Source organism: Pezoporus occidentalis, unplaced genomic scaffold, assembly GCF_034315485.1.
Source record: "Pezoporus occidentalis ecotype Australia unplaced genomic scaffold, CSIRO_AGI_Poc_V1 ctg54, whole genome shotgun sequence".
NCBI classification, from domain to species: Eukaryota; Metazoa; Chordata; class Aves; order Psittaciformes; family Psittacidae; genus Pezoporus; species Pezoporus occidentalis.
The window spans coordinates 3,743,279-3,804,226 of NW_026915877.1; the positions used below are offsets into that span (position 1 = coordinate 3,743,279).

The 60,948-nt window shown below is 40.0% G+C and overlaps 2 protein-coding genes across 3 annotated transcripts; both read left to right on the forward strand.

The window, feature by feature from the left end:
- Positions 1 to 8,382: 8,382 nt before the first annotated feature.
- Positions 8,383 to 22,794, forward strand: TNFAIP6 (TNF alpha induced protein 6). The gene is made up of 6 exons (XM_062637748.1): positions 8,383 to 9,340; positions 15,617 to 15,754; positions 17,052 to 17,213; positions 19,329 to 19,557; positions 20,573 to 20,613; positions 21,714 to 22,794. The coding sequence occupies exons 1-6, from the start codon at positions 9,247 to 9,249 to the stop codon at positions 21,875 to 21,877; spliced, it is 828 nt and encodes a 275-aa protein (XP_062493732.1). The 5' UTR covers positions 8,383 to 9,246; the 3' UTR covers positions 21,878 to 22,794.
- A 2,316-nt stretch (positions 22,795 to 25,110) lies between these two features.
- Positions 25,111 to 60,568, forward strand: RIF1 (replication timing regulatory factor 1). 2 transcript variants are annotated; one of them, XM_062637767.1, is made up of 36 exons: positions 25,111 to 25,323; positions 26,753 to 26,831; positions 27,502 to 27,598; positions 28,873 to 29,003; positions 29,498 to 29,592; positions 33,966 to 34,155; positions 34,792 to 34,884; positions 34,980 to 35,118; positions 36,170 to 36,321; positions 37,116 to 37,236; positions 38,282 to 38,455; positions 38,718 to 38,828; positions 39,077 to 39,139; positions 40,033 to 40,133; positions 40,339 to 40,425; positions 42,111 to 42,184; positions 42,292 to 42,472; positions 43,363 to 43,470; positions 43,698 to 43,847; positions 45,254 to 45,353; positions 46,503 to 46,767; positions 48,486 to 48,528; positions 48,850 to 49,052; positions 49,232 to 49,331; positions 49,698 to 49,841; positions 50,602 to 50,744; positions 51,751 to 51,840; positions 51,921 to 51,975; positions 53,274 to 56,003; positions 56,523 to 56,660; positions 56,932 to 57,009; positions 57,102 to 57,217; positions 57,919 to 58,072; positions 58,354 to 58,462; positions 59,318 to 59,538; positions 59,841 to 60,568. In XM_062637767.1, the coding sequence occupies exons 1-35, from the start codon at positions 25,217 to 25,219 to the stop codon at positions 59,536 to 59,538; spliced, it is 6,942 nt and encodes a 2,313-aa protein (XP_062493751.1). In that variant the 5' UTR covers positions 25,111 to 25,216; the 3' UTR covers positions 59,841 to 60,568. The 2 variants fall into 2 exon arrangements, with proteins under 2 accessions (XP_062493751.1, XP_062493752.1); XM_062637768.1 differs by lacking the exons at positions 56,932 to 57,009; positions 59,841 to 60,568 and having other exon boundaries at positions 59,318 to 59,706.
- The last annotated feature ends 380 nt before the right edge of the window (positions 60,569 to 60,948 follow it).

Here is a 60,948-nt window from a genome sequence, read left to right on the forward strand (position 1 = left end):
ACCATACAGGATGGTGTAATCATGGTATTGCATGCATTAAGGCAGTGATCAGAGGCACCAGTTTGTTTCTCTTGAGCTCACAGGATATGAGCTGTGCCCACACATATAAGCAAATCCACAGCCTAACTCTTCACAGAAGGTTAGAAAATGGGTGACAGAGATCTAATACATCATGCTAAATGAAATAAGACATAAGAAAAGCTGATAAAATACTGAGTCACCATGGCATTAGGAAAAGACAGAAAATTGATTTCCTCAGAACTTGAAGCAGACAGCAGGAGGGAGGAGAGAAAATGAATGTGCAGTGAAGTAGGAAATGAGTGTTGCAGACATAAAGGGACATCTTGAGCAATGACTGCTGAGACTAATCCTCTGAGTATGCTATCACCATATTCATCAATTTGGGTTTTCAGAAAAAAATTCAGCATAATACTGCAAAGCTGATTAACGTGTAAGGTTAGCTTTTGTGGGACTGGAGGTACTGCCCTTGAGATGACAAGGTGACTGTAAGACCAAGGACAGATTCTGCCACTACCATGGCAGCAGCTAGGATGGTAAGCTAATATTTGGTTTATGAGTGCATCCCCATGGAAGATCCCTGTATTCAATTACAAAATCTGACATACGGCACAAAATGAGGAGTGAGATAATAACAAAGCAAAATAAAAGTAATGGAAAATCACAGAATTGTAGAACAGCAGGTTAGAAGGGACCTCAATAATCCTCTGATCAAACCATTCTAGGCCAAGCATGACCTAGACTACACATCCCAGCACCCTATCCAGCTGAATCTTACCTGTACCAAACACTGGGGAGTCCACCACTTCCCCAGGGAAATTATTCCAATGGCTGAATGTTCTCAGTGTGAAAAATTTTCCTCTTGTGTCCAGTCAGAACCTCTGCAGGAATAACTTGTACCCATTACCCCATATCTTTTCCATGTGGCCACTTGTAAAAAAGAGAGTCTCCATCTTCTTTTTAGCCACTCTTTAAGTACTGGAACACAGTGGTAAGATCTCCCTTGAGCTTTCTTTTCTCAAGGCTGAACAAACCCAGCTCTCTCAGCCTTTCCTCATACAGCAGGAGGAAAGCTCTCCTCAGAGAGGGAGAAACTGAGTGAAGTGGTATATAGTGGCTGATGGCTTTTGAAAATAGAAAAGTGCAGAATGCTGAAGGTGCCCAGATGAGTGGTGTGGTTTGACTCCAGAGCTATCAGAAGGGAGTGCTAGCACCCAGCGAGCCTGGTGACAGGCTTCCTGGGAAACCAGCCTAAAGCACATCATGGGGAGTGCTTTGTCCTGAACTGTAAACATCATTTTCTAGATCTAGGGCATCAATCTGCAGTTCTGAGCAGGGGACCTCCGTCTGCTTGGGATTCACAGTGTGTGTGGACACCTTGACACGGGGGGGGGGGGGGGGGGTTGCAGGGGTGCATGCTTTTGAAGAGGAAAGCAGACCTTAGCCTGGGTTTTTGCAAAATGAGCTGCTGGCAGTGCAGCAGTGCTGCAACCCGAGCTTTGAAGGCCTGTGACTCAAGGGGTCTGGAGGAAATAGTGGAAAAAGAGCCTGAACAGGTAGCCCATGGCGATTCAGGCATTTTCTGTTTGCCCAGGATTGGAGGACCTGCCCCAAATCTGGCATTTCTGTAGCCACTGGATAAAACACGACAAGTTCAGTGGCCTCCAGGTTTTCCAAAGTGTTGAGTTTGGGGATGATTGATACAATGTTGGGCTCCCCACTTCCATTCCACCCTGGGTCTAATAAATTCCTGGTTTAATCCATCTACCAGGAATATCAAACAGAAAAATGCATTAAGAACACAGAGCAGGAGACATTTTGATGACTCCTTATAAGGCAAAATTTCCCAAAGTATTTAGGTACCTGGCAAGATTTTCTCAAGTATTTGTGCACAAACTCATGGGAGTATTTTCCTTCTGAAAATTCCCTACCTGCCTCTCTTGGGGTATGAAAATAATTTTTAAACTCTAAGATGTTATGAGATGGAAAAATGCATGGAATTTAAAGTAAAACAGGTGAAAAACAGTGGGCGTGCTGTGAATGCCCATTGGAGTCTCACTTAATGGAAAGGCTCTTAATTTGCACACTTAAACTACATACTCAAAGTTAAGATAGTGTGAATATCTGCGCTATGTCATATGCCAATGAAATAATTATAATTACAGAAGACTAAAACAAGCCTTTATGAATGCTTAGTTACTTTAATTGTAAGGAAAAATAATTAAAGTGATAAAGATTAGTGTGTACTTTGTACGCAATAGTCTGTCAATTTTGCAACAACTTGTGCAATATCTTACCGAAAATGTAACATGAATTTTTAGTGTGCTCTTTAATTTAGTTATTAGTTCATTCTGTCTACTTGGTGTATTTTAACAGTTGCCAGGACAAGGATCATTCTCGCAGTTCCACAAAACTCACATGTTGTCACATAATTAGTATAGATGCATAAACCGTCAGAGAGGAAAAGCATCTTCTTCCTTTCTGTAGAAGTAATTATTCACTGGAGCTTAATAACTGTCCTTTGTTCGCATAAGTATTTATCTGTACTATTTCAAACATGGCAGGATTTCTTAGAATTACCCATTTTTTTAAAGCATATAAGCTTGCAGGAGTGTTTATTTCCTCAAACTTCTTGAACACAAAGTCTTTCTTGCAAAAATTGTCTCCGTGTGTTTGAATGGTTACTAGTGATTTGAACGGCATGTGCCAGTCAGCAGTCCATAGCTGTTTTGGGGTAACTCTCTCTTGGTGTTTCCCTTTAAAGCTGCTCCACTTTGGCTAGAAAATTAAATACTCCTTCTATCCAAGGGGATGAGAAAAGCATTATTCTATGAGCACTGGAAGAAAAAGGCCTGGGTCATGTTTTTTAATCCACTGGCTGTTTGTTTTCTACTATTCAGAGAACAAAACTCAAGATCCTAAGGACCTAAATTCTGTACATCTGATTCTTTGCATAAATTAATTGTGCAATCGAATTTTAATATTTTTACAAACACCTCCAAAATTCTTGGAGTTTGCTTTGCAATGGCTAAAGTTGCAAGTTATTTTTCCTTTTAGGAGTTTCTTGGCAATCTTTGGAGCCAGTTTGTCTTGGCATCCCCCTACCATATTCCCACTTTTCAGTATCATGTTCTAAAAACTGTGCTTACAACATTTTGTGATGTGTTTAATATATTTTTGTAGTTTAAAAATGTAACCATACAAGAACATCTGTGAGACACTTGTAAATTTTGTATCTCTATGTATTTTTAATTTTGATAGGTTCAACTATTTAGGACTTTATATATTTATTTCAGTAGAGGACTTAAACTGACAAATATTTTAACTTGGCGAATGCCCAGATTTTTTATAAGTGAATCCATTATATTCATCTAACATCTGCTCTTAATAATCCTGAATGGTTTTGGTTTGTTCTACTTTTATATGAAGTTTTCTATTTATTATTTTTTTTACCTAAAGTTCCATTACAGAGATTGGATGATTCTTATCTCATTGATGTTGCTGAGAAAAATGGACCCTGCTTCCAATGCGAATTAGACTATAAGACAAAAGAGAGACAGTTTTAAAATATTTAATTCTAAGACAAAATGCCTTCTAAAGATTAACTTAACACTGTGACAATAAATAGTATAATCATTGGCCAAATAAGTTCTCACATTATAAAATTCCTCTAAAATTGCATCATCTGGAACACACAGGGGACAGGAAAAGTTAGGAAATTTCATCAGAAATTCCTTCTGCCTTCCCTTCAAGTACAACAAATGTGTGACAATTTAGAAAACCTGTTTCGTAAATTCATCAGGAAATATCTCATTAGTCCAAAGCATAAATGTAAGAGTTTCATCAACTCGTTTCTACATCTCTGTAACACTTTTCAGCTTTCACTGAAACAGAAAGCATACAAGCAAAGACAGATTAGAAAAGAAGGTTCATATACTCAGGCAGGCCTATCAAATCTCATTGGTTTCCTTCATTTTGGATGCATTTTCATACTTAAAGCATCTTCTAGTCAAATGCATTTTAAATGAAATAGGTATTTTAAGATCCTGTCCTGTTATTTTTAAAGGAAATTTCACAAACAGCAAATGCCAAACTAATTTTTTGTAAACCAAAATATCGTCTGGAATATATATGACATAATTCTGAGCTATCTGACACTGTGGAGTCTTTTGCTGGAGTATTGTTTAATTTTGGCATGACACTTCAAGAAGGATGCAGGCCACCTGGAAAGAGTACTGGGGAGAGGAACAAGAATGATCAAGAGTCTAGAAAATGTGACCTACAGGAAAGATGGAAAGAACAGCCTGTTTATTTTTAAGGAGAGACCTGAAGCAAGATACAGTAACAGTTTAACATAACTTTCCTGCTACTAAGAGGCAGTAAAGAAGCCCTTACTTTGGTCTGCTGAAGCAGAAAGAAGAAATAGGCTGAAGGTGCAGCAGGAAAGATTTTAGTTAATGCAAGATGTTTTGGTTAAGGTAGGTAGTTAAAATGTTATAAAGTTAAGCACCAAGAGGCTGTGGAATTGCCATCACTGCAGGTTCATACAGTCTACACAAGTATCTGCCAGAAGTAATTTAGGTGTAATTATTTCTGTCATATGTGATACGTTTGGGATCTGATGGTTCTTAAGCTCTCCATGGAGGTCTCGGGGTGTGGGACAATTCGTCAGCTTGTTCTTTGACAATTCATTTCATTGGGAAAAAACAACCAAATAAACAACAAAAAAAGTTTAAATACAAGGAAAATTGTTTAAAATGAAATAAGAAACAAGATAGCACTGGAAGTGGCCTTCTTTCAAAGAACACCCATTCCAAGCTTCTCCTCAAAGGTCATCTCAAAATAAGTTTGGTGTTCTGTCTGTTTGGCTGTTCTAAAACATTCCTGGAATTCTGGTTTAAAAATGCCTTCTGCTTTACAGCCTAAATGTAACTCTGTACAGGATGGGATGGGATGGGATGGGATAACATGGGATGGGATAAGATAGGATGGGATGATGTTGTTGGGCTAGCTTTTTCCTTTCTGTAGGTTGAACAGCCCTTCTATTCTCTGGTTTCCCACAGTGTAAATTCAGCCAGTGATGTCAGATTAGAATCATAGAATCATAGAACAGTTAGGGTTGGAAAGGACCTTAAGATCATCCCGTTCCAACCCCCCTGCCATGGGCAGGGACACCTCACACTAAACCATGTCACCCAAGGCTCTGTCCAGCCTGGCCTTGAACACCACCAGGGATGGAGCATTCACAGCTTCCCTGGGCAGCCCATTCCAGTGCATCACCACCCTCACATTAAAGAACTTCCTCCTTATATCTAATCTGAACTTCCTGTGTCTAAGTTTGAAACCACCACACCATGTTCTACCACTACAGTCTCTGATGAAGAGTCCCACCATGGCATCCTTATAGGCCCCTTTCCCCCGTTTCACATTGGCTATTTTAGTTTTTTCTCATTAGAAAAACTTAGACATTCTTTGTTACACTTCCCACCAAGTAATTTTTTGAAGGAGATTACAGCTTCTTGCAAAAAAACTCCAAATGAAAGGCCTTCTCCTGCATGCTTTTACATTTAAATACACCATTCTTGGTATCGTTCTCAAAGCTATAAACAATATGATTGTAATATAGTCTATATCATGGATAGTAATACATGAATCTTAGACTATGAAAACGATAATATTTTCACTGGTTTCATTCACTTATAAATAGAAGAATAATGAAAATTTAGGTGCTTAATGTTTAAATTGATGCAAAGGAGATTCGTGACCCACATACATTACTGTTGTTATCATCCTTGGCTTATCCATTAAGCTCCTGGACTGTTTTTTCTCTCTGCCATCGAAATTAGTGTTACATCACTGTGGGTTTCACACCATGGTTTGGGAACTACTAACATAGGTGTTCATTTTGAATGCTGGTCAAAGCCACAGGACAACTTTCAAACAGCATTTCTTACATAGGTAAGTATGGAAAGAGTTAAGGAAAGCCCTTCCCTCCAGTTTATGTAAGATTTTTCTGGATTATATTTAAATGTGGAAAAACTTGGAAGAAACTTCAGAAAATACTGTCAGATGAATGTCTTGAAGTGCCCGTGTACAGCTGTGGAATACCTTCTTGTTGGTGAGAGGTTCTGCCTGGATTTGCAGATGAAAACTTTCCTTTCCAGCTCACTTGGGAGGCAGATGTGTAGGTCTGAATGTTACTTTATTGTCGCTTCAAGTTCCACAGGCTTACCCATAGGCTCAGTCTGGAGCATTCGTCTAATGTTAATGCTACACAACAGCAAACATTTTGTTGTTTCCTGAAGTATCAAAATTGACCATATCCAATTACTCTTCACTATAAAACATGTGCTGAACACAGCAGAGCTTTTGTTACTGTCCAACAAAGATGAAGTTAATTAATTTGAGGAATTGTTTAGAGGAGATGATGATAGACATCTGAATCCTGAGTTCAAGACTGGATGATGACCTGTGATGCCTTACAGCCTCAGTTATTCTGTGCTTCATAAGCCATTGTATGTCTTTGGACATACTAACAGCCAACCTTCTTCCTCCAAGGAGGTATGCATTTGTTCAAACAGTAGCCCTTGTATATATTAACAGATGTTCTCAGATACTGCCATGATTAGAACTGTTTGCTATTTTATGTCCTTTACTTATCAAGGTGCCTTTTCTAACAGAGGCCTTTCACCATTAACAGTTAACTTCAGTAAAATAATATTTTTTATTCGTTGTTGCATGAGTGTCTTTCTCAAGAATGCTTTCTCAAGTATGCTTTTCTATTACAAATTATCTCCAAGTTGGTAAACACTCCTTGCTCTTTATGAGTTAGTCACTATAAAGACATTTTTGTGATCTTGTGGGATTGGCACCCTCCTACCAGAGAATGGAACAATTCCCTTTGGCATAGACACCTCTCTCTGATGTTAAGATCATTACAATATCAACTCATGTTGCAATATCATCCAGTGGGATTTGCATGGAATGTCAGAGAGGAAAGTTGCCCTGTGCAGAGAAGGGCATTCACATCAGACTTCTTTCAGAAGAAGAAATTTTAGCATCAGTCTAAGAGGATTCTGATTCTACTGATTCATCTGAATCAGTAATTTGTCTTTGTAGTTTACCAGTCAATAATATTGCTGTTGAAACTTTCCTTTGGTTTCCATTCCTTTTCTCATGCCTCTGTATTGTTTCTAGGTTCCCAAAAGATATGAATGTGTCACAGCTCCAAAGCAGCAAAGGCTGAGTGCCAATCTCCTTCAGCTAACAGAAAATGAATGTTCCAGAGCAACACACTCACCACTGTCTCCTCCGTTCACCACTACCCCAAAAGTTTATACTGCCATCTTCACAACTCATCCCAGATAACCTCAGATACATGTCTTGGATGTCAGTGTTTAGAAAGCAACAGACTGTGACCAATATGCTGTCAGAGGATGAAGCTGAATTAACTTGGACTTGTATCTATTGGGTATTAAAGGAGAAAACAAGTATGGATATAGCACCAACCCTCAAATCTAGAAAGAATAATCAGAGTAGGGCTCCTGCCTCTGTGCAATGAGATACCTCTCTGCAGTGCTTTCTTGTTTTGCTGACAGAGAAGCTGTAAAGTGTTGTGGGACAAGCAGTATGGTGGGGCGATCAGTGTGGTGGAGACTGGTAGACAAACCGGCAGGCAGTATTCCTGGTCCCAGCGTCCTGCTCTGTTATAGCTCACTTGAACAGCAGGAAAGAGGACAATTGCCCACAGTGCCCTGAATGTCCCAGGGTGGGCAGAGGAAGCCAGGAGGCTGTCATCGGCTTCCTGTGGGGGATACCTGAGCAGAAAGTCTCAGTGCCAGGCCTTGACATCAGAGTGCGCATGAGCTTTGTCAGGACCAAGAAGACATGTATATGTTGTACATCTACCAATGCACACTAAAGGTTCAAACTCAAACGGTTAAGGCGTGGGTGTGCACAACAGGAATGCACACACAGGGGAACTTTATTAGAAGAATGGGTTCGATCTCATCAGTGAGTGCTGAAGAGGGACAGGTCAAGACATTGGTGTTTTGGTGGAAGGTGCCTTGCTACTCTGGTGCAGGGAAAGGGCTCGCCCTCAGCTCTGTTTCTCAACAGCTCTCCCCTTCAACATCTGCCTGAGTGGTAGTTGGGAGGAATACGTGCGTGTGTCTGTGTACGCACTATAGCCAGGCATTCATCTTTTTACATTAAGACCTGAGTGATGAAAAATATCTTCCTCATTGGTACAAGTCATCAATGTAAAATATTCTTGAGTAGGCACAGAGTCCTCCACCCTTTCCTTTCATCTACTTTCATATGGTTGTTCATGCTCATGAGCACATCTTTTTCTATAACTCCTGACTCACAAGTTACCAGTGTTATCAGAACTGGAGAGCAGAGTCTTCCAATGGCTGCTCAGGAGTGTGGAGCACCAGACCATTTTCCATCCTCTCATCTTTCCCCCTTTCTACTCTCCCACTCATCTGCAAGGAGCAGCTGCACTATTCACTTTCAGCCAGAAGGGAAGACAAGAAGACAGCTGTCACGCTATGAATCAGATTTTAAACTGTGGTTTCAAGGGGAAGATTTTAGCTTTATTTCCCACTTGCAGAACAAAGAGCATCTGTTTTTGACACTTGCAGTTTTATGCTGATTACAGATCCAATTACAGATTCTGTGTAGGGAAACTGACTTCAAATAGCCAATACAAAATACTCTCCTTACATTTTTTCATTGATCAGGTCACTGTGAAATTAAATTCAAGTTATGTATGAAAGAACAGAATGTTTAAATGAGCATGAGAGGTAGTATGTGTGATTCCCTTCAGTCCTGTAAATGGTGTGACTTGAAACACTATAAGCAGATAGACTGGTTATTGGTTTTATTGTTTTATGGAATTTGAAGACAGCAAGAGCTGAAGAATGAACAGACTTTGGCTTGAAAAGTGTTCATGTGTGCTGCCGTAGTGAGGGCTAAAACAGTTTCTTGGACACACTGGGAATCAAGAAAGCCAAAAGTGAGTCACATGGACGACTGCAGACATCTCATTTAATTGTGTAATAATACTACAGCAAGCACAATTGGAGCAGCCTTGCTGACCTCACAGCTGAAAGCACTATTTAAGATCTGGCTACCAGATGTTCCAATAGGATCTAGCCAGCTGCTAGCAGAGTTTACCCTGAGTATTTTAACAGGAAATATTTACAGCCTAATAGTTCAGAAGAGATGATTGCACTAATTTTCTTTTCTGCCCTGCTGTGGGACAAGGCTCAAGCATGGGGATTCAAGGACGGAGTGCTGCATAACTCCATTTGGTTAGGTAAGAAATAATTTAATCATGAGTGTTTTGCTGCAAAAGTCACTGTTTGTCTAACAGTATAGAGATGAGCACCTAGCAATACAAACTTGAGACACACATTAATATTAGCAAAATCCTGCACTGAAACGTGATCGTTTTATCAGAGTAGTGACTGTGAGTTTTGTCCTTTTGAGCTTACTATTTGTATTATTTCTCTGAAGTGCAGGAAAAAGTAGGTATGGAATATTTCATCTGAACGCATTTCCTTACAGCATGAGGTAAAGTGAAAACAGTGTTAAATAACAGTTGTTTTTAATGAAGGAAAACGAGTATGAAAAGAAACATTTGGCAAAGGAATTAATTACTTTCTGCATGAACATACTTCAAATGCCTGGGGTCCTACATATGAAACTAAATGGTCTGGAAATAATAGTGCTAATATTTCTTAGGTTTCTAGAAAAGTACAGCAATGTATGTGCTTTGGCAGTTGGTTTGTTCACATCATTAAACAGTGGAGAAGATTTCAAAAGTGCTACAGAAAATGCTGGGGGAACAGTTTCTTTTACCTGAGGTGGGTTTAAATAGCTCTTAGAGGTTTTTTTATAGATCCTTATAATTATCCAATACAACAGAAAAACACATTCAGAATATGGCCACATAAAGAATGCCAAAACACAAGCACACACTGAGCGCTCTGTTTTATAGACAAATGCATAAGAACTCCTTTATCCTCTCCAGAATGTTGTGTGTTTCTTTAAGGGCTTTGAGGAATTCCTGTAGCCGGTACCCATTTCTGTTGTGCTCAGATGTTTCATGGGGGATTGGGGCCATGCTTTATTAGCTGGTGCAGCAGCCACATGACTCTGGTCCCTTCTCGGAGGACCATGTAAACCAGATGATTAGGAGATGTGATCTATATTTTTTTTCCATTTGACTGCACAGTTTTAATGACTTCTCTTTCTTTCTGAACTTGGAACATGCCTGCTGTTTCATGTAGTTGCTAAAGGTGCTCAGTCTGGGGAGAGCTCCAAGGCAGGACAGCTTCATGCATCACCTCAAGTGGCTGCCATTCAAAGAAAGAGTGACAGAAAAGAGGCTTGTGTGAGAAACAAGCAAAGCTTGTATTCTTGGCTGGACTTAACAGGAAGGAGACACAGCAGATAGGTAGGACTGAGGCTGTGTTAGGCCCCGATGGTAGTGGCAGAGAAGGTGAATTTTATACAAGCTGTGATGGGTATTCCCATACCAAAGGACTGTGGTCAGAGTGAAGAGCAAAGGAGCTTGCTGAGTCAGTCCCCTTGTTTACCTGTACCCTTGCAAAGACTGTCTCTGCACAAGAGAACGGCATGTGGCCATGCACAAGTCCTGTCAGTGGTTTAACTATTCTCCCATTCTCTGGCACAGTTTTTATCTCAGCCAGACAGTGGTCTTCTAAGGCGTACTCCAGCATAGTGCCAGCCACCCTGTATGCGGCGCTTAGGGACTGCTACAACATACACAAGAATTTGTGATAACAGTGAACATTTAAGCAGTTTCATGATCTGAAGTCAATTTGAAGGAAAAAAAAAACTCATTCTTTAACATGAAGAAACAGAGTGTTAACTGGAATACAAAATAAAATTCTGGTTTGCTAGGCCTTCAGCATTTACCATGTGAGTAAATAAAAATAAACCATGGAGTAAAATTAGTGATATTCTCTAAATAAACAAACACATGCAAAATCTGGACCTTGAAATAACCACTCTTGTCTCCAGGACTCTGTTGAAGCTCCTTTAGGAATGCACCATCTAGTGTAACTACAGCAATAAAGTCATTGAAACAAACCTCAAAATCCATTTAATTAAATTACATGTGGCATTCAGTGACATTGTATATAAGTGAAGAAAAATTAGGCAAAATCCCAGACATCCAATATATGCATCTTTGTATTTTAAAAAAGCCAGTGTAACTTGAACTGTAAAACAAGTAACTGCAGTCTCATGATGCACAGGCATTAAAGCAAGAACCCCTGTTCCCTTGAATAAAACCTAGGAATGTGCAGTGACATCTGAGCTTTGCTTATCTCCTCTTCTTCTGATAAAGCACTATCAAAGACCAAACTGAAAATGAAGGGAGTTTTCCATTTTTCCTTTATTCCTCAACAAATCATCAGCACAAATAAAAAATCTTGAATTACTGGCAGTCTAGAAATGCTCATGTCTTTTTCCTTCTCTCATTACAAAACATCTTTTGTTTTCTCGGTAAGCATGCAGGCCTGCTGCAGCTGACTGGATCACCTTCTTGTTAATGTTGTTCTTATGTGAATGGAATTTTATAGTTGCTCGCTTTTTGAGACAAGCACATTATAACCAAGGGTTTATTGTGAACTGATGAGAGGATTGCCCAAATATGCTCATACGCTTCTCTGAGTGCCAGTTCTCAGAACCACAAAGTAGGCTTCCCAGGAGAGCCACTGCTCTCTTTGTGTCCTGAATTTCCTCAGTGTTGGCACACCATATGTTAGAGTGGTTTAGGGGCCATACCTACCCCATTTGGCATAGTACTCTAAGTATGACTGTGCACGTCAGCGGGGGCCCATGCCTACACAGCCCTCCTCTGCTTAGAAGTAAAATATTTATTTTTATTTAGCATTTAGTGTTTGTGTCATGCATATTCAGGGTACTTTACTAGGCCAAATTTTATGCTTGTTGTGTTTGTGCAGAAAAGATTGGCTATGTTTTATCATCTCCTACTGCTGTGGGTGAGTAGAGGGTCACTGGCCTTGCAGGATCCCACTGTCTCTGGGCTTCAAGGAGAGATCTTAAGAAACCTGAGTTGGAAGAAACGTCCTGTCAGCCATGGAGCCTGTGACCTTTTGAGTAAGAACCAAAGAAGAAAAGTGAGTGGAGAAAGCTCTGACAGAACAGGGGTTTCAGGCAAAGAGGAAAAGAACTTTGCTGGAAGTTCCCACTGTTGTCCAGGAAGAGGAGATTTCAGGCAGGTCAGGTAAAGAGAGCACTCTTCAAGCAGAATCCTCCGTCAGAGCAGATGCCCAGCTCTGTAGTGCTGGCACGTCCAGCTCTGTAGTGCTGGCCCCATGGTATTTGAACAGGACACAGTTACAAGTGTAGGCATGTGCTTGGACTTTCAAGTAAAAACAAAACTTCATGGAGTTTTTAACCCATAGCCATGGTATTGTCTTCATAAAGACCATCAGTCATTTGCGTGTTTGTGTGTGTTTGTGTTCAAATTTGACTGTGAATATGTGTACAGATTTATATATATATACAGATAGATAGATACGTACATATATATTAAAAGTTAACACATAAAACGCTTTGACCTAGGTCTGGTTTTGCTGGTGCAGTTTATCTTTCAGCATATCCCCTAATGTAATTAAAAAGGAGGGGAAAATGCTGGTGAAAGATCTAATCAGTTAATTACAGTATACTGTCAGGGAATACCATATCATTAAACTGCGACACACTGAGCCATCACCAAATCACCAAGCTTGGTAGCATACATGTGTGTTGTCCATCTTCCCAAAGGCTGCTTTTGTCATGTTACAAAGGAGTAACAAGGATACAGATTGGTGATTGCTCTCAGCAGGACAACACAACCCACCAAGGTGTTGTGTGAAGACTCAGTGGTGCTGCTGTTGTTAGAGCAGCCCTTGAAGAAACTGTGAAGAGCAGATCTTTCCAGCAATATTCCAGAAAACGTGATACCTGTCTGTAGTGACCTATTACTGTCAGTAAGTGGGGGTAAACACCTTTTGAGGGATAAGATTTAAAAACAACATTGCCAGGTGAAAAGTCAGTAGAACTGAAGATAGTAAGGTTTTAATGTCATCTCCAAGAGCAACAAGTCCAAGGAGGGGTGATTTCCCCCAAATCCCTGGAGGTAGCTCCAGCAGCAGTTCCAGGGAAGGAACAGGATGAGTCTTGAAAAGGTGCGAGAGATGGGGGCTTTTATCAGCGAGCATCACTGACAATAAGCTGGAAGACAGGTCTTGGTTTGGCTGTGACTGGTCACCTTTGCAAAGGTGGTGAATCTTAGAATTCAGCTGCCCCTTCCTTTTGACTCAGTGTAGTGGGGCAGCTCAGCTAATTCCAAGGACTTCTGTGTGCTGCAGTGATCAATAATGTCAATGCCAGGCTGTCTCCTGAATGTGCAGTGAGACTAAAAGCTGTGCTATTTCCTGCAATACTGAGATTTCCAATTCATGCATACTGAACCCAATATAATCATCGTGTAAAGAAACATTGTATGAATTTATCAGGTTATACATGATAGACTACTGAGTGAATGAAAAATAGTACTTCCTCTTAATAAATTTTTAATTAAAATAGATTTTTTTTTTTAATATAGCATGGCTTTAAACTGAAAGAAAGTAAATTTAGATTAGATATTAGGAAAAAATTCTTCCCTGTGAGGGTGCTGAGGCCCTGGCACAGGTTGCCCAGAGAAGCTGTGGCTGCCCCATCCCTGGCAGTGTTCAAGGTCAGGTTGGATGGGGCTTTGAGCAACCTGCTGTAGTGGAAGGTGTCCCTGCCTGTGGCAGGGGGCTTGGAACTGGGTGATCTTTAAAGTCCCTTCCAGCAAACATTCTGTGATTCTACGAACCTGTGACTTTTCTTTGCAATGGAACTGGCTTCTTTGGGAAGATTTTTCCATGGAATTAATATGTGTTATCTCATGCCCATGCCAGTAACATTCCCAGTGATGTTATAGAAAGCGGCTCTTTTCTTCTCACAGTCTTCTGAGACTATAGTCAGCGATATCATTTGCTTCCCTGGGCACCAGGCCAGTGACTGCGGGTCCAAAAACTACACTGGCAAACATCATTCTGTATCTAATAAAGGATCTCACCATTGCTAACCACAATTCAGTGGTGACCATGTTTTTGCAAAAAATACCCTAACCTAGCCAAAACTACTGACTACGCATGTCCTACAAAAGGCTTTCTCCCCCCCCCCCCCCCCCCCCCCCCGGTACAAATAACTACTGTAACAAATGCTTCCTGCTTTGAGTCTTTTTTCAGTCACGTTGGCTAGTGGCAGCTACAGCCAGCCATTTCTCAGATTATACTAAATATAAGAAAGATTTAAACAAAACTGATGTTCAGATCAGATGTGCAGATTGGCTCCAAGACAGATTTCTGTACATATGGCATCAGACAAGCGCAACGTAAAAAGATTATAAAACTTGTATATTTGTACTGACAGTTTCTAGGTTTCCCTGGAAAGCTGCTTTATATTGTACTTGCAACAGCAAAGAAAAAGATAATGAAGAAAGTCCATTAATTTTCTGCACAGCAAAAATGTCAGCCAGCAATTGTTCTGGTACTGCCCTTTGTGACACAAGCTCAGATATTTTTACTTCACATTTTTATTCCCTTTAATTTCTGCCTCTCCTCTATCCAAGTAGCTCTGATTTAACTTCTCTGGAGATTCAAAACAAAGCTCTGATTCATCTTACAAAGACACTAAAAGTTACATCCAAAAGTATGCTGTGATAGCAATCCAGAAGGAGCTTCCCCTGAGCCAGATTTGATACACAGACCTAGTGATGCTGACACCAGCTGATTGTTCCCATAACTACTGCTTTCTGCATACTCCTAGGGGAGTCCTTCACTGCTTTTGTTGATTTTTTGTTGTTCAAAAACTTGCCAACCTCTGACTAGCTCTGTTGTTCAAAACTTCTCCCAAACAAAACCGTACCTTTGGGTTTGTAACATGCCTTTGGGCTGGGAGGGTCATATTTTCCTGACATTTTCTAAGTGGCACAGCTACTAGCTGAACATTTTGTTTCTCTTCTCATCTGGACAGTTGCCCAAAACACAGGTCTTGGGGACACTGCCATAGGTGGTGAGAGCACACTAGAAGGTGGGTCAGCTGAGATACAATACTGAAATCATAGAATCATAGAATCATAGAATCAGGAAATGGTGTGGGTTGGAAAGGACCTTAAAGATCAGCTAGTTCCAAGCCCTCTGCCACAGACAGGGACACCTTCCACTAAACCAGATTGCTCAAAGCCCTGTCCAACCTGGCCTTGAACGCTGCTAGGGATGGGGCAGCCACAGCTTCTCTGGGCAGCCTCTGTCAGTGCCTCACCACCCTCACAGTAAAGAACTTCTTCCTAATATCTAACCTAAATCTCCCCTCTGACAGTTGAAAACCATCCCCCCTTGTCCTATCACAACCTGCTCTTTTTAAAAGTCCCTCTCCAGCTTTCTTGCTGGCCCTTTAGATACTGGGGGACTGCTCTAAGGTCTTGTTAATCTAAATATCATGTCTCGCTTTGATCACACAGAACGAGCTGCCGGAGTGTATCACAGGGAGTCACGCTCTGGGAAGTACCAGCTTACCTATGCAGAAGCAAAAGCAGTCTGTGAATACGAGGGTGGACATCTAGCCACGTATCAGCAGCTGGAGGCGGCAAGAAAAATAGGTTTGAAAAAAACCCATAGCTGTTTGCTTTCCACATTGTGCTCATTCATAATGTTGCCAGTCTTGTAATTTCATGAATGTTATGAACTTTGGGACTGAGAGACTTGTGAACTCCCTGGATTTTGTCTCAAGTTGCATACAGTTTCCTCCCTCAGTAACAAAGCACGACTGCGCCACCCACAGAGCTGTCAGGTCTAACATCTGCATGAGATGCTACACATCCCCCCAAGCACAGGGTGCAGCATGGCCCCAGAACCAGTAGCACCCAGCAGAGACCTGTCTAGCTGAGCTGGGAAGCCATGGCAGCTCCGCAGCTACAGCTCCTAGGTGCTGCTGGGACTACAGAGGAAGGTGTCTATCCCCAGGGAGCTTTTGTAGCAAATGTGCATTGCTACTTTTCATATCAGTCAAGACGTTTTCACAATATTTCTTCCAGCCATATTTGCTCTGAGAGAGGGTGAGTAGTGTGCTTGTAGTGAAAAGTGAAGCATACCCTACTCTATTTCTATTTGATTCCTAATAAGAAACTATCCATTCAGAGCACTGGGAAAACAATGGAAAACATAATCCACTCTAAAAGTTTGCAGGGTATGTTGTTGAGTCAGAAGCTGGCTCTCAGCACTAGCACACATGTAGAAAGGGTGCTTTTGTCTCTTCTGAGCAGCTCATAGTACTAGGACGCCACAAATATGTTCCAGTTGATCTTGGTGAAAACATTGAATTGGTCTCTACCAGACAGTGAATAACATTGCATTCTTTGGCTATTGTTTTTAAGTTCTCAGCCACAAAATGTATTAACAGGATCTTTTTGTTTAGCGAGAAATACATGAGGCATTTCAGGTTAACTTGGAAGGATTTTAAGTAAATTCTTTGTTTTCTTAAGTGTCTCTTGTACGTAGTATTTTAATCATTCTCAGAACTTACTGCTCAAAACTCTTGCAATATGATTACATTTGTATGACTTGAAAAGAGAAACAACAAACATATTGGATATTGCTCATCCAAAATGTAATCTGATTACAAATTCTGATACGGAACTTAAAACTCAGTACCCAGGAAACAATATAGTCCATCTGCATTTGATTTTTGTTTTCACATGAAGACCCAATAATCATATTGTGGAGAACACAATGAAATTTTATATTCTGTATTTAAAATTACCTTCTCAATGTTCTTTCCTGTAGTTCAATTTCTTTTAGGCCAGTTACACAGAAGTAATTTATGAGTGTTTTTTATTCCAGTGTTTCTTGCCTAGGATCAGTGTACCACACCCATGTCTCATTTTCTCCCCATTGCAGGATTCCATGTATGTGCTGCTGGCTGGATGGCAAAGGGCAGAGTTGGTTATCCCATAGTAAAAGCTGGAGCCAACTGTGGCTTTGGAAGAACTGGTATTGTTGATTACGGGATCCGCCTCAACAGAAGTGAGAGATGGGATGCCTACTGCTACAACCCAAATGGTGTGTTTAAAAAAAACCCATTGCTCATCAGGTCTGGAGTTATGTCTACATGCCATGCTACCTGGCTGCACAAAGGCACCCAGGCTCTGAATTAATTAGCTTCAATGCCATAGACCTGCTGTCTGAGAAGGGGGCCATGTTGAGACAAACTTATTCGGAGCCTTGCACCAGGCCCTCTCTGTCACTACCTATAGCTGACCTGGTTTGCACGGAGCTCAGTGTCTCTGCACCACATTGTTCCGTATATGACAGGGTCTAATCAAAGACCTTTCAGAAACTAAAAATGTAATGATATGCTGCTGTTGGCAGAAAAGGTAAGTAATGTTTCCAATGAGATGTGCAAATGTCTTGTTTTCGTTTTTTATTCAAATAACTAATAGGAGGTGTTTAACATTGGAACCATTTCCAGATGCTTTGCCTGTAAACAGACTAAATTTACTGTTAATCCTTATTCCTCCTTTCTTGAGCCTGAGATAGTACAACTTTTAAAAATGAATGCTGACAGATCCGGCTCCCAGCAGTGCTGTGTGTGTGTTTGCGTGTGTGTGCACATGTGTAACAAGATGGAGAAAAGCTAATCTCCAAAGCAGAGCTGAAGACATAGCTTGAACATGACTGACAAGGCTTCACTAGATATGGGACACCTCTCCATTCCCCTCCCTTCACTACACTACAGATGACTGAAATATTGGCATAGCCACTGTTTCAGTTTAGCTTGATGTTGTTTTGTATAGGACAGAAAAAGTATGCACTGAGAAGAAAAGCGAAGCTTAACTGTTCACTGCTTGGCTCTCCATCTACTCCGAGTGTACTACCCTGCCTGGCAGAGCCAAAACATGGAGTTGTCCATGACGTCTGTACAGCTGTGCATATTCTGTTTGTGCTCACAGGGCTTGATCTTGTTTATGTGAGCTGGGTAGTTGTAAATCAAATAGCTCTCTGGGGTGGGGGACACTCCCAGATGTTCAGCATACAAAGAGAACTGCAAGAAAAACTACTTCATTCATTGTTAATGCATGTAAAGCCTGGCTTTCTCTTTGTCAGCCTTCTCCAATGGGCTGAGAGGCAGTTGCTTTCAAAGTGCACTGGTTAGAGGACAAAAGGAAACCAGTACTGCCAACAGTCACAGACCAGGCAGTCTCTCCCATTACAAGGACATGTATTCACAAAGCCTGACTTACTACAAAGCCTCTCAGAGTTGTCTGCAGGTTAGGGACAAGTAGCCTGGGGGTACAAAGACAAATCTCTGATTGAACAGAGCCTATGCTTTTCTCTAGGATGCTAAAGATGTCAAGAGGAACTTATGGAACTGTTTGAAATGTACATCTCACCTAGAAGTGATCTGGAGCAGGAATCCTAGACAAATAGAAAGGCTTAATCACACTCTCCAGCTTAAAGCTTCCAAGTCGTGTGCCCTAAATCACCCTTAAAGAGTACCCCTCTGTTCTCTGGGTCTGAACTTGGGGAACAATAGCAAATCCTAAAGTCAGGCAGGGTGAGGTCCGCATATTGGTTGGTCCCATTGTCAGGGAGCTGGTAAAGGCCAAATGGCCACTGAATCAAACTGTACTGAGGGTTTTTCCTCCAAAAGGAGACATCCTGAAGGGACTGAAGAGTGCAGAAATAACAGAAACATGGTGCAGTGTATGTGATCATTAGCCTTTATAACTTTTTTTTTTGTAGAAGACACACTTTCAAGAGGTTTTTGAGGAAAAAAAAAGGATGGAACTGAATGTCAGGGTGACTTGCAAGTGCAGCTGAAAAGCTTACAGTTTGACATAACTAGAAATCCCTAATGCCTCTTACATAAAACACTTGGCTCTGGCCCAAAGTCTACTGAAATCAATGAAAACTTTTCCTGGGAATTCAGTGAGTTTTGGGTCATTCCTCTTGTTTCCAAAATATCTGCTCCCAGAAGCTAGGAATGACTAACATTTCTTGTGACTGCTGAGCGCTTAAATATATGAAAAGTGCTATCACACTGGGTGTTCCTCTGTGTTTTTCTACTGATCTGCTGGGTCAAAGTGGCCAAAGATTTAAACCACAGCCATACCCACAATGGATACTTAAACTTTGATGTTTTTATTGTTCTCTCTTTTTTTTTTTTTCTCTTAGGAAAAGAGTGTGGTGGAGTTTTCACAGATTCCAAGCATGTTTTTAAGTCACCAGGCTACCCAAATGAGTATGAAAATGAGCAAATTTGCTACTGGCATATTAGAGTAAAGTATGGACAACGTATTCATCTACAGTTTCTTGAGTTTGATGTTGAAGACGACACTGCTTGTATGGCTGATTTCTTGGAAATCTATGATAGCTATGATGATATCAATGGCTTTGTGGGCAGGTAAAGCAAACCCAGCTTTAATATGCAAATAATCAAGTGATTTGTTTTTTCCCCCAGAACATTACTTCACAAGAACACTGTACTACCTCATACTATTAGCACCTCTATTATGCCTGTAATACTTCAAGCAAAAGTACCTGACCTATCTTTACTGTCATTATTTTTATTGTCATTAACACAAGCCTACAAAAGGTTTCAGAGAATTGCACTTTGAAGCTTTCTGCTTTGTTAGATTACATGAAAATAGGTGCAAGACTTCTTAGCCTCTTACCTTAATTCTCATGTTATTTTATAGGAAGAACCCCTAACAATGTCAATTAGTATTTTGTGTTTGCTTTAACTGAAAGGAGGGAGATGGGGTGTTAAACTCTTAGCAAAAATGTAGTTGAGGTAAAATATTTTCTAACGATACTAGATCAGAACAAGTGCTATATATCTTCTCTCTTGATACATTTAGTTTTCCTCTTTGCATAGTTCTCACTTGCTTTTCTTCCATGTCATATTTTTGCTTGTCTTCTAGCAGTCAGATTTTGGTATGAAGTCCAGAACAAAAAGTGATAAAATCCACTTCCAAATTCCTGCCACTTTTCACATCCTCTCTATAAATCCTGTGTAGCAAAGCAAGGATATAGTCCATTTACTTTGCTTTTACAGATAATTTTAATGTTTTTTCTTGACAATGTTTCTTAGCATCAAGCCACTGTTCTTTTCCTTAATGTCTTGTTAAAATGCTCTTTTTTCTTCTTCTGCATCATTTACTTGCTGTGTAAATTAGAGTGTTTGCTGCATTTCTCCCTTTCCTAAACCTGACATGACAAAAATTCTTCAGGCAATTGCATTAACCTGTAGTGAAGAATTACATATACTGAATACCTATAGCAAAGTTAGCCCCATGAGCTACAGCTCCAAAGGAAAGTGCAGCCTGAAAGCTACTGTTCCGTGTGGGTCTCCATGTAGAGGGAATATGGCATATTTGCTATGTTGTTTAGTTGTGACCATTTGTATTCTTTTCCAGATTTTGTGGAGATGAGTTGCCAGATGATATCATTAGCACAGGTAATATATATTTGCACTCTTTATGGTAAATAAAAAAAAAAAAAAAATCAGCCAAAATCACCTTTTGTCCCTTCTTTCTAATAATATATGGTAAAGAGGTCCAAAGACAAAATCTCTGCTTCTTGGCTGGCAAGTCATAAACTGCTGTTCAAAACTGCCATCATGCTTGTTTGTCAGTGCAATTACTTCTGAATAAATGCAAAAGAAAAACAGCCTGGTTAGAAAATAATCAGGGTGCATCCTGCTGGATTTACAGAGGTAGTACACCAATGAACGTTAAGGAGTTTTCATGCAGGCGTCTTTATGCAGCAGGTCTGTAATCAGTGACTGAGACCCACCTCTGTGCACAGTCTTCATGCAGTGATGGTTTCCTATTTCAAGGACAAGGACTGCAAAGACACTTCCAAAGCCAGTTTTAGACATTGTTCTACCTGTATGTTTAAACAGCAGGTCAAGGTCTGATCACACAGAAATCAAAGCCACTTTTACCTTTGTTTGCTTAAGCATCACAAAGTTGCTGTAGCACAGAAGTCATGAGGACTACCTGTGCAAGCCATCTACAAATAGTCTCGTGCAGAAACTCATGTTACTGCACTCCAGCCCACAGCTGTAATCAGCACAAAGAGAACAGAAAAGCTGAACTGTGCCACCCTGATCTCCCAGTTTACACAGGCTTGGTACAGATGAGTAGGTAACGCTCAGGGGAGAGTGATATAGAAACCTCACCTCTGTGTCACCTAGGGATTCGTGAGGCACCAGACGTGTCTCACACACACAGTGTGACATTTCACAGGTAGAGTGAAGCAGAGCAGTATTCTAAAGAACAGGAGATGCTTTGCAAAAAGAACTGGGTACAGCAAAATTTTATCAACATCTGGGCTCTGCAGACAAAGAAAACTGATGAAAATCTGCCAGGTTTTCCATGGGGCTAATGGAACTGCAATAATCCTGGGTCACAGCTTGGAAGTAGACAAACCATGTGAATTGCTCTAAGGATCTCAGAAGGAAGCAAGAAAGAGCACTTTAAAATTACCTCTGAAATACCACATTTTCATGCCACCCAAAAAAGTAACCTTTGTTTTAACTTTGTCTTCTCACAGGCAATGTGATGACCTTGAAGTTTTTGACAGATGCTTCAGTGACTGCTGGTGGTTTTCAAATTAGATATATTACTATGGACATGCCTTCTAAGTCAAATGATGGAAAAAATACAACATCTCAAGGAAAAACAAACTTCTTATCTGGGAAATTTGGTATTATGTGAGCAGAATAATGAGATACACTCATTAAGAAACATGTTTTAGAGCCCAATTCAGATATCTGTTTCTTCAGATAAGACATTTTCTTCATATCTTTCTTTTGATTTCTGCTTTATGTAAGTTTTGTTAAGTACAGTAGGAAATAAATTATAAAATATACTTATATGAATAATAGAAGACTTTTTAGATTACAAGTACTGTAAAGATCTGAAGAATCCATTGTTACCAAAGATTTAAGAATTATTTTTCTATATAAACTATTTCTTCTCCTCATTTCTCACACCATTTGAAAAAACTTTGTGTGTGACTGTTTCTATTAATTTTAAATGTTCTCTCCTTGGTTTCCACCTATTTATTTTTTTAGATTGTTGCTTTGTTTTTTCCTGTTCTCTACATGTTATTATTTCTTAAATTAACTCATTTCCATGATCTCAAAAGGCCTTTGGAGTGAGTTTATTTTTAATATACATAAATTCATCTTGTGAATGACCTAGCAGCCACACATGTCATTGCCTAAAGTCAGAAGATTGGGAAGCAACATGAACAGCACAGAATCAATTATATCACCGTCATAATTTTGCTGTGAGATGAATCAAAAACTACTCAATTAATTTTGCAGGGTTTCCTCACTCAGAGGAGAGATGTTTAAATCCTTTCACGACTCTGATTTCACTTAGTGAAGAATCAAATGAAAGATGTGGTAATGTTAACAGAACTGGTGAAATGAAGCATCAGAAGAAATGCTGAGTCCAGCAAATACGTTCAAAAGATCCTGTCAAGATGCTGTATGGTGTTTACACGGGTTTTAAAAAGACTGTACTGTTTTAAATTGATGAACATACACCAATCTCCATATGTTTTTAACTTCAGTTTAAATTCTTCATTCTGAAGCAGCATTAAAGCTACCTCTGTTTTAATCATGTCCTGAGTTTCCAATGAATTATTTTTATGTCTTGAGAACTTTTCAGGCTTTGAAATTATTTTTCTTGATTTAAAACAGTAAATAAGTCTTCAGAGTTTCTTTCTTTCCCTCTGAATGTTTTCTTGACCCCATATCTGCTGAAATCTTAATGCCCACTAAGAATCTTCCTGTGACTTTTTTTTTTTTATTTGGAGCATTGTGAATTCCTCAGAAAGAGTTTTGCACAAGAGGAAGAGGAGGATATTAATCTAAACAGACCCATTAATTCCCTAATTATTTATTCAAATCCTTGGTTCTTGAATTTTATTTAATCTTTGAGCTTTTATTGTTGTAATTTCACTGGGAATATAATCCTGCTGCCCAGCTGTATTGGAGAATGATGTTGCAGCTAGTGCTGCAGCGTCTGTCCCTGTCCTCTCCAACACTTTATTCTGCTATCACTGCATTTAATGGGATTAAGCTGCTCCTAAATTCTGTTGGTACTTTTTAATCCTGCCACCTGGTGGGCTGAATAAACTTATTCACATCCTCTTAGAAAATGTCATTCCAGTTCTTCAAGATCAGCAAAAGTGTTTGTTAAGAAGGAAAATGCATGAAGAGAACTGTTAACATTTTATTTGTGACCTAGGTGGGGTTTTATTTGGTTTAGGTTTTTCTTTGTTGTTTCTTTAATTGAGAAGGAAGAGATCTTGAACTGATATGGATCAGAACCAAGGGGTGTAGAGGAAATATCTGCCTGTCTGAAAACCCCATGGAGTCAAGGGGATGTTGTGTCTGGGGAAGAGTTTCCTTCCAGAACAGGCATTCTTGTTAAGCATCTCCAATGCCACTATGACACCCTGTGGGCAATTAAGACAGACTTGGCCATTTGCCTTACTGCTCAGGCCTGTCTCTACCCCTGAGAAGCAGGGTTTCTCTGCACTTCACATTTGCCACCACTGCTCTTATTTCATATTTCCTGATGCCCTGATGTAATTCACACATCGTCACTTGTCTCCTCTTTGTGGCTTCACCACAAGGTGGGATATACTGTGCACGGCTAAGTGCTAAGGTCTCCTGCACACAGACAATGGCGGTGGTTGCTGGGCAGCATTTGGTGCTGCAGCTAAAGTGGGGAGCGAACAAAAAGTGGAGTCTGTTGCACTGACTTCTCCCTACTGTTTGGAAACCCCACACCTACTTGGTCCCCTGTGCCTCTCTTCTCCATCCCCATTAGATGGCTGTAAAAAAAAAAAAACCCAACTGGAAACATTCCAAAGCACAGACCGACATATTTGAGTCTTAAGGAATGAAGCTGCTGTCTTGAGACCCCATCTGCAGTCCTGTGTCCAGCTCTGGGGCCCCCCAACATAAGGACATGGAGCTGTTGGAGTAATGTCCAGAAGAGGCCATGAAGATGCTCTGAGGCCTGGAGCACCTATGCTGTGGAGACCGTCTGAGGGAGCTGGGCTTGTTCAGCCTGGAAAAGAGAAGGGTCCAGGGAGACCTTAGATCAAGTGCCTAAAGGTGCCAATGAGAAAGCTGGAGAGGGGCTTTTTACAAGGGCAGGCAGGGACAGGACAAGGGGGAATGGGTTTAAACTGACAAGAGTGCCAATTTAGGTTAAATATTAGGAAGTTCTTCCCTGTCAGGGAGTAAGTACACAAGAAGCTTGAACAGGAAATCCCAGTCATCCAGGAATTCTAGGGGGGAGAGTGAGCGAGCAGCTGCTTGGTTCTGAGTTATTGGCTGGGCTTAAACCACGACAGTGCAGCTCTTTCTAGGAATGAGTTGATCCTTTCCTGCTGCTCATAAAAATTTCTTCCCCAGCAGAGTCTGGAGAATTTCCTTGTACAGAACAAAGTGGTACAGACAGTTTTGTCTGCACCTTTAGTGAGGCCCTGGCACAGGCTGCCCAGAGAAGCTGTGGCTGCCTCATCCCTGGCAGTGTTCAAGGCCAGGCTGGATGGGGCTTGGAACAACCTGCTCTAGTGGACGGTGTCCCTGCCCGTGGCAAGGGGCTGGAACTGGATGAGCTTCAAGGTCCCTTCCAACCCAAACCATTCTAGGTTCTAATTTCGTGTTTATTCAGCTCAGTTACGCGGGAACAGACGCTCGGCGGTAACCGCTGAGCAGATCTGGGAGATCTAGAGGTTATTTTACACTCACAAATAAACGACCTCCAGGCTTAAGAACCTCCGCGCATCCCCCTCAGCTCCGCTGGCGCCTGAGCTCGAAGTCGCCCCCTGACACCTCCCTCCTCTGGGCCGCAGCCACCAATCAGCGGCGGAGGGCGGTGTCGGCGCGCGGAATAAACGCGTATCGCTGTTCGATATCCTCCTGCTCGTCCCCGCCCCGCCTCCCCGTGCTCCTCATTGGCGCAGTCCCGGCCCGCGCTCCGCCATCTTAACCCGGGAGACGGGCTTAATCGCTTCGCGGCACCATGAGTGCTCCCGCCGTCGGCTCCAGCCTGCGGCCGCTGCTGGAAACCCTGGAGGACCCCGCCGCCCCGCCGGGGGAGCTCACCGACGCGCACCTCACGATCGTCAAGTGAGTGCGGGCCGAGGATGCCGCCTCACGGCCGCGGGGACAGCGTGAGGGGGGCGGGGAGGCCCGCGCCGCGTGAGAGCACCGCGGCCGCCCCTGTGGAAGCGCGCTCGGGGGCATGCGGGTCTGGCCCGGCGAGTTCTCTCCGCCTGGGTCGGGGCAAGGGGAGGGGTGTGCCCCCGGTAGCCGCTGCGGAGCGGATATAGGGGTGCGAGCTCTGCCTGGATGTGCGTTCGGAGGGCTGAGGCGTGCTGTGGGGCCGCTGGGTGAGATCTCGGGCATCGTGCGGGCCTAGAGAGGGAAAAGGCGCGGGAGAGAGGGAGGAAGGGACGGACGGAGTCCTTTTGGAGGCTGCACATCCTAGAGTCTCCCCTCAGGTTTCCTGTAGTAACTGCTGAGGTTGGGAAACGGTAACTTTTTTTCTAACTGGAAAAACTCTTGTATCTCATTTTCGTGATTGGAAAGGTTAGAGGGCTTGGGTTTTTGGGTTTTGTGTGGGTTTTTTTTGTGGGTTTTTGTGTTTTTTTTTTAATTATAGTGGTTTTTTTTTAACTGCATTTCTTTTTGGAAGATACTGCTTAACCGTGAGGTTCTGCTTTTACCTGGATTTCTCAGATGTGTTAGTGTTTGCAGAGGCATTATCTCTTTCCCTCAGTGTCACCTTTGAGGTTATATCTTTCAGCCTTGTGATGCTTAAAGCTGTAAACGCTTAGATCTATCAGTGATGCTGATGAAGCTACAAGATTTTACAGGTTTCTAGTAATAACTGACCAAAAAAAGTTCCGACTTAAAGACAGTATTAGGCAATGGCAGATTTCTCATGTTACGTTCTGGATGATTGCACTTAATACAGGTGTTTTGTTGTATGACACTGATTGCTAACCTTTTGTAGGGTAAGTATAGCATTTCTGTATGGATGTTCTTCAAATACATGGGAAGTCATCACTGTAAGTTGTCAAGCCATAATTTTCCTGGAGTGGGGAGCTTGCATTCTAGAACTGCATTTGAGGAACATGCTTTTGAAGCTCATCTGTTTCTGCGGAAAGTTTATCTAATTTTCAGCAGTCATGTCAAGTTTACATATTTTTAATGTTTTCTGTAGAAGTTGCCAGAAAAATGAAAGCCCTCAGTGTTTTGGTTTTCTTTTTGTTTTTGTTTTTTTTTTTCTGCATACTTTATAAGCACAAAATGCGTCGTTAGTCGCTAGGACACGTACTTTATAAAAACGCAGTATTTTACTGATATGTCAGAGTAACCTGCGAGGTGACTGGCATTCTTGCTCTTTAACTTCTTTGGTGTTGTGTTTTAGTTTTCTGAAGAAAGAAATTATTCTATATTGGCTAATGAATTGTGTGCTAGAAATGTAAAGTTATGTCAATTATAACATGCTTAACCTGTGGATATCACTTGTTTTCCCTTCTGCTCCTTCAAGTCGCTTGACTGGTGTGGAAGGCAAAGGATTCACTGCAGATGTCAGAAAACACTTCCCTCAACTCTGCAAAGTGTTTAAGGTATGTCTTTTCCATTTCATTTTCTGTGTTTCAGTGTAGAACTGAAGATATGTTTAGGTGGTCAAGGTCAGTGGCCATTGTAGGACTTGAGGTTGAGTTAGTTTAATAATTCAAGCTAGTGACATAGCAGTAAGGGTTTGTCAGCAAAATGTATCTTCCATTACTGTAGAAGAAGGTAAAATATAGGGTCTTTGGTATATTTGGGCAGTGTTAAGCAATGAAGTCTGATCATCTAGCCAGAAAAGACACAACGTATTCTGTTTGTCTTTAGAAACACTGGGAATTTAGAATATGCAGTAAATGTCAGATTCTTTTTGAAGCTTCATGTAAAGACTGTTCTTGGCCATCTTTTTTTTTTTTCCCCCTTCTGTTTTAGATGTTTACAGGCAATTAGAGTGTCAAGTGATAATACACAACAAGCACAAAAGAACTTTGTTTAGAACTTGCTTCAGTAAAGATGTTTAAATTACAGAGAGCAAAAGTGTCTTCAGCAACTCAAAATAGTTTTATTGATCTGAAGTATATGTGATCAGGAAGGGGTTCCTGCATGGGTGCGTTTTTCAAGTGTTTGCTTTTCATAGCTCTCATTTTACTAAGCAGAAGTGTTGTAATACCATACCATATTTCACAGTTACTTCTATAAACTGAGACTTTATGTTTTGTTTTTCAGGCACACATTTCTAGTCAAAATGTAGAGTTAAGTAATGCAGCATTGCAGGCATTAGGATTCTGCGTTTTTAATTCAAGTATTACATCTGAATTATCTGGTAAGCAAATGAACTTCAGTGTGGGTGCCGGTAATGTGTGTCTGTGTGTGTGTAGGTGTATGTATATATCAGGAGTTCTTTCTTTGTTAGCATGTACTTTAACTTTGACAAAGTTCACAGTTCCCATGTGATGCAGTGGTTTTGTCTCTAATATGAGCAGTGTGGTCAGTTCACTAATCGCACCTTTTACAAAGAAATTGTTTTTTTTTTCATGCTGTTATGCTAATACTGTTTACTGCCTTCTAGTTCCATTAAATACTTTGGTTAGATACTGTAATTTTTGGAATTAGTAATCAAAAATTGTACAGGTGGAAGAACACATTTAGCATTTGGGGATGGCCAGTAGTGTTTTTCAGTGTTTGAGATTTTTACCTGGCAATTCCTGGTTGTTAAATCATAGAATGGTTTTGATTAGAAGGGACCTTTCCTATTATGCAAAATTTAGCCTGATTTCCGATGAGGATGAGACAGCTAAAATAATTTCTCTATGGTCCTTTTCCCATAACTTCTAATATTTTTTAACCAGTTGATAAATTGCAGTCGGTTTTGTTAGAGAAGGTCAGGCTTCAGAATTAAGTTCTGAAACGGGGCTTTCCTCTTGGTTGAGGAAAGGAGTGTATATGAGCTTATGTTTATTTGGTAATGAGATTATTTACCCACAAAGCCCAAATTTGTAAAAAAAATTAGGCTTAATAGTTTTGAGTCTTAAAGGAATACATGATTTTTCCATGTGTCTTCCTAGTTGAATGTAAGGCCTATGTTAAACCTAATTGTTATTTGTGTAATGAGCTCACTGTTACCTCAGTTATAGCTTTACCACCATCTTTATTATTAAAGCCTCTTGTAGACCCTAAAATGAATTTATCTATGTCAGTATAGCAGTGATATTGACCAAAATGCTGCTTAAAGTTACTGGAAGTCCAAGAAGTTTCAAATAATTAAAATACTTAATCCTTAACTCTAGAGGTTTGGGGTGAAATTATCATTGAGTTTTATGTTTTTGTGGTTTATTCTATAGGTAATACAGATGTACTACATTAATGGTATCTGTATATTAATACATCTTTAGCTTTTTCACTACTTTATGTTGGGAGAAACTGCAAAAAAGTAATGTTGTTAAGTAGTGAAATCATGTCCGAAATCATGTCCATTGGGACTTCTAGTTGAATGGATCTTTTAGTAACATTAACTGAGGAAAAAATGAGCTGAAACTTGCTAAGAAGCTGATTGAAATTGCATAAACAGAATCTGAGTGCTGTGCATTCTGCTTTCAGCAACCGAAATACAAGACTTGCTTTCAATAGTGAACAGTGTTGCTCTAAAAACTTCAGACAAGAACACTCGCACTCGGGCACTTTGGGTGATCTCTAAGCAGACATTTCCTTCTGAAATTGTTAAAAATGAGGTAAGTTTATTCAGTTTGGGGTTGGTTTTTGGTTTGGTTCTGGGTTTGTTGTTTTGTTTGGGTTTTGGTTTTGTTTCTTTGGGTTTTTTTTGGTGGTCTGATTTCCTAGGGAGGTGAGGCTTGTGCAGTCTCTTGGTCACTCACTACTAAGTAGCTTTTGAATCTGAAAGTAATTTTCTGTCAAATTTGATGCCAAATGTAGAGCCTAGGTTCTTGGAAAAATCAGGGCAGCTGCAGAGGGAAAAGAACCAAGGAATTATTGCTTCTCCCAAGGGAGAAACTGCAATGTGAGCAATTCTGTTAGATACCAGTGAAGCAGCATGGGGGAAAAATGTTGTGAATACTCCAGTTTTGTGGCAGTTCTAACCTTAAAACTAGACCTAGTATAATCCAAACACAGGGCACAGTCCTGGGAAATGAAATTTCATAATTCCAGCTCCTCATGGAAATCCTAATGTATTTAGGTGCTGACTTTAATGTTCTTATTTCCTCAGGTGTCCAGTATTATTTCTACCCTGGAAACAATACTTACTAAGGGAGATGTACAATCTATGGTGGTTGAATATGAAGCACTTAATGTTGTTATACGGTATGTGCACTGCAATATTAGATTGTTAAAATAGGTTTCAAAAAAACCCTAGGTATCTATCAGTACAAAATCTTAGTGGCACAAGTATACTAAAGGCAGTTGTTTAAAGTGCTCTTGCAATTGCTCAATATGTTTAAGATTCTTCCTACAGTGTTGTCCTGGTTTTGGCTGGGTTAGAGTTAATTTTCTTCTCAGTAGCTGGTACAGTGCTGTGTTTTGGATAGGATGAGAATAATGTTGATGACATTGATGTTTTAGGTGTTGCTGAGCAGTGTTTACACTAAGTCAAGGACTTTTCAGCTTCTTGTGCCACACCACCAGCAAGGAGGCTGGGAAGAGGGGGGAGATCGTGTTTTAACCCCAACCAGCTGCACGGCCATGTGCCCACTCCCCCAGTGGGATGCACAAGAGAACCAGGGGTGTGAAAGAACACTTCTAGCTTGAGACAAAGACAACTTAGTAAGAAAAGAAAAAGCTGCGTGTGCATGTAAACAAACCAAGGAATTCGTTGGCCCCTTCCTATGGTCAGGCAGGTGCTCAGTCATCTTCAGGAGATTAGGGCTACATCACGTGTAATGGTGACTTGCGAAGACAAATGGCATCACTCCAAAAACCTGCCCTTTCTCCTTCCCCCATCTTTACATGCTGGCATTGACATCATCTGGTCTAGACTATCCCTTGCGTCGGTCAAGGTCAGCTGTCCAGGCTGTGTCCCCATCCACCCTGTCCCAACTCCTTGTGAACCCCCAGCCTACTTGCTGGTGGAGTGTTGTCAGAAGCAAAAAGGCCTTATTTCTGTGTAAGCACTGCTTGTAAGGCTTGTCTTCCATTGGATCAGGCTGTAGTAATTCCTGTAACATGCAACTCAGGTCATGGATTATAACAATTTAAAGGTATTTCCATTACAGTTTCCAACCCTGGTCCCTCTGTGCCAGGTTATAGGGTTTAACACTGCAATGAACTTCTCCTCTTGCTCTTCCCCTGGCTAGCAAAGAGGGGTTCCTGCTATAGTAATTCCTGTAACATGCAACTGAAGCCCCAGGTTACAGTAGTGTAAATTTATTTCCATTGCAGTCTCAACCTCTGGTCCCTTTCGGCCTGATCTATGAGCCACAGTCTCTCCAGAGATATACCTGTCGTGGCATACACTTAATCATGGCATAGTTGCTTTGAGGTGCGCCAGCCTCTAGTGGCTTTCTTCATGGGCTGCAATGCTTTCAGAGATACACCTGCTTCAGTGTGGCCTTACCCACAGCAACCATCTCTTCAGGAGTGACCCTGCTCCACCATGGCCTCACCCATGACTGCGCTCCTTCCAGGAGTGTACCTGCTCTGCTGTGGCTTTATCTGTGGCCATACACTTTGAGGTGCTTCAGCAGCAAAACTTTGTGCACAGCCACTGATGCTCGAAGGTGTACCTGTTGCAGCATGGGCTTATCCTTGGGCCACAGCCCCTTCAGAAGTATACCTGCTGAAGATGCGTTAAGATGTCCTGTTCCCCTCTGGACTTGTCCACAGATCACAGTCCCTTTGACTCAAGTTCACACTGCAGTTCCAGCCTGTCCAGTACAGCAGCACAGAAACAGCAGTGATGCCCTTGCCATCTGCCAGCCCACGTGCATTGCCACTGCTGTTACCAAAACATCCCGAGGCACAACAGTCAGATGATCAGTATACTGGAAGTAAAAAACAGCCACTAACAAGCACTAGACTGTTCTATACAGTGAGGCAAGCACAGGCACATGTCAATTAATAGCTAAACAATAATAAAAGCTGTGCATTTGGAATAGCACATTCCAGTCAAAACTTGTTATTGTGAATGATGTCAAAAAGGATTGTTGTGGATTAACCCTTGATACCAAGCACTATGAAGCTGCTCTCTCGCTCTCCCTCAGTGGTGCGGGGAAGAGAATGGGGAAAAAAGTAAAGCCTGTGGGTTGAGCTAAGGACAATAATTGAAATAAATAAAATATTATCATAGTGATGAAAAGGCAGGAGAGAGGAAAAAAAAAAAACAAGAAAAACAAGTGATGCACAACGCGGTTGCTCACTGACCAATGCCCAGCCAGTTCAGAAGCAGTGATCAGTTCCCCCTGACCCACCCCCAGTTGAATATTGAATACCCCTTTGGCTAGTTGGAGTCAGCTATTCTCTGCTTCCTCCTGGCTTCTTGTGCCCCAGCTGCCTGGCAGGGCATGAGAGACTGAAAAGTCCTTGATCACAATAAGTGCTATGTAGCAACAACTAAAACATGGGTGTTATCAGCATTATTTTCAAACAAAAGCCAAAACACATCACTGCACCAGCTACTAGGAAATAAGTTAACTCTGTCCTAGCCAAAATCAGGACAGGAGTGCACAAGAAGTTGGGAGGGGACATAGCTGGGGGCAGCTGACCCCAACTGGCCAAGGGGATATCCTATAGCATAGGTATCCTGCTCACTATACAAACTGGGGGAAAAGCTGGGTGGGGGGGCTGCTGCTCAGGGACAGGCTGGGCATCAGTCAGCAGGTGGTGAGCAATTGCATTGGACATCACTTGTTTTCTATATTCCAGTTATTTTATCATCATCATTATTATTTTCACTTCCTTTTCTGTGCTGTTAAACTGTCTTTATCTCAACCTGCGGATTTTACTGTGGTTTTTTTTCCCCTCTTTCCCCCATCCCACTGGGGGTGGGAAAGTGAACAAGCAGCTGTGTGGTGTTTAACTTCTGTCTGTGTTACTGTCAGTACAACAGGGTGAAACTGGGTGAACTACTGTTTTTGTTCTTTTGCCAGTGGTTCTTCTGAACAGCTTCATTTGCAGAATATTCCAATAATGATAATACAACAGTTGATTCTGATGCAGAAAGTAGTCAATATTCAAATAAACTTGCGTTGTTTTCAACAACTTGTTGAGAATTCTTTCTGAAGTCTCGTGTGTGTTTCACAAGTTATGTTCTTACATTTTAGCTTTCGTTTTCATAACCTAATGAGAAATTCTCATTATATGGGTTCTTATTTTAAAATGTCTCCTTGGTGCTTTACAAATTTTACTGTAGTGTATCTCATAATACTGTTGAGATCACTGTTTAAATTCCATAGGCGACATTTTAGGACCAACACCAAGAGTGCATTATTTTGGTTAGCAGCGCTAGAATAATCAGTTTTGTCCTTGCTTGATATTATTTTATTAATAAATAGCTTGAGCTTATATCCTTACTATTATTTATTTTGCATTGAGTTTGAACTACAAATCCATTTTACAGTAAAATAGTTAAAGCAGTAATTATTTATTTGTTTGCTCACTTTAATGCATTGGTTTTCTGCAGCAGAGAATTTGAATATTATATTTTACATAGTACTTAGCAACTTCTTGCATCTGACTAATTGTACACCAGTACTTCTTTTGCAAACCTGAAATGCAGTAGACAATTGTTTCTGGAAAATTACATGTCTTATTAAATGGTTTATTTTAATTACTGTATATATACATGACTATATGTGGTTATTAAAAAGTATGTAGTTCTATTTGAAAATAAATACTGGGTCTCAGGCTGGTTGACAGCAGTAGCAGGATAGTACTTTTGTTCACAAGTTAGGCTGATGACAGGTACAGTGTGTTTTTTAAGAACTGCTTGTCCTCCAGCTTTAATAAAATCACCCAAAAGACAGCAGTTTTCCTTAGTACAGCTGTAGTGATGGGGATTTGGCATACCTGTGCCAAAGAGAGGACACTTGGCAAAATTTAATGACTTCTGGAGACAGGCTGGTTACTACAGGCTGGTTTGAATATAAGCCGGGTCCTCCTGTTTGAGTCTTGCTGGCATGTGTGGGATAGTGTAAATGTCTGTCAGACTGTGCTCCAACAGCTCCATAATAGAAGGATAAAAAATGAACATTTGACTAGGCTAATGTACATTGAGTCTGTGCAAACCTGTGCTGCCACAGGATTTCAGTTGTTTTTCTAAAGCAGGTACATACTGTTTTCAGCATGCACGGCCTGTGGGAGCTGCTCCGTACTGCTAAGAACATACAAGGGATGGTTAATGTGCAAACTTAGTGCTTGGTCACTGATAAGGAAAGGATAGTATGTTCCTTTCAGGCTCTCAGTTTAGCTTGTTTACCTAAAAAGCTGTGATAGAATAGGTCAGTCTGTTCTGCTTTTAGAGAAGTTTATCTGAAGTAGCACTTCAGCTTTGCAGTTTTAAGTGAGCTGTCAAAATACAATTGTTTAGAAAAATAAAAAAAAATAGAATTGTTTAGCATGGTTTCCTGTAAATTGTATGTTGAATTAGAGCATTTATTGGTGATACCAAGATTATCTTTGCATGTCTGAGCAATATATCTGTTGGAGATTTGTAATACCCATATTTGTTTTTTTGGATCTAGCTTAATGGAGCAGACTCCAGCCCAAATGGGAGAAGAGGCTGTGAGGTGGGCAAAACTGATCATTCCCCTGGTTGTCCATTCAGCTCATAAGGTGCAGTTACGAGGTGCTACTGCCCTGGAGATGGGCATGCCATTGCTCCTCCAGAAACAGCAGGAGGTGGCAGCTGTCACTGAGCATCTCATGACCACAGTAAGTAGGAATGCTCTGCCTTTTTTCCAGGGGCAACAGCAGTAGTCACTGGGGTTGTTGGTTGGTTGCTTAGGGTGTTTTAAATTTTATTAAAAGGTAATGGGAGACAGGCACTGGAGGCCTGAATAAAGATGGAGGCAAGAAAAGGCACCAAGTACATCAGCATTTTCCATGTCCATTAGAAGATTCCCAACCCTGTTTTAACAACAGTGCACTTGGTCTTTTTGATGAAGCTTTTCATGTTCCCCTTCATTTTCAGAACTGTAGCCTTATTTATTTTACCTTATTCACTGTAGAAGTTAAGTATGTTTACAAAAAAACCCAAAAGCCAGGTGCGTTTTAGGGTCGCAGTGTGTTTAGACTTAGAGAGACTACAAGTATTTGAGGAAATGGATTTTGATTTTGCCACTGTAAGAATAATTAAAACCAACTATAAGTTTCAACTGAGAAGGTAATCAGATGGTAGCAACATTTGACTGATTTACCAGCAAATGCTGTGTGGTACAGAATTAAATAGTGATTTAGCAAGAGCATTGTTCCAGGTTGGTTGGGTTTCCAGAAGTTGGTATGAGTATGATTTTTTTTCAAATAATTGAATATATTTCTTACAGAAATTATGTTTCTTTCTGTCTGCAGAAATTAATTTCAGAACTTCATAAACTGTTTTCTACAAAAAATGAGACGTATGTTTTAAAATTATGGCCGCTGTTTGTCAGATTACTTGGAAAGGTAAGCAAAAAAGTAGTAAGTTCTACAGTCATGAGGCATTAGGGAGGGAATTTTTGATGACGCATTATCTTAATTCTGAACATCTTTATCTTCAGACTCTGCATCGTAGTGGCAGTTTTATCAACTCATTGCTGCAATTGGAGGAGCTTGGATTTCGTAGTGGCTCACCAGTGGTAAAGAAAATAGCCTTCATTGCATGGAAGAGTCTAATAGATAATTTTGCTCTCAATCCAGGTAGATTGAAAAAGTTAACCTGAATTGTTTTGACTGCAGTCACTTTACGTAACTGGAAGAAAATATTCTGTCTAGTAGTGGTTGATACCATGGCACGTACCACTGGATATACACATAGTATATGGGTGGTGTATACATAGTGATGTAAATATACATATACATATATACGCACACACACACAGTGTTATGTACTGTGTGTATATGCCTAAATTAAATTTGAGTTGGATTTTTGTTGTTTTGTTCTAAGGAAAAAGGGCAGTTTGATCAGTAGTTCTCTTTTTGTCTTCCATGAGAAATGAATAAAATAAAATTAACAAACATTCCTTTTGTAATTCTTTAATTGGTCCAACCAGCAAAAATAGAGAATAACATGCTGTAGATCTTACTTTGGAGTATGTGGGTTAATTGGAGAAGAGCAATGCTTCAGGATTCTACAGGCGTTAAACAAAGTTCCTCTAAAAGTGTAACTGAGACCTGAACAAGTCTTTAAAAACACACAATATTTATTTTTTGATTGTTTCTCCTTACTGCATGTCCTGAAAAGGCTTAATGTGGACATTTTTTAGTTTAGCTGAATTTAACCAAAATTGTAATTTAAATTTGTTTCTTATCTGTTCATTTATTTTGATCATTGTTTCCCATAAATTAGTTAACAAAGGACTTGATTCTATCAGAAGATAAAAATCGATGGCACAACTGGCGTTCATTATGCTTGTTCCAGTAAGGCTGGTTTTTCTTTTACTGTGTCAGATAGGACTCTGACATAACAAGCACGAGTGAATTTCCTTCTGTTTATGTTGGTATGCAGTAGATTTCATTTCAGTCTCGGTATCGGAGACTTGCTAACTCCAGGGTTGTTCTAGATAACAGAGCAGTAAAATAGTATGAAAGGTTGGTGAATTTACTATTATTTTAGTTTTATAAATTGCCATTAATTGAATTTTAAGCTAAAATATATTAGGAAAAAACTTAATGGTTTAAAAAAATTTCCTCTCCATCTGTGGTTTAATTATTTATGTTGCTTAAAAGTATGTTTTTCTTGCTCTTCAAGATATATTGTGCAGTGCTAAAAGGTTGAAATTGCTAATGCAGCCATTGAGCTCGATCCATGTGAGAACAGAGGCTTTGGCCCTCACAAAGTTGGAGGTCTGGTGGTATTTACTCATGAGGCTGGGAACTCAACTGCCTGCCAACTTTGAACAGGTAATACAACTGAAAATAGTCACAGCTTAATCAGCCTGTGTGGAAGGCGTGAAGCTACATCCCCTCTTTGTTACCGTAACTTACTCTGTGCCTGCTTTCTCCTTCTCTAGTTTATTATTAAAGTAAAACTCTTAAGGAACCAAATCTGACCTTTGAATTGGTGTGTTATGTATAGCACAAGCGCTTGGACTATATGTGAAATCTTTTTAAAGCCCAAAAAGATTTGAGACATATCTGAATGTTGTGTGAGATTCTGGGGGAAAATCTCCAGTGAGTGCAGAATTCTAGTAAATATAAGCACAGTATAGAAGGACTGCTTTGTCCTTTCACTAGGCAAGTGTATGCTTTGAGAAGTCTGCCACAGGAAAACATGCTGAAAATACCACAAAACATTTAGAAAAATGCATATAGAGAGAAAAACAATGCAGGTGTTTCATTGCTACTCACATTATTGCTGGAGTGTACATAATGTTTTTATTAGGTTTCTGAATATCATTAAATTAAACTTCAGGGAGGAAGTAAAGAAAAAAACAGTCTTACCTTTTTAATTATGGTACAGTCAGATCTTTCTAGCATGAGTTTGTATTTCATCCAGCCATTTCTAATTCATGTATCTCTATGCATATCTTACACAACATCTTTAAAATGTTATTATAAGTGCCCAGAAAGTCTGCAACACTGATGCTGTGAGCAGCAGTACTGTCTATGTGATACTTGAAACCTATGGTTATTTGTGGCTTATGGCTTGTATGTGTCATACCTGTTTTCACTGAGGAGGCTTGATGTCTTTGCAGGTTTGTGTACCATTAATCCAAAGTACTTTAAGTCTGGATTCTTCTCCTACATTGCAAGGAACTCCCTCACGTGTACCAGGCAACCAGAGTTTAGTCTCTGCAACCCCTGTACAGAAATCAGGTATTGAAATACAAACCTGCTTCCAACTCTGTTCCAGGTGCTGAAAGCAGTCTGCTCTAGTTAACACCTTTATGCTTTTTCATTTGCAGTGAAACAGTAATTTTTTCTGTGTGCTTGTTGGAGAGCTCAGTGGTAGTGATTTATATTGGTTAAAATTAGGCTGCTGTGGTCAGTATTTCAAGTTTATAAAATTGTGCTAATCAAATCATGTTGAGGACCAGTTTTGATGTCCTGAATTATGTTCTTTTGCAAAGGAGCTTTGGTTTGAAATGTAGCTTTTCATGTATTCATGTGCTGTTTACTGATGCCATTATCATTTCTATAGTATTTTTAGTTTCTGCCTGTTTAGTAACCCAGTACACAATACAATCACAGTGCATCAGTAGTTTGGTCACTTTAAAGACATGTGAAATCACATCTACTTGAGCTTTACATCTTAATGCCTGAGATAAGGAATGGCCTCTTTTCGTCTCTATATGGAAAACCCAGAGTTCACAGCTTGTATACACTGCTGTAGCAGTCTACACATATTCTATACACCGAAGCCTCATTTATGTTGTGAAAGTGTCCTGGATGTGTAGCTCTTCATTTATTCCCTTTCTTAACAAAAAAAAAAAGCTCATCTTAGTTCTGTGAGATTGTAACTGAGGTCATAACCAGACCTGTTAGACTTGGGTTCAGTGTAAAAGTTTCTGCTCTTTCATAGCAGTGGAGTGACTATATAACTTGTGTATAGCGTAGCTTGTGTCTTGCTCTGCAACCACAGCTTCTGTGGAGACTTGTGTCACCAAAATGAAGTTTGGCACCTAGGACTGTGCAATCTTTGGAAGATGGTTGTTCTTCCGAAGTGCATGGTTATGACTGTGGTGTTAAACCTTACTTCATTGGAGCTCATGCTAAGTTTCTGGCTGGCTTTTAGAGGTCCCTTTTAGCCAGTGCTATTCTGTGATTTCATGTTCATTTGGGCTTTTGGTCTACTGGATCTTTCCTTTCACTTGATTGCAGGTGAAACACAAGACATTGTTATTTTTCTTAACCCATATAGGTCCGTACCCGTTCACAAGTCCAGCCACACCAAGAATGAACTTGAACTGTAGCACAGCAGGACTGGTGGTGATTCCTTCCATTCAGCTTTTAGGAATCGAAATGCTGCTTCACTTCCTGATGGGACCAGAAATTTTAGACTTTGCTAAGCAGAACAAACTTGTGCTTAGCTTAGGTATATAAGTTGTATTTCTTTTTGAAGTATTTTCACATGATCTGAAACTGCCGATTTTGCTGCATTTAAAGATACCTACTAGAATTAAATGATTTAAACATTTAAAACTGTCAGTTGTCATCTGTAATACTAGAAGTTGGGTTTATTTTAAATGCTGTAAGTGGACACAGGTCCTTGATTATTTTTAAGGCTTGTCTTACCAGTAGACTGCAAAATAAAAGAGTTACAGAATGTGGTGTTGTTTTTTTTTTTGTTCTCCTAGAGCCTCTCCAGTATCCGCTGATCAGTAGCCCTTCCTTTTTTTGTAAGCATGCCGGCACATTTATCAGTGCAGTTCAGGATGGTTTTATAGCAATTGGAAAAGAAGTTCCTGGTAAGAATTTAGTAGCAAAATTCTCTTTATTTTCTGGAAAATAAAATGGGTGAGGGAAACACAAGGAGAAATAACCACTTGCTGTAATGCTTTGGTGTTACATTAAATAAAACTGCTCAGACTTGCTTTGAAAGCTTGCATCAGTTTTGGGTTATGTTAAAGTCTGCTGTTTTAACACTGTATTTTAACTGCAGTGCTGTTCAATGTTTTTATTACAAACTGAATAAAAATATTATGTTATCTTGTAGATTGTATGCTGAATGTTATATGGAAGGGCATAAATGGATACGTGAAAACAGCCATTGAATCAGGTAAAAAGTGTACTATTTTGTCACTGCTGACCCGTTAAGAGTTGTTCTTTAAGATTAGACCTTAAGTAGTGTTTGCTTCATTGCTGTAAAGCTTGGTTGTAGGCATCATCATCAGTCCTTTCTGAAGCAACAGCTGACAGTTTTTGTGATGCCTACATCTTTGTGTGACAAATACAAAATCACAGTGATCTATTCCAGTGAGGATTATTAGGGAAGGCACGAGAGTGTCTGACTGCACGTGCATTGCATGTAGCAGTAAGGAAGGCATTAAAGCACTTGAACTGCTTTTCTTGCTGAAGAAATCTTTCCAGTTCCAAAAAACAACCAAACTCCTCCTCAAGACCTTGGTGTTGACAAACGGAGACATTCAGTGTATTACTGAAATGAGCATAAAGTCTTTGTTATGTGACTGTTGCTACCTGTTTAAGTAGATTTTCATACTATGATGTCTTTAAGATGTATAGAAGTTGTTCCCTAATTTAAAAATGTGTTCATTGCTCTGTGAAGGCTTTGAAAGTCCAGAATATTCTTAATAATGAAATCCCTTATATTGAAAGATCTAACTGAAAAGCATAAGAGAAACAAAGTGCAGTGCTTGGATGGATGTAAAATTTCATAACTTTTTTTTAGCGTGTTAGTGTTAAGGTTGTTGCCTTAGGTACGTAGGTGTTTCCACTTTACTAATAAAAATTGGGGGCTTTATTTTTATTTAAACCTTGAGGTTTCAGTTACGCTGTTCTTCAGAGCGAGACTTGGTATCCGAATCAAGTATTTGTTATATGTTTATAAATACACACAGAATATTTTTGATCTTATAGTACTTAAAGTTGTAAGTAATTGTCAGAGTGGCCATTGTTTTGGTCTGCTGTAACTGTAAATATGCTTTATTCTAGGAAATAAGAAAGAAAAGCAAGGGTCGGAAATACTGACTATGTTGCTCCAGGCCTTAAAAAACACTGTTAATTCAAATTCTCTTCCTGTGCAGAAAATACTGGTAAGTTGGGTGGGTTTGTCTGTTTTTTGAAAAGACAATTACTGAAATGATGGATTTTTTTTCTTATTTTCACTAAAGGAAAGCAGTTGTTACAGCTTTGTTTTAATTTGTGGTGTTACTTCTATTCTTTGTGTTATTTAAAGTATTCAAGGCCTCAGTAAAAAATATTTACATACATCTCTTTTCTTTTTTTCCCCCTGCTTAGTCCCTCATTGATATTACTGTTAAGGAGTTACCTCCAAAAGTACTGGGATCACCAGCTTATCAGATTGCCGATATGGATCTTTTAAATGTAAGTCTGACTTCGTTCCAGAACTCTGGTCTTTATATCTGCTGAAAGGTATTAGGATGTCATATTTGCACAAATGCACAGAGCACTTCCTAAATGGTGAGATCCAAATCTTTCAGGAAATCACATTCCATGTTCCGGAATGCATACTTTGTCTCCAGCCCTTGTTTCAGATGACTAAACTAACTGTCTGTAACTAAAAACAGTTATGCTGGAAGTACTGTAATATCAAAAGTGGATTGCTCACAGTCGTGTCATGATTTAAAATACAGGTTGCAGATACTTCACAAGGAGACTACGTCGTCAAACGGTGTAGTACTACTTATATACTGAACACTGATATGTTGGGGCAATATTCTTAAGTCAACAGAATGAAGTTTTTAAAGGTAGAATGTGTTACTCCTCAGGAAAAATTTACCTGCACAGAAGCAAAGCAGAGAATGTCATGCTAGACAGCATTATTTCAGAACAAATTCGGAAGTCATGGTGGGCTAAAGCATTCACCATGGTCTACTGCAGGAAAAGTAGGGGTACTCATTAGTAGGTAGAACTACTCTGTCCTACTTTGGTCCTAATGAGCCCTAACGGGAGGGCTGCCATGTGTTCTGTGCACTGTGTAGGAAGGGAAGAGCAGATGACAAGAAATTAGAAAAATTACAAAAATGGAAAGTAACCTGTACGAAAAAGCTGAAGTGACACTTTCGTGTTTGTGTTTGGAGTGGGGCAGGCTAAGAAGGAGCGTGGTACCACTTAGGTTTATTAAATATCTAAAAGGCTGTTTAGAGACTTTTAACATTGGATGATGATGAGCTCTTCTCTTAGTATGTCCACCAGTAGAAGGAAAGCAACTTGTTTATTTTGCCGCAGTGGTAATAAAGCTTTTTAGGCTATGGAAGCAGCTAAATATTAGCATTGTTAGCCAGGGAATGCATGGATTTCATGTGGAAACTTTTAAAAGCAGACAGATATCTCTGAGAGAAGACTTGAGTGTAACAAGAATAAGTGAGTGCCTCAGCTCTTAAGTGAGTAGTATAAAACTTTGTCTACCAGAACTGGCTTAAGAGCTCAACTCTAAATTGCTCCCAGGTTTTCCCCCTCACAAGTGTTTTGTTTGCATTTGGAGACTTTTTCTGACTTACATACAAGTCAGAATTTCATTAAGGGATTGAAACTTTAACTGGTGGGTATTAAATGCGTTTAAATAAATACTTTAACATCAGCGACCCTGAAATACTTGTAATAGATTTTGGGAGCGCTTGTCCAAAGGCTATCTTGCTGAATCCTTGAAATATGCAAATCTCAGGTTGCTCCATCTTGTTCCAGGCCTCATCACACACACTGATAGCCTTATGTGCATCTGCCTTACCATGGTGCCTGTCATTTCAAAGCAGGAATGGCCAAGTACTCTAAAACCCGCAGTCTTTGAAATAGAAAAGTCTTTTGTTTCATTGATAGTGTAATTGGTATTCTGCCAAAGCACCAGGACCTAGCAGAAGCTTCAGGTTTCCAGTTCCATCCCCCCCACCCCCCCTTTTTATTTTGAAGTGTTAGAATTGACAATTTTTGACAACTTTCAATAACTGTAGGTTTCTGGCTTAGAGTTAAATGTAATATATAGATACATGTGTGAGGCAGTTGTTCCATTTTGATGTATATGTTGGTTTGACCTCTTAAATTTCTTTTACAAGGGAACACCAGCTTTATTCTTAATTCAGCTGCCTTTCCATGACAACCTCTTGAAATGCTGCGTAACAGATGAAAGGTATGTGGTGGTGGTTGTGTATAACGAACTTCCAATAGAGCTTGTAGAAGTTTTTCCTAACTTCAGCTAAAAAAAAACTATTTTACCTATTTAACTTCCTTCCCTAGGTTCTTTGTAATTCTGGAAACGCTTGTGGGTTATGTTTTGTCTGGGCCTACGTCTCCCCTGGCTTTCAGTGAATCTGTGATCTGCATTATTAATCAGAGTGCAAAGCAAGTGGAAAATAAGGAGCATCTTTGGAGAATGTGGAGTATTGTTGTTAATCCACTAACTGACTGGATTAATCGGGTATAGTGGCTTTTTGTTCTCTTCCAAAAAAAACTCGGGAAAACTGTGCCTGTCTTCTATTTTAATGTATTTTTAGGAATTGCATGTCTTGAAGTGATAGTAACATTAAATAAGGAGCATTTTTTTAAAACATCCCTAACTAGAGTGCAAACATTTGCAGCAAGGCAGGATGAAGGGCAGTAGTGGTGGTTTAAAGTGGTTTAAAGAGTGATCACTCCTCAGTACAAAATCCAGTGTAGTGCTGGGAAGGTTCTCCTTTTTTAAGATGGTAAATGTGTGCTTCAAGCCTTCACTCCTTGAAATGCTTTTGCTGCTACAAAGGTCAGAAGCCTGTCCTCCAGGGCCTTTTAGCTTCTAAACATTAAGAGGCTTGTTTGCTATATGTGAAAATAGAACAAATACAAAGCCGAGACATTTAGGATGTAATTGGAAGAGTGTCTCTTAGACTTCTTGACTGGAAGTGTCACTGAATGCCATATAAACTAGTATTCAATAGGCTCTGCAGATTACTTAACTAGAAGTAACTGAAATATGGGAGTTGTTGAACTCTAGCCCTCACTTAGTCAATAGACCTTTATGAAGGAAGCCTTAGGTGCTTTAAGTAAGTTGCTGTCATCTTTTACTGCAACTGAAACAAAAACCATGCAAGACATTTTCTGATTTTCTTATTCTTGGAATGAAACTGTTTCGGAATTTAGAAGCAGTGCTTTTTATCTCTCTTATTAAACAGTAGGATCAGCTTCAGCTCTTGAAAGAACTGAGACTAGCTGATTTCAAAATGTCATTGACAGTTGAGCTTGCACAGATCTTATGTACAGAACAAATATATTTAAAACAGCCTTATTTGTCATTAAGTTTTCTCTAATTAGAAAATTGTTTTCTCTTTGCAGACTAATGAAGTAAACCAGGGGGATGCACTGGAGCACAACTTCAGTGCTGTTTACTGTGCATTGTTGTTACCAGTATCACAGATCTTCCCCACTCAGGGATTTCCACAGGTAATAGTGAATGCATAATGTTGATTAGTAACAGTGTGGGTTTTGTAAAATCTCTGAGGTACTACCTGATAGTCTCATAGTAGAGTTTGTAGCCAGTATCTGTATGCATTGGACCAGGGTTGGATTTCTTGAGTTACATCAGTTTTGACAGAAGAAGAAAGCTTAAAGCAAGTTATTTTCTCTTTGCACAGACATTGATATTTATAAACTTTTTCTTTCTGTTAAAGCCAACTATGAAATCCTTGTTGCGTGCTTGGTCAGACCTGTATAGAGCATTTGCTCGTTGTGCTGCTTTAGTTGCAACAGCAGAAGAAAACCTATGCTGTGAAGAACTTTGTGCCAAAATAATATCTGGGCTAGAAGGTGAAACTCCAGTAGTGAGTATAAACCGGTGATATTGAACTATCTAAATACTTTAGCAGTTATATTTTGAATTATATAAAATAACCTATTGTAAACTCTAATGTAGTGCTTTCTGTAACTCAAAGTGGTTTAGGTGAGATTGAGAGAAAGCTGTAACGAAATTCTGTGTTACTAACAGGAGTTGAAATTGATATAAAAGAGTAAAAATAATGATAAAACATAAAAAAAGAGAAGTTAAGCAGCCTTTGGATTTGTATTCTAACTATTTAAGTATAAATGGTTAGTGAATGTCATCATGATAAATATTATTTGTCCAGTTCAAATGTGTGTATTTATAAAGTGACTTCAGGCTGAATTAACAAATGCCACAAAACGAGGCACTTTGATTAGGAAGGAAGGTAGAGTAGCACTGCAGCTTTCAGAGGGCAGAGCTTGCCATATTCCTGGTACCACCAACCTTGTACGCTAAAATTTAAAGACTTTACTTCTGAAGCGTTATCAAGGAGAAAGCTTTTGAAAAAGGAGCCTTTACATTATCTTCTTGCCTGTTTGCAAGCCCACATCATGTGGGGCGATAAAGTGTCCATAGGTGTCAGTGAACATCAGCTTTGCAACATAACATCCTTTGTGCTTCCAAGTTGACCATCTTTTGAAAAGAATACTGTGAAAAGAACAAGTGAGAAACAGTTGAGAAAGAGAAATGGAATTTGCTGGATTACAGCATTCTAACTTACTTTGGATGCTGCTGTGTCCCAAATATAAGCTTCAGTTTTCACAAATTAATAATTAAGCAAGCTCAATTTAAACACCTTAAAGCTTCAGTATGTAAGTTATATTGAAACTAAACTTTATTTGGGCCACATTATCAATATTCCTTTTAAAAGCAAGTTTTGTATTATTTAGAAGATTTTATGATGGAGTGAAGAAAAAAAATACCCTTGGCCCATCTTTTTCCATGTACCACAAGCATTTGTGCTTCCTGAATGCTAGTGACAGTGTCATTGTTATTCCTGCAGTGACTTCTCTGAAAATCAGGTTTTAAGTTCAGTAACTGAACTTAAGTGCACACTGACATCTGGTGATGTGTTTTGCTGGATTCCTGGTGCCTTCAGCTGTAATACTTCTGGTGCACCTTCTTAAATCTAGCCCTTTTTTGTGGCTGAATGTTTACTTTTGCTTCTTCAGATTGTCTGTGTGCTTATGTCTTACTTGTGTATCTTAGGAAGACTCAATCTTCAGCTTGTATAAAAGTGTGTAATTCAAAATGTAACCTTATCTGAGTCTACCTGATAACGTGGACAGATTTCATCCACTTTTAAATTTAAAAGCTGCTTGAATTGCTTTCCTGAATGGCCAGCATGTTTTCTTCTGTCACCATTGCTCTTTTGGGCTTTGCTGATGACTTCTGTTTCCTCCTCAGATGATTTCAGTGATGGAAGGTCTCACTCATATTTTATCAGTCATGGCTGACTGCATCAACTTTGCACCATATGATACTAAATATCAACCAAAAAATAAATGTAAGGAAATACTTGAATATTGGGGTTTTCCGTGTCTTTTATTGCAGAGTTGGTAAAAATTAAGAGTTGTTGTAGATGCGGAAGTGATGACTGTAGGGTATCAGTGGTCTGTATATGCTACCCATGCTATCTAAGCACCGAAGGGACTGACAAATCATAAAAAGGAACTAAAAATATCACCCAGTATGGATATTTGAGTATCAGATCTTTCCTATTTGTTGAGCTGTTGAGCAGTTACTGTACAGCCTGAGAAAATGCATCTGTAATGGATGTAAACGTTGAGGCCACTTCAGTTCTCAGTTCACTGTCAAACAGAGCTGGTTTCTGAAGTTCGATTTGGTATTTTCATTTCTGATTTCATTTTTGCATGTGGAATCTGCAGCTTTTGCTTTGTTCAGTCGTAATCTGAGGCAGTAATGCTTGAACATAATCCACAGTCTAATTATGTAATACCTGCCTAAACCTGACAATGAACTTTGATGTAACATTTGAAGCTGCTTTGCATAAAAGAGTCAAGAATAGGTTTAACAGAAGACAAAAGGTCACTGTATGTGAAGTGTTCTTTGTTTTGTTCCCTACTCCCATTTACAGCTACTAAAGCTGAAGAAATGATTTATAAAATAATATAATTCAGCATAAAACTCAAAGTACTGATAATTTCTCTGCCCCATATGAATTTGTTAAAATAATAAGACATTCTGTTGGACTGCTGAAAGAATTAAATGATTTAATTGGAAGTGCTGATGAGGAAAACCACAATTGAAGCCCACACTTAAAATGAATAAACTACTAAAACTTGTACTTCCATTTCCCTCCTCTTCCGCTGTTCCAGAATTTTTGTACCAGCTAGTATCTGTGGGATGGTTGCTGTCTCTTTGCAAGTAGGCATTAAAGACACTTAAAAGCATTGTCATTTGTGTGACCAAGCAGAAGTATAAATAAGAGGAATAGGAGATATCTGTAGTGGGATTATAAAATGATGCAGTAAAAAATGTATGTCTAATATTAGGTCTGGTTTTAAATTATATGTAGATACAGTTTGGGAAGCAGAGTTCAGTTTCTCACGTAGACTGGAAGTTCAGATGTGCTTTGTTGTAATTCATGTTGTTACATAGAAACCCCTAATTTTTAAAACTCTTTTAATGTTAGCTCCACAGACAACTACAGACTGGTCTAAGAAGAAAAAGGAGCCCCTTGGAAAGCTTGCCTCTCTGTTTAAACTCCTGGTGATGTTACTAAACTCTTTCCATGTGTTCAGTTCCAAAGAAATCTGTTCAGAAACATTGGTCTCTGTTGGTCCTTCAATTATTGCTGTTCTTCACAACATCATCAGCCACGTTTCATTGCCTTCAGTGATTGGGACTATGTTTGCAATTTTTTCAAAACCCCTGGCAGTGTGTTATGAAAGAACAAAGTGAGTATTTTAAGAATGGTTGGAAGTCTGGATTCATTGTGTTGCTGCATATTGGCGAAATTTCGTGTGGTCTGTGGCAAGCCATATATCCGAATAAATATAGCTCAGGGGGTTTCAGGGCATTGGCACTAATTCAGCTCTGGCTGAGCCTCACCTTCGAGAGCACCATGTCTGTCACTAGGTTCAGCCCAGCTGGTAGGTGCAGGTTTCGTATCGCATCCGCACACCACAGAAAGGATGTGTCTGGCAGGTAGCTGCTGAGAGCTCCCCTTTTCCTACAATTGCTGTGTAAACCTAGGGTGCTGGGGCTGAGCAAAGGGGCAGCCTGACCTGCGTGAGGCAGCGTGTCGCATTACAGCCCCCAGCACAACCCTGCCTGCCTCTGAGATTCAGTGGGGTTCAAACCCCCAATGCCTGAGCAGCAGCCTCCTTTGTAATGCTTGTCTTCAGGAACAAACCCAAACCTGCCTAGTTGTATACCAAAGGAAACCTATAGGCTTTCTGGAAATCTGGTTGATAAAACTGCAGTCTCTTCAGAGTGGATCTGTTGTCATCTCTGCATGACCAGAGTGGTTGGTTTCTGCCTGCTGTTTATTTTCACTGCAGTGAAGATACTTAACAGTGATGTATTTTCTAGTGGGCAGGAACTGTGTAATGTTTTGTAGGAAATGTAGAAATCATAATTAGTTGATGCGCGCTAAAATCCTGGAAGTTTTTAAGCAGAGGTATATACTGAGAAATGCTCCTGTGCTCTTTGCTCTACTTATGTGGCTTTGCTTTTTTAATCGTTACAGATGTTTCCTCCCAGGCCATGATGGGGAATTATTGGGGGCTTGGTGGGAAGGGGCTGGCAGAAGGTGGTCTCTGATCTGTTGATGCAAGAGTTGCATACTTTGCTTGGGATAAGGAAAAGAGTGCAGCTTTTGTGGGTTTGGGATGAGAGGATGGAATAGGATAGTCAATCTGTATAAGTTTCATTGAAACTTTTACTGAAACTTGAAGCAGGGCTGCCACCTCTAACCTAAAATTCATCAGGAGTCTCTGTCTCATAGGCAAGACCCTACTTGTTCCTATGTCAGGTTCAGTTGAACACCATCTCTCTCCATCTCCCATCTCTTCTGCTTTGGTTTGAGCATTGTCGTAGAATTATCATTAAAAGGGAGAAGTAAGTGCTGGAGGTATAATGTTGAATGAAAGCATATCCATGCAAATACAGGTTTGGGGACCTCTTCAGGTTTGAGACCACAGGTTAATAAACTGAACTGCTAAATGCAGTTTTCTCACATTTTTCAGGATGGTGTATCCAGGGATTTAGTTATGTGAAATGACTTCGTTTAGGCAGTACTTCAGCTTTTTAATGCAGATATTTATGGGGCCTGGGAAATTGTTTCGATAGAAGGTTCAGAGCAAAAGGCAGTTAGAAGTTACTTCATAAGAAAACCTTTAATTTGAAGTTTGTACCAATTACTGCTGTCTTACCACTAGTTTCTCTTAATGTTAGCATGTAAGTATCAGGAGCATTAAAGGGAGCTTACTTGAAACTGTTCATATCAGGAGATGCTTTAATCACCCAGTGGGAGGGTAGTTTCATAACATTATTTCATTGAGTTGTATACTAAAACCAGTGTGCAGTGCTTGAGTGCATGATGTGTTTAATTCTTTTATCTTGGGATAAGTGAGATGGCAAAATCTAAACTTTATTGTTTCTGTTTTGGCAGGCTTGCTGATGTATCTAAAGTATACAGTAATCTTAACAACAAGGTAAATTTGCTGGAGAAATAGCTGGGGGGGGGGGAATGGCTGACACGAATTTTGCCATTCCTTCTGTATTTTAAGCAAAAATTAAAAATACACTGAAGGCAGAGTTTTTATTTTTTTTTTTTTTCCTAAAAATGTAGCTGAGGGGAGGACCACTAAACTCACCTGTTCAGACTTTGTGTGCTCTGCTGTTTAAACTTTATTCTTCGGGCCATACTGTTCTATGGGATAATAATTTTTAAATAATGTTTTAAACTTTTAAATAGTGAATGTGTGAAAAGCTTGAATAAAATAAAACACCCTATTGTTTCTTCTCTCTCTCAGCTGGAAAAACTCCTGGCCGAGGTTATCCAGTGTTTACAGTCTCACTGCACTGGCTCTTATGATAGCAAACTGCTGGAACAGATTTCACCGTTGCTCTGTGTAGCATTTCAGCATAAGAGCAAACAGATCCGCAACCAGTGTGCCCAATTCTGGAATGCAACATTCGCCAAGACTACAGCATTGGAATACCCTGAAGAGTTAAAGTAAGAGACATAGTTTTTTGTATTTATATATTTTTAAAGGAACAGATCTCAGGTTATGTACAAATGACTTTGTATAGCTCTAGTCACCGTCTGTATTCTGCTTTTCATGCAAGCAGGGATAACTGCTGGTCTTGTTCCCCCATCCCTCTGTAAGTTTAAAGTTCTTTTCTGTTGAACAGATCTGTGTTAAACCAAGCCAAAAAGAAAATTCCACTCCTGCTACCTGGTTTTGAAAGCATTGAGGGAGCCGAAGAATACAGTGGCCCATTCTCTGATGCGGTAAATATTTTGTTGACCCCATTGGTTGCTTCATTGTATATAACTCTAGGGGATCATTCATAAGGTAGTGGCACAGTCGGTTTTGATTTTTTCTGTGATTGGCCTACACTTGCCTCGGGTTTGGAATGAGAAGCTACGCACAGTAAGCACTGTCAGAAGACTGAGCTGGTCCATAATATTTTATGCATTTTAAATTGTGGGCTCTGCTAACTTGCTTGACTTGATTTTTTAAGTTGTCCTCTACGTAATTTAGAGGAAAATGGGAGTGTGGGATGGCTTACTTGAAGAAATTAATACATCTCAGGAGGGGTTTGTGAGCTTGAGGTCTCTCCATACAATGCCTTCAGTGTCTTTTTTTTTGAATAGATGGAAAATTCACAGCTGGATGCAAAGATAAGTGGAATGGAAGCAAATTTGGGTCAAAACCGAGGTTCTGTACTGGCACAGATGAGTGAACAAAAAGATGAAGTACAAGACAAATCTAGTAATGTGCAAGTGACATCTGCAAAGGTGAGGTGTCTGCAGATGGGTGTGAGAGTCAGATCCATTCTGTTCTGTAGCAGAACGTCCTCTGTGTTCCTGCAGATGCTCAGTAGAAACTAATGACTTCTGTGATGCTGAAACATTTTTCTGTCAAACTTATGCTGTATAGCACACTTAAGTATTCCTGCTAAAATTCTCTGCTGAGCTTACAGATTGCTGAGTTTTAAGGAGGTCTCATGGAGGGCTGCTTGAGGGATGGGGAATGGCACCCACATACAAAGTTCACCCCTGGGTCTGGGTGCAATTTGTGACTGAATTCAGGTCCCGAGGTGGGTCTTGGTCCTGGTAGACCTGTGCTTGCATGCTCTGAATTGGTCACACACACTAGGGAGCATAGGTTATTGTATTCCTAAGGAATGGCTGACTTAGTAAACAGTAGTAAATAATATCCCCCAAGGGTATTGAGGTATGTTCCCATCTTAGAGGCTTTGAACTTCAAGATGTCAAAGTGCAGGAGCTTGTGCTTAGAGGCATGGAGGAGAGACTGCAGCATCTCTCCTCAGTAGTAATGTTGGGGGGCAAAAACTCACTCATGAAGAAAATCATCACCTAATGAGGGATTTGTGCCAGTTAATATTTTTTATATTATGTGTATATATATTATATAGCCACTGAAAGAATAGTGGTTATTTAAGAACTGTTCTGTTTAGGATGACTGTACCCGAAGTAGAAAAACACTTCCAGTTCCTCTGCTTTGTTTCTAATTTTTTTTTTTTCTTTTCTGTAGTTGAAATTAGAATTTTCATCTTTGAAGGCTAAAAGTGAGATACTTCTGGAAGAGGAGAAATCCATTGATTTTGTGTATATTCCTCCAGAAACAAAAGAAAGAGTACTGACAGAACATCAAAAAGAAGTGCTTAGGTCAAAAAGGTCTGTGACTTACTCTGTTGTAAACTTAATGTGGAATATCATTGCACTGAGTATGTCAGATTGACAGAATTTCAGTTTTTGTATCAGACTACTATAGGCAATTAAATCTTACTCTTTCATACAGAGTTTAAAGCTAACGAAGTTATTTGCTTTACTATTTTAAAGCAACCAAATTACTCTCTGATCTGTTCCTATTTCGATTAAATATACTCTCTGTTAATAGTTAGGAGTTTGGTAATTTTGAGTTTGCATTTTTATGTCACAACTTCTGCCATGTGAAATGGAAGATGTAATTTTTCTTAAATCATTGAAATTAAAAGTTTTTTACCTTCTCTGAAAGAAAGACTTCTAAAATTGAAAAGATGAACTTATGACAGCAGCATATCTCAAATTAGGATATTCCCAAGACTCATCTTAATTGCAAGGGGATGTTTAGAATTATCCTTTTTTTAATGCAAGAAAATAATACCCAGAGTATTTTCAGGCAGCAAAAAAACAGGGTAAGTAAAACTTACATACAGCGGTGCTTGACAGGAAGTTGGTTAGATTCTGTACGTGGATCAGTTCTTTGCAGAGCGAGATCCCAACCACAGCATTTTTCTCCAAAAGCGTGTTCAAAATGGAAAAAAAAATAATGCAACTGACAAGAGCAGTCTGGAAATAAGGAGATAAATCATGCCCTCATTCCGCTTTGCATTTTGCTGTGCCATTTGGGGTGTGAGGTTGTGTCAGTCAGTTGCAATATTGCATCTTTCCTGCCTGAACCAGAGAGTGGAGTGTGCGGCTTCAGTTCCTCTGAACACTTCACGTACATTCCCTTGCTCTTTGTGCAGCAGCCCCTACTGGGATGCGTGTTGCTGTTCAAGTGGTCTTTAGGGTTTGGACATTCAGTCCACCTCATACAAGCATCTGCTCTCTTGTGATGATGTAATGTGTTACACTAGCCTGCCCTCCTTTTAGTTTTCCAGTAAAAGAGTCTGACTTCCCATTTCTGGTTTTGTTTCAGAGTTGGTATTCCTGCTATGTACAACAATTTGGACGCATCACAAGATACTACCTTATTTTCTCAGTATACTCAAAGCCAGGAAGATTCTTTGTAAGTAAAGGGGACCAGTGTGTACACTGGAGGTGTACCCCTTTCTACAGCACTTCTAATTCAAGTAACTTCTATTTCAGGGAAAAATCATCTTTAATAGAAAATGCAAAAGAAGATACTAAAACCAAGTCTCAGGTAATTTCTCATTGTCTTATAGTAATTAAGATACCAGAATAATAACCATACTGGTGATGTTTTCTTCATATTAGTAGCTCTGTAAGTAATGGCATAAGTCTTTTATTATTGGCCATGATATGGTTTTAAGATTGATTTGGAAACTCTTCAAACAAAAAGAAGTACCCTCAAATGTATTAGCTCACAGGAATCATTTCCTTTCTCTGTATTGATTAACATGTAAGAATATCTTCTCTTTCTTTGGCGTCTGCTATTTTTTCCATGCCCAAATGATATTGACACAGGCTCTGTGACTGCAGAATATACTGATAGTGGTTTGTATTTCATTCTCATCACCAGATGAGAATTCAATACTGTTATCAGGGTTCTTTGAGCTGTGTTCTGATTTGTATAATTTAAATCAGAAGGGGCCAATCATTATGCATTTTGACTTCAATTCAAAATGTGAGGATTTATATAATTAGATTTAGTGTGGATGTATTTAAGTTACACACCTACAGGTACTATGGGAACTTATGGTCAGTCATGTCTATGTGCTACCACTGACTAATGTTTCAGTGGGGTGAAATACTCCAGAGCTGCAGCACAGACTTACTATGACTTGCTCCGGTGCTGTATGTCTTATGATTCAGTAATCACAGCACTGTTGCCTTCTCTTCCATAACACTTTTTTCCCTAGTGGATGGGTTTTGGTATGCATGATGATTTTCTGGAACTGTTTTCACTGTTAAAAATCTTAATGTTAATTTCTGTGTTACTCTAGCAGACCACACTTTGAACAGCTTTGCTAAGTTTCCACATTTTGAACTTCTTTTGCATGAAATTGTAAGGGCCTCAAGGGGATTAAATAGTAGATTTTGGAAATTGTAAGTTGCAGGGGGGTTGGAAATAGATGATCTTAAGGTCCTTTCCAACCCTAGCTATTCTATGATTCTGTTAATCCCCATTAGGAGAGGAGTTGCCTTTAAGCAGCTATTGTTCCGAACACACAGTAGGTGAACTACAGCAGAATTTTCATAAAACCTGTTTGAGTAGTAGGTTTGTTAGTATCTGGCAAAACCTACATAAAACGGTTTTGCGGTTCTTCATGTTTTGGGATTAAATAGCTTTAAAAAAAACCCAACAAACTACAGTCTTTATCTTTCATAACTACTGAAGGACAGATAACCAAAGTATTGGAAAGAAGGGTGGTTTGGAATCCCCTTTGGCTCTGTTGTTTTCTATCCCACCGGGGCAGTTTTTTAAATATTTTATCCATAGCCAAACTACAATATTTGCTGTTTATATTTTTGGGACAGGAAGAAAATGCAAAGAGTGAAGGATGCGCCAATGAATCAGATAATCTTCTTGAGAATGCTGCTTGTGTGAACAAGTCACCTGTTGCTCACCCAGAAGGGAGCTCAACTTTAAACAGTGGGGAAGAATCAAGAAGGGAGACAAGTGGGATGATTTTGGAGGAGCTGTCAGCTGGAGAGGGATCAGAAGGAAGTACTGTGGAAGCAGCTTCAAAGGAGCTCTTATCAGGGAATGAAAACACTTCAAATGTCAGCAACAGTTCAACTTCAAGTGACATAATTTCTGGAACACCACAGCCTGCAAGCCGACGACAGTCTTTTATTACTTTGGAGAAATTTGGTAGTTCAGAGAACAGACCCTTCAGCCTTTCAGCATTGAGTGGTGTATCAGAGACATCCGGAGGTGCTTCTGTGGCAGGTAAACAGGAAAAGACTAGTGCTAAACCAGAAAAATCTGGAGAAGAAAATAAAAGGCCTACAAAAACAGAACAAATATTTACTGCAATACGAAGGCTGACTCGCAGACAGAGTAAAATGGATCAACAAGGGAATCAGCAGTCCAAGTCATTAATCAGGTCAGAACAAGAGAAAAGCATACAAGAGTCTTTTGCTTCAAAAAGTGTAAAAAGTAATCTGTCTTCTGCAGTAGAAGACGTGGAACGCAGTCTTCTTGCTCAGTCCCAAGTTCTCCATTCTACAGAACTAGAAATTAAAAGAGCTGAAGATCTGATAGCAGAAGCAGAAAAGACCCAGACATTAGATACAGATTCTAAAGAAAATACACCCCCAGAGATGACTGTGTCATCCGACCAGGTCACAGGCGATGACAGTCAGGCTCCACATGTGTCTTCTGGTCAGAAAACACTAAGACGTTCTTCAAGACGGCGGTCAGAAACTGTAGAAGGTACAGCAGGTAGTCAAGATAAGGAAGATGGCCACCAAAAGAGAGACAGATGTAAAGACAACGAAAAACCTGGGCAAAAGAAGGTACCACAGGCTAAAGATGCTTTATCCCAAAAGCAGAAAGCAGTTTCTGGGAAGGCTACAGAAAATACGAATAAAGAAAGCAACCTACCTGAGAGAACTGCAGAGGACTGCAGCTCAGAGGAGTCTCCTGCTTCAGCAGGCCCTGATGAGGAAGTGGACAAGAGTGCTATTAGGTCAGAAGAGAACTCGAAGACTGACACAGAAAGTCAAGACTATAGCTCAAGTACAGCAGGTCAGAAGTTGGAACGCCCACGATACCACACAAGAAGTGCTTCACAAGGATTGCTTTCCAGCATAGAAAATTCAGAGGCTGATGGCTCTGAGGCCAAGGAAGAAAGCACAAGGAAGAAAAGATCGGCCAAAGTGAAAAATAGAAGTGATTTTCTTGAAGGTAAATTAAAAGATCTACAGCCAGGAAGCCATAGCCGTGAGGTGTCTTCCCAAAAAAATGAAACAAAGGATCTGTTGGAAGGAAGCAAAGGGGAGCTGAGCTGTGAAGTCAGCACAGATGCTGCACTGACATCTGAACCATGTGACCCGAAGACCCAAGTGACTTCCACAGATGCTAGCAAAGCTGTGGAATCTGCCATCTCGAAAGATTCATCTGGTGTGCAGAACAAGAATGTGGAACAGAACAAGAGGCACACACTGATGGAATCGGTCACCAACCCGTGTGTAGCTGATCCAGATTTGAAAGCAGTAGAAAAAGGTGAAGACGTTGTGAAGCAAACAGTTGTAGAGGACTGTCAAGCAACTGTTCTGTCTGAATGTGTATCCACACCAGATGCTTCAGGTGGTGATCTTTCCTTTTCAGAAATACCCAGGTGTCACCACAAAAGAAGCAAAAGGCTGAAAAAACCAAAGAGCTGTAGCTGCTGTCATAAAAAGTCAAGGCAAGAAGTAACGTCATTGACTGAATTAAAAAATAAGAACACTCCAGAACCAAGTGAGCCCCAAATCACCCCAGTTCAGACGCCTGGCAATACATCAGAGCTGTCCAGTAATTCAGATTTGGACAAGAGGTTGTCCATGGCACCCTGTGCAATGAGCACTCCAGTGCATCTTCCTAAGGAACCTAGTGCCTTTAACTTGGAAAGAGAGGGATCATCTGAGGATAACCTGGAAGGAAAGAGCTCTGTAATGGAGGAGGATCTAGAAAATCGAGTATGTGTAGCAGGTGAAATCACTGACCCCATAGTAGAAACAGAAGAACCTGCTGATAAGGATGGCCAAACTGAACAGTGTCTGTCCAGGTGTGTGCCAGAGGAGCCTGGAGGAAGCAGTCTGGTTGAAGGGAATCAAAATGAAGAACCAGTAGCTACAGAAGAAGAAGAAACCAGTCTGAATGAACAGCTGGAGAAGATACCTGAGGCACTAGTTGTTAGCAAGCCTGAGAAAAAACACATGGATGAGCAAGAAAGCAGTTGGGGCGATAAAGAAGCAGATGAGAATACTGTAGGAGAAATGTGTATTAATCAGGATAAAGAGATAAAGGAGGAATTAGAGGAAACTGAAATTACAGTGCCTGAAAATATGGTCTTGGACAAAGGAGATGAAGTAGAAAATAACATTGTGGATTCACCTCAGAAGCTGGAAGATGATGATTCTTTAGCGGTAGTTAATGAAAGCCCTAATGGTGTGCAAGGCCGCTGCACCTGGTCTCCTTCAGCTTCTCCATCCACAAGTATTTTAAAGAGAGGTGTAAAAAGAAATCAAGATGATGATTCCCTGTCACCCCCTAATAAGGTATTACGATGTGATTCATGATGTGATGCTTGCAGTTCCTTCGGTTCATAATCAGGGCATGTAACAGTACCTGAGTGTAATGAGTTTCAAATACATTGAATTATTGACTGTATTTTTTGTTGTAAATGATGTTACGCTGAAGACGTAGAGAATTCTGTTTTGGAATGTGCAAGCCCTGACAGGCTTGTGTCATCACAGGGCTCAGGGTGAGGAGTTTCATTTTCAAAACAGAGCCCAAGTCTGGGCTGCTGCTTGGGCTGCAGTGTGAGACATCACTGCAGAGCTGCTGTAATAAGGGTCTTGCCACCACGGTTTGAGCAGTTTAGCAAAAGGCATGTGCTGCTCCTTTCAGCAGTGAGAAAGCCACACTTCCTGTCCTCACTGAAACATTATCTGTGTCATTCAAGAACGTTAATGACTTATTTCAAATGGAGCTGTTCTGTCTCCTCAGACTTACTTCCCCAGAGTGTGGTGGTTTGTGTTCACGCTATAAAAACTACTTCTCTTTTCTAAAAACAGATCCGTCGAGTCTCTTTTGCAAATCCAATTTATCAAGAAGGACTGGCAGATGACATAGATAGAAGAAGCCCAGTCATTAGATCCCATTCTTCACCATCTTCCCGAAGTCTTAAAATTTTATCTAATATTCAGGCCAAGGTAAATTGTATTACTCTTGTATATCACAAGTACTCACAGCTCTTGTTTGTCATTGGTAATGTTGCCTTAGTGTGTGTTACAATTGTAAGAGCAGGGAATCAGTATGGGTAAGAAACCTTGCTGATGTAAGGTTTAGCTATAACTGATTTAGCATGATTCTTCCTGTTACTCTCTGAAGACAAGGGCACTCTGAGGTCTAGGTAGCTAGGATCTTACCATTAACTGAATTCCTGCGATCCTGAGAGATACTTTTTCCTCTTTTTCTACCCAGCATATTACCACTCCAACCAAAGGATTTCTGTCCCCAGGATCTCGTAACCCTAAATTTAAGAGCTCAAAGAAGTGTTTAGTAAGATGTGCTTTGGTTCATGTATTCTTCTATTTTTTTCCCATATTCAGTTGTGTGATAGCCAATTTAATATTTTTTCTGTATTATTCAAGATCACAGAAATGACAAAGGAGTCACTGCCTGGCCCCATGGAACGCATGTATCCTGCCTTAGTTGGCTGCAAAGCACCAGTGGATGTAATTTTACCTCAGATTACATCAAACATATGGTAAGTGGATTGTTGGTTTTGAAGATGACAGTTCAGTAGAAACAGAATTCTTACCAAACTTACAAAGCCAAATTTTCTGATGCAAAATGTGATAACTTGGAGACACCTTTTTGCCAGGTTTTTTTTTAAAGGAAAGAGGTTATTTTTGTGAAGGAGAGACTTAACTGTTTTGGAATTATTCAAGTCATCTTATGAAAAGCTGATACCCAGGAACACCGGGAGCTTTCTCCACTTCACATGACAGAGCAGACCGATCTTAGTGATTATCTGCAGCAAAGCAGCTGGAGCTTTCGGTGTCCTGAAGGAGAAGCAAGATTTTGGAAAAACCCTACATTTCAAATGCAGAAAGGCTGGGTGCTCAGCTAGTTTGAGTTACAGTCTGAATTTTGGTAATTTATCATGACAAATTGTAGACATGCAGTGGGAGTTGCTCAGAACGGCTGTGGCTAGTGTGTTCAGCCCCTTTTCATTTCACTCCTGTTAAATGCGAGTCGGCTTTAGAATGCTAGTCACTGATGGATGTAGGATAAGCTGCAGAAGGGTGTGCTTCTGCAGCCAGGACATCATTTGCATCTTGTTTTTTCCTTCACTTATGTGAATGTGAACCAGCATTCATATAAGATTCCTTTCTGCCCACCATGCCAGGCAGAAAGAACTTGAATTCCAGATAATAATCCATTTTTCCTTCTCCCCTGCTGCAGTGCCAGAGGCTTGGGGCAGCTTATTCGAGCAAAGAACATTAAGACAGTGGGTGATCTGAGTACTTTGACAGCATCAGAAATCAAAACTCTTCCCATCCGCTCTCCGAAAATTTCCAATGTTAAAAGAGCTCTGAAAGGCTATCATGAGCAACAGGTAAAGTTTAATTTTAGTACACAAAAAGCAAGTATTGGCCTAATGAACTGCTAACATCCATCATGAGGAATAACAGGCTTTTTTCCCCATTAGAAATAGCACTTTAAAACGTTAACCTCTACCTGTCACAGTCACCTGGGAATTGAAGGTACAGAAGACTTGGCTACAATATTATTAACAGGAATAATGATTGTATTTATTATGAGGTTAAAATATGCCCCACCATGTATTTTTTTTTTCCTTGAAAATGCATTTTCTGTTCTTTCCCAAAAATTCTTCAGGTAAAATCTCGAGGATTTGAGGAAATGGCAGTGCTTGAAGACACAGAAAAGGCCATAAATAACATAGAAGATAAATCTCTTTCTGTAGATGAAGAAAAACTTGCAACAGGTACATATTGCCGGGTTTTGCTTAGGATTGGGGTGTTTCCGCTGTATTGCTGCTTTCATTCTCCTAATGGGACCATTTGATTTTTTTTTAACTATTACAGATATTAGCACCTTAGATGGGTGTTTGAGGTAGCCACTTTATGACATGCTGTGGCAATGGCTTTTTAAAGCCTGCTACATATTTTGAGGGAAGGATGCTGGTTTTCTCTAAATAAGCTTGCATAAGCATGAAAAGAACCAATTAGGCAGGGCTCTAAGTACTTAAGTTTCTGAATCTAGCATGTTCTCTCCTGAGCTGTTTAATGGTGTAGTAACTGCTATGCTTCTGGGCATGCACAAAAACAAGCAAGATGAAGCAGAGGTAGTTCAGTGGTGTCTCATCTGGAGGGAGTGGAAGAGGAGGGGGTTAATTCCCTGGATACCCAGTTTGGATTTGGTTGCCTAGCTTTTCATTTGAATTCTCACATGTATTTTTGGAGTTTGACCTGGTAGCTCAGAGGAAACCGACATTTGTGCTTCCTACAAGATACCTGAACCATTTGTTTACCTAGAAAACAGAACTGATCAGTAACTTCTCAGCTGCCGATTTCAGAGTTGGCCCTTGGGATAACTCGTCTGGCACTGGCAGTATCTGAATCAAATACTTTCATGTCTGTCCTTAGTTTTATTGTACATAGGGTAAAGAAGGGTAGGGTGGAGTCCTGAGGGCTGCATCTGTCAGAAGCTCTTGTGTGGGACAAATACTTTATAGACTGCTTGAATATATTATTTAGTGCAGAAGAAGCTGTAACGTAACTCTGCCTAGGTTTAAATGCAGACTAGCAGACTGCCCTGCCCTGCTGTCCTTCCTTTTCAGATTTGATTGAACCCATTGTCGTGAATACAAATGACCATCCCGCAGCAGATCTGATGAGCCGGATTGATGCACTTGCTGCTCAGCTGAGCACTGAAGACCTTCACAGCTATTCAGGCAGCCAGCTTTTTGAGATGCAAGAAAAACTTGTTGGCATGACAAACTGTATCATGAAGAATTTGCAGTCTCGCTGGAAGTCGCCACCCCATGAAAGTTCAGATTAGGTGCATATCATTCCTAAATAAGGAGGCTTTTGTTACAACAATTTTGCCCAAACCCTTCTCTTACTGGTGAATTATTTCTTAAACTGTGTATTTTGTACTATAAAAGATTTTTTAACGTTTATGTCAGAAAAATATATCATGTTGGGGGATTTCCCCCCCTCCCTTTTTTTTTTTCTTTTTGTGGGTTGTTTTGTTTTGCTTTTAGGGTTTTGGGGTTTTTTTTATTCGTTGTTGTAATTTGTGGGATTGCTTATTCCCTATTAGAGGTATTTGTATTGTATTGCTATGCATATTTCTTTCAGGTAGTGAAAGAAAGCGTGACAAAGTTGTGCAATAGCAAAGACTGTGAAACCAAACCAACAGAGTAGTTACTTTTTTCAAATCTGAAGTGTTCTTACTGCTACAAACTCGTGGTACTCAGTAAGAGGTTGATCTCATGGCTCCACTCGCCTGCTACCCCTCTTGGCTTCCTCTGAAGCTGTTGAAACCCTGACAGAGAGCAGCAATCTCTCAGCACACCATTTTGTATAGAGATAATATGTGCTTAATTCCATACCCCAGCAACAGTCCAGGAGCCTGGTATTTGACAGCCAGGGGACATCTATTTTTGCATGTATTTTTCTAAGAATCACACTAAGAAGCTGATAATGAAATGTGCCCTTACAGGCAAGAGACTTTGCAGAATCTCTCAGGCTTTTCCCCATATTCTTTGTTTGCAGCAGTTCTCCTTTTGTAGAGAAGACTTTCCTTTGGAAATGGATAAATTTGACAAGATCTCTTTGTATATTGTGTACAGACTTACAGCAAATGTTGGTTAATAATTTATGATGTTGAGTTTTAATTGCGTGGAATGCATTGCTGCTTCTCAGAGACCTTCAGAGAGAGTTCTCGGTTTTTACTCTGGAAATCTGATTTGTATATAGTGTTCCGTAGCTATCAAAATGAATGTTTATTGAAAGGAATTGCTGCAACTGGTTTTAGAATTTACACATGGACAAATAAAAGAGCAGATAGTTCCCAAACTTGTTAATGGTATGTTTTTGGTTTGTCGTTTTTTCCCTTCGTTGTGTTTAGCCCTCCCTGAGCATTGCTTTGGATCCACAAGCTGGGAGAGCTGAACTGCTGCGTTAAGGTAGGAGCAGGTCCTTGAGGACCTGGCAGTGTCTTGTCATCAGAACTCTCAATATTCTTTGCCCTGTTCATGCACCTCATGAAGACAGCAAATGGGACAAAGAGGTGCCTTGGGGCTGTGACATGAACAGTGCCAGAGATGAGTTGTCGGCAGGTTCTCTTGGTTTCTTGAAAATGTTATTTTGGTTCCAGCTCTGTCTCCTCAGGCTTGTTCAACTCTAGTGCCTAGTGCTCTGCACAGATAAGGATCTTCCTAACATATCTCGAAAGGGTGTTAAC

Excerpts from the sequence above, each read along its gene's own strand:
- TNFAIP6 (XM_062637748.1), top strand. The coding sequence starts at position 9,247 with ATGATTGCACTAATTTTCTTTTCTGCCCTGCTGTGGGACAAGGCTCAA. Across the intron at positions 19,558-20,572 it reads ATCAATGGCTTTGTGGGCAG|ATTTTGTGGAGATGAGTTGC; the intron begins GTAAAGCAAACC and ends ATTCTTTTCCAG. Across the intron at positions 20,614-21,713 it reads AGATGATATCATTAGCACAG|GCAATGTGATGACCTTGAAG; the intron begins GTAATATATATT and ends GTCTTCTCACAG.
- RIF1 (XM_062637767.1), top strand. The coding sequence starts at position 25,217 with ATGAGTGCTCCCGCCGTCGGCTCCAGCCTGCGGCCGCTGCTGGAAACC. Across the intron at positions 26,832-27,501 it reads AACTCTGCAAAGTGTTTAAG|GCACACATTTCTAGTCAAAA; the intron begins GTATGTCTTTTC and ends TTTGTTTTTCAG. Across the intron at positions 57,218-57,918 it reads CAGATTACATCAAACATATG|TGCCAGAGGCTTGGGGCAGC; the intron begins GTAAGTGGATTG and ends CCCCTGCTGCAG.